Genomic DNA, 72,089 nt, shown 5'->3' with positions numbered 1-72,089 from the left:
TGGGAGCTTGCTTGCTCGACTGCCAAGCCACCTGGCCGGTTGCTCACTATTGCACAGCTCTGCATGACCACCCATTCACTTCGGAGTCTAAGGTTCACGTGTGTGAAAGCCAATCTCGGATATGCCAGCACCGTTCAATATTTGAGTTAATTGTCCTAGCCGTTTCCATGTGTATGCATCACATGCGTTGGCGTCGCTGCGTGGTAGAGTAGAGCAGTGCACGCCTGCCAAGCGGAATTTAAGATGCCGCCTGCTAAGAGGTGATAAATGCCACCCAATTGATGTGTTACATTGGTGCACAGCACACACTGCCCATGTTGGAGCAAGGCCACCAAAGCGTGTGGCATTAATTGCGTAGCAAACCATTTCTAAATTATGTTGGAGACGGACGGTGTACAAGTTTCGTCATTGTTATGGGCCCATGAAGTACAGTCGACGATAAATCGCTCTCAGAGGTTACGAGGTTTGTTTGCGGTGTGCGTCACAGCAAATTAAGTGTGCATATATACGTGAATAATGAACATGCATATGTATGTATGTACATGTGTGAAGAAATACGACTGTACGTGAACAATGCAAGCCCTGGTGATTAAATAGTCGTCCAAATATACTTAAATGCCTCTATTCTTTGCTCTAGCTGGAATAGCTGGAATTGCTGATACACAGAATTAGATTTTTTTTGTATTTGTTACAAATATATCATACGGTACATGTATTCAAGACAGTATTACGTATAAATATCTGAATAGTCTGTAAACGCATGTTTAGGATATGTGTATGGCCCATGTGCATATGCATACTGTACTCGCGTCATTAGAAGTCATCGTCAATCCACTGCTGGACACAGACCTCTACACACGCCATTGCCAATCCCTCGGTCTTTTATGCCACCCAATTGATGGCACGCGTGCAGTCAACGGTTGAAGAACTTGATTGAGATTGACATGACAGTCTTGAGAGAAGTTGTTTCATTGGCAGACAACACATCGACGGGGAATTTACGCAAGCTCGTAAGCTTGTTGTGGCGGTGTGAGCAAGGCAGCTGCATTCCTAATGCTGGCATTTTGCTTCCAAAGTTCAAATTAAATCAATTGCTGCAGGAAACTGGTTGATGAGTTGACATTGGTAGGCTCCACTTGATTCTCGAGCCAATTTAACCGTGTGTCCAAAACTTCTCGCACAGTAATAATTGTTAATACACAGCATGAACTTTTTTTTTACCCATGAAAGCGTCGGTGAATCTCGACACTCATTTTGGAACATTCGGGGGGAAAAGTTTTGCTCTTAAAAGTTCACAGAGTGAGCAATTCCAGGAACCACATACTACACGTATTCAACTTTTAGCTTTTTGCCAACCTTCTCCACTCACATGCAAATGTGGTCTGTATTCACATGCAAATCACTGTGGATAGTACTTCTGTTCATTGGTAGATGAGAAAATATGGGCTGCTGTTTGGTGCATAAGCACCTGGAATTGCGCACCTCTGAAAGAAAACGTAATGCACCTCTGGAGCAAGGCAGCATGATTCCGAGTGCGGGGAAAACATCCCGTTCCATCCGTTGGCCACACGAGAGATTTTAGGTGCAATATTTACCGTTCCAGAGAGATTTATTCAATCCATAAAATTAGTCCTGTTCCTATGACTGCCCCCCCCCCCACTCCACCACCTCTACCAAATGGAATTTTCTGGGCATGACACTGAGGCAGGAAAAAATCACTCCCTGACATGGCCTTTACTCATTTCCTGACAGTCATGATCGCGGAGCCTTTGTGAGACACGGGATAATGCACTCTCCTGACCCACACAGACTAATGCATACGTTACATTTTCAACATTCGTGAGAATACCACTGGATCTATCTGCATCGCTCATACATTTCATACGCTGTATATATACCGTTTGAACAAATGCAAATTTGATTGCGAATGATTTAACTTGCATTCGGGCATTATCGCAAACTGCGTTCTTTATTTGTGATAAACATATATTGGCATGCTTGGCAGATGGACATTAAAGACAATTAATTCATAGCAAACGTCAATAAATAAATTATATACAGTATAGTCGCTGGATAAAATAAGTTACCCAAATTGTATTACTAAGTAAAGCAACAATGCTCCACAAACATATTCATACAACTGCAAAAAGGTATATACTGAGAATTGCAATGACTGGTCTAACATGGCTATGGAGCAATTGAGGTGAATATACTGTGGGCTGTTGAAATGGCAGAAGGTAGACATGGGCTGGAGGGCCACATTTTCCTTTAGTGTGTCCCCAGGTGCTCTCCAAATTGGTCACATATCTGACGAGCAGTCACTGAGACCATGCTAGGGCAAGGTATAATGATGTCTCTTTACCCCCCGACTTCAAATGAAGGAGTGCTCTCTTGTGTGCCTCCACCTTTTATAACGTGTTTCTCTGACATGCGACTACTGTGCTGCTTTCGGCACACGCATTTAGATACACGTGGGCCCAAAATGGTTGTGCTGTATGTATGATGCATGAATTGGTGGAAACGAAATTTGATGGTTTTTTTGGCAATGCGATGATAATCAGAACAAGTCGTCCACCAATTTGTATTCAAAATGTTCTAGGTACACTATTGAGTGCTACGCATACTGATGGGAGTAATAATCTGTTATTTACCTAAAAAAGGCACAGAAATCTTTCAAGAGTCATTTTCAGGTAGGTTCTGCTTGGGGGGGGGGGGGGTGGGTTATAAATGTCTACATTGATACAACCGCACATGTTTTTTGCAGTTGTGCTGTTACAGAATATGAATTCCTGCAGTCACGGAAGCTTTAAGTCAAGATGTTACAGCTCTTGTTTGGGAATTGAAGAAACCCAATGCATGTGGAGCAAAACGCCAGACATCCTGCTGAACAACCTGAAAAAACAATGGAAAGCAACACTCAATATCCGATAGATAGGTTAGCAACCAGTTCACTATATTGCCAGCTCTGCAGGTGAGTGTCTCTTGTATTGGATGATGTCTGTGTCATCCACCCACCCATGCACCAAAGCACTAGATCAGGGGTCGGCAACCTACGGCTCCGGAGCCGCATGCGGCTCTTTACGGGCTGCTTCTTGACAATATGTACGTATGTACAGTATGTACTCAGATGCATTGCGGCTCTTGAAATACTGAATTTTGTACCGAATTGGAAAGAAATGGCTCTTCTTGTTATTTTGGTTGCCGACCCCTGCACTAGATCATACCAGTCCATCGCCGTGCCTGGCTACAGGGCCTAAAATATGCGTAGGAGTACTTAGTCTTTTCTACATCGGAACTTCTCTTATCTGCGAGCATTTCGTAATAAAATCTTGTTATCCATAAAAGCAAAATTCTGAAATTCAACCACTTTGCTGTGGTCCAATTCTTCGTTTCACCCATGATGGAATAGATAAAATAGTGAGTGTTACTGGTATAATGTTAATCTTATCAATTTGACATACCACGAATGAGTCTTAGAAAATGAATCATTTTTATACGTAGAAATCTGAAGAAGATAACTACAAGTGAATTTGACACATTGCAAAGTGTATTTGTTAATCTCAACAGTTGCATTGACGTTCACGATTGCCTCAGTTAATTACTAATTAATTACACTTATTTCGTTGATTACTGACCTTGCATCATTTGTAGAATCGCAGTTACATGTATCAAGTGTAGGTTATTTTAGCTACACGAACGTACTGGGTCGTAACTGACATTCGTATTCTTGGAATTACAGGACGTGAAATATTATTTTACATTGCTGCCTTTTAACTTTAATAAGTTCGATACAATCTTTTGGCATTGGTAAATTAATCACGTTTTTTTTGTATAATCTGTAGGGTCATTGCTAAACCTTTAAAGCACCGTATAAACATATAATTTAAATAACTTTACTCCAAGTTTAAAGCCTGTATTTGAAGATTAAATCGATTTAAACGAATTCAAATAATATGTGAAAAGCTATATAATGAATGACTTTGAAGGTAAATATGCAATCGTTTTTCTTTTCTTAAAATTACAAAAGATGACCACGCAATTAATGGATAGCCACTCTTGGCCACATGGACTCGTGTTGTTTTTATCCTTCTCTCACAAGTGCCACTACAACGAGCATGACTCATTCTGTGCGCGCACGATGCTTAATATCAATCTCTTGGCTTATTTCGTAGCTTTGATGTCAAAGGCGATCCATGTGCACCTTAGTTTAGCATATCAGTTTACACTCACTGCACAATAGCCGCTCACGAGCCGCATGCAACTGAAATCCATCAGCACATCGTCATTCAGGCTGCTGAACATTGCTTTTGCACTTCAGAAACACTGCTGAACCTTTCATCCAACAATTCCCTGAATAGGAGAATGGTATTAAATCATAAGGTAGCCATGCAGCATGTCCATCTTAATTAATGTGCATTAAGGAAATACGTGCATGGAGATTATAATTAGGCCATCGTGACAAATAGAGTCCTCGATAACCTGCTTATTTAATTTGTACCAATGTAAACAATGTATAAAATATAAAATGTATAGACAACAAAATTACACGATTACGTATTACATATTCTTTGGTTCTTTGGGTAAAGTCATGTAGATAAAAAATACAAATAAAGTGAATAAAAATATTTTTTCTTATTTTTTATTCTATCTACGTGACTTTACCGAAAGAACCAAAAAATATGAATTGCTGCAGTCACGAAAGTTTTAAGTAAAAATACACATTACATATACTGTACATATTAGTTTTCATCAAGGATGCACGATGTAAACTGCTATTCTGTAGTACAGGCACTCCGAATGTTAAGCATGTTCAATGCAATGAAGGTAGACATGTCTCTTACAAAAGGGGCAAAGAAAATAAATCTACATTATTACTCATTGGTTGCAAATGCAGTCCATTCACTGCTTCGGATGAGGTGGGTCATGGGTATTTTTTGCAGAAGTGAAACCCACAAACACCCACTGCACATCATGTCGACACAATAAGCTGGGGGCTGTTGGTGTGCAAATCGCATCCCGAGCATCTCACAGCCGTACCGCGTGTTCACGAGCTGTAAGTGTCCGTACACGGTTCACAAGCCCAACACTTGCTTAGTTAAGCCTTGCTTGAGGTTGACCTGATCAATTTGTATTTACGATATTTCTTTCATTCATGTTTTTTTTTTAAATGCTACTATCATAAAGGAGGCTGCCATCGCGCAATGGTCGAACACGTTGGACTTGTACTGCAGAGAGTTCGCTGGTTGAATCAGTTCAAACAATAGTCACATTTCTGAAATTCCCTCGCTTCTGTTTGCCCGGAAACATATATATGAGTACACCACAGTTAGTGGACTGATTGGTCCTGTGTGCTGGGGTAAAGTGTGTGTGCTTCCACCTCTTCCGAGATGTGTAGCCAGGATGGACGAGTTGGCCAAAGACTCTCCCTGTATTGGTGTGTGCAAGTTACTGCAGGGCTCCACCTTTACCTGTAAAAAAAATTTTACTCGGCACCCAAACCATCATATGGAGAGCCAAGCCCGACCTAAGGTTGACCAATTGCAATATTTTGTTTACGTTATTACATATTTATATCATTCTGTATACTCAACACAGTTTACTGTGATGAAAGTGAATTTGATGCATTTCAATAAACTTTTATAATTTACCCAGTGAAATCTGGTTAAGATACCGTACGATTTTAAAAACACAGAAACGTCATTCTACTAAAGAATAATGCCCATCAAAGTGAAGTTGTTGTGATCCACTTTATATGATATTTAATTTAGTATGAAGAGAAAGATTGGTTGGGTTGCAAAGAGAATATAAATGCAGTGCTCTATTATATAATTCATACAAAGAGCTTCTGAAATTTTATACTGAAATGCCAGAGCCTGGAATTTAAATCGAGCAGGATTAATGAATGAAGTTATTCAGAGTGAAAATGCAAGGCTTTCCTGTGTAGCATGTGATAGAATCCAAGAGTGCAGAAAAGTGGGCATATATTACTCCTTTTATATCTCTCACGAAGAGTGCTTGTCACACAGAGTGATGAAACCACAAAGGCTTTTCTTACGCAGTTACGATGTCAGTACCTTGCAAGCAGAGTATTAATATCATATTCGTCAATTGTATTTTACCAATAGAAGAATTGCTGCACTATTATTCTAAATGTGACCCCCAAAAAAAACGCTGGACGCGGACCGTGCCAGCCTGGTTTCTGTCCTCACAAAATGTTGTTGTGCAAGCCAACATATCAATGACCAGAATTTATCATGTGCAACTAAAGCTTTAGAATGTGTAGTTTTATGTGGAAATTGATGAACTGGCTTTGAATTATGGCCTGCTGTACAGGATCACATCAATATAAGGCTTTGACAGAATTAAGTGAAAAGTACCGTTACCACGAACGCACACACACGCGCGTTTATAGCGAATTAGTAATTACGTTTTATTTATTTCACAATAACTAATGCGACTTTGTACACAACTTTCATTCAGCAGATAACATTATTTCAGCTTAGTGCAGGCACATTATGATGCAGAAAATTGTTATCAAGTGAACACTGTGCACCAAATGAAGGTTTATTGCCCTTTATACTATTTGTTATTTCATAACCGTCGGTCCCGTTTGTCTGTCCGTAACGGAGGGTTCAACAATAACTTTCTTGAAGATGATCCAATAAAAACAAAACTTTGGTGAAACATTGTGCCGCTATTAGGGACTTGGGTTATAGAAACCCGGCCACATTGACATTGTTAGGTTTCCCCTCTAAAACGTGGAGACGCAATGAGCGTCACTCAAAATTATCCACGAATCCACCTCCCCTCTCCTCTCTCGAGACGTCATAATGGGTGACGTCATCTCGCGACATTGCATGACGGAATGGGTGACGTGCACCTTGAAACGGAACGTCGTCATTGCTGTGTAAATACTTGCGAGGGCACGCGCACGTCGGAAAGTGTTACGAAAGCCACGCGTATGCGTGGTATATCTTGTTGATCGTAGTAGTGTTATTAGGGGCCGTCCATAAATGACGTCACGCGATTTTGGACGAGTTTTGACCCCCCGCCCCTTCGTCACACGGCGTCACAAAAAGTCAGACCCCCGCCCTCAAATATGACGTCACAAAGCTCTGCCCCCCCCCCCCCAAATGCTTAAAATCGCTTAAACTATTGTCATTGTAGTGCGTATTTAATGTGGCGCTGCACTCTGATGTTGTAGGAGAAAACATTTATTAAAAAGTATATTTAATTAAGTAGAACGTGTTGTCTATATTTATTTAAAGTTGCGCATTTTGATGTGACGTCACATTTCTCATCCCCCCCTCGTCACACATCGTCACAAATGTCTGATCCCCCCCCCCCCCCTAGATGCGTGACGTCATTTATGCAGTGTTACGGTTCGGACAATATTCAAGAATATCTTTCGGGTTTGGGGGTATTCTGTAATGCTGTTTAGTGTACGGGTGTTAATTACGAACTCTAATCATTGCAATCATTGCACTTTATTAATACCATAGGGCCTCGGTTAATAATCTGATCACCGCACGTGGGAAAAAAAATAACATTTACTTTCAGGTTTTCATTGTATGACACAGGTGAATGAACAGTGGCGTATCGCGCATTCCACTTAAGACACGCGGTTTAAAAAAAAAAAGCTGATTTATTATATGTCCGTGCTGTCACTGCTAAACATAAATGATGTTGTATACACACGCACACATTGAGACATAGTGCCACAACATAGGCTTATACTGTAATGCAACACCAACTCACTTCACTAATAGCGTCATGCCCAGACATTTGTATACTATAGTCATAATTTATAGCCACTGCTGGATGAAGACACCCTCACTGCGTGTTTGGATGTAGGTAGGCTCGCGAACAACACTTGCCACAATAGTCTGTTAAGGCTATACGGGGGGGGGGATCTTTATCTTTGTTGGGTTGGTGGTGAAGGGGGAGACGCTCATTTAAAGCAATGTTGCAGGATGTTCCACGAAGAGAAGAATGAGGGCATTATGATGGCTATCCCAAAACAATGACCGTTTCAGGGGGTTTCTAAATGGACGCCCACCTCGAGATTATGCCTGAGCCGGGTCCCGCTGGATTCAAGTTTCTCCATGCAGCCAGAGGAGGAGCCGCACTCATAAATATGAAATATATTTGAAGCATCATCACGACTTCGTCAATCGTCTGCTGTGTGCAGGCACCTCCAAGCCATCACCATCTCTCGCGATCATGACGCGTAATAATGCACCCAGCACCTCAAAACGACCTGATTTCATTACTCCATCTCCTTCGGCATGCAATGTTGAAATGTACATTACTCCATATAGCTCATGAGCCCAGGTCAGATATTCGACTTGTTGGTATCACCTGCGGTTGCATAGCTTGAGTGGTGAATGTGGTGAACAACAGCGAATTATGTGACAACAATTTGAAATAAGTGGGTTATCAATTAATTCACTCATCTTATCCATAAAACCAAATCTGTACGAATAAAGTTTTAAGACTTTACGAGGTACCGACTTATGTTCTGGCACATCGACTGAAATAAGCGTATTATTTTAAGCACTGGTATTTCATTTTCAAAAGCTGTCTTTTGAGCCCTGTAGAATGTCATGTGATGTCACATATATGCAGCAGATAGTTTAGTGTATAATGACATTCGTACAGTCAACTTGAAATATATAAATGTGTCCCTTTCGTCTGCAACCAACCATTATCATGCAATGTAATGATGCCAATTGTGCACTGATATGCCAGTGAAAACGTTTCTGTCAATGCACAATGCATTTTTATGCGAAGGCCAGGTTATGTTATCACGTGATACGACCATATTCTATTGCGCAGCAATTGTGAATTTTGGTTTTTTTGGCTCGCACTACATTGGGGTGTAGGGAGAGGCGTTCAGCAGCGTGATTTAGGAAGTGAGAGCAAATCCCCTTCTGGTTAAGGCTTTCTGGCACTCGTTCAGCGTCACATTTTAATTGCAACACAAATACAGCAAAACACGCGCATCTCCGTGCAATGTGACACGAGAGAAATTCGATACTTGAATAGGCATGTAATTATCACGCGAGAGAACATTCTACATTCAAAATCTTAAATGGTGAAGGTAACCCGGTCGCGACATTTAGCAACATCGCTAACTCTCTTGGTCAACAATAAAAAAATAAACTTGACATATATATTGCACAAATCTATGGCAAACATATACGTAGCTGAGCTCCTGAAAATATTTCCCTGCCTAGGGAAGTGGCAGGGGCATGGGGGGGGGGGGTCCAGAAAATATTCCATGAAAAATTAAGCCACGTATACAATGGCTCCACTTAAGTTTTTCATTTGAACTTAAACCACGGCGGCTGTTACTGATTTACAGTGGACTGCTTCCACCGGACTCAAGTTATTAGCTGCAACGTTCAATTTGATTGACTCTCGTATTGCCCGCTGGGATTCGCTGCGGGGATTTGTGTAAAGTTGACGCGCGATCTATGATGCCCCTTGTGTTGGCCGAGGCTATTATTGCAAGGCTGTAGGAATGCGCGCCGACTAGCCCATGCTGTAATCAAATCTCCGTGTAAATATTGAGCTGATTTATTGCCCAAGCGGCCCTACCTTTCTCACCAGACGACGGTGTAGGAAGCGACGAGCTTGTGATGTTTCCGAATACACAGTTAATATTCTGCTGTCATTTTTGTTAAGGCTATGCACGGACTGTCCACATTTTTTTCGTAATGTTCACTGGAAAAAGTCGAGGCTTGTATTTCAACGCATTTCAATATCCAAACGACTCTTCGACCGATTTTTGTGCTTATCATGATTCTCGTGGTGAAAATTAAATGCACGTATTTTTTTTGTAAGGCCAATACTGTTCATGAGGTAATACAACTACAATATAATAACAATATTATCAATCCACAGTTGCTGTTCCACTCTTAGCAGTTTGCTATCACACTTACAATGGCCAGAATTGTGTATTCTTTGGTTCTTTCGGTTAAGTCACGTCTAAAAATAAAATAATAAATTAAAATAATAGCGACGTTTCGATTGCAACACAAGCAATCATCATCAGGCATAAAAGAAATAGCAATACAAATCTAACTAGAAAACTATAGACAGACATACAAGCAGACAGACACACAGAGAGAGGACACATATCGGCACAGAGAGAGGGGTCGTTTCCGTGACGGTCCCTTAAATATAGAGAGGGGGGGCGGGGACGGAGAGAGGGAGGGGGCAGAGAAAATTAGCATATCAATGAGTGGACGGCAACGTGTTGCTGCTGCGCAAGTAAGATGACGACGTGGCACGGCACACAAGCTTGAAAATTAGGAGAAAGGCACACTAAAATTAAATAACCTCGCAAAATATCGAAATGTGATGTAATGCAACACAGAGAGTCGGTCAACACACAATTAACGCATAGCCTGGTTGATTACGTATTTCAAAGATTGCTAAGTTAGAATTTAAGTGTGAACATTCCAAAAGAGAGGACACAGGCAGAGAGAACAAATAGCCAGAGAGAGAAAAAAGATAAGCTTAAAACTTCCCCGTAGAAGTGGTTCAATCTTAATTTTGGAGCTTTCGTGACTGCAGGAATTATTCTTTGGTTCTTTCGGTTAAGTCACGTCTAAAAATAAAATAATAAATTAAAATAATAGCGACGTTTCGATTGCAACACAAGCAATCATCATCAGGCATAAAAGAAATAGCAATAAAAATCTAACTAGAAAACTATAGACAGACATACAAGCAGACAGACATCACAAGGACACTAGAGAGAGGACCCCCATAAGAAATGCGATGGCAGTTAAATGTAAACCTTTCTACACTGATTGTCATCCTTATTTTACCAAGAAAAAAAAATATCTGGGGCTACAGTAAATAAGCATCACTCAAGCTTTTCAACAACATTTGGGCAATTGTGTATTTTTTTGCATGTGGACAGAAACCAAAAGTGGCTGGAGAAATCCCCCGTGCGTACAAACGGAGAAACACTCAACCCTCAACCTCCGCGAGATTTCGATTTTGAACCTTCTCACTCTCCTGCCTTATGGACACCTCATGGTCCGACAGCTGGGGGAAGGGGGGGGGGTGTCTCATGCACACGTTGACTTTATCTCGACACGATACCCGACCCACCTCGCTTACATATTCACAGGTGTGTGCCACCACACTTTGGAATAATGTATTAATTTATGTTTTATGGCAAAGTACAAGCAGAGGAGGATCAAATTATAGATACCGCGCCGATTTATAATGACCCTCTTACGTTTGTCGCTCAGCGGGTGATTGTTGACGAACATTCAACAATATCCATCGACCTTTCGTCCATCTACAACACCGTGCCGTGGAAGGGTCTCCTGCTGAAACTGACGAATGTCATCCGAGTACACACCCCCCCCCCGCCCCCGAAATTTTCCCGAACAATACAATGCTGAGAGTAACCAAACTTTCCGCATGCACCTCGCTGACTGACAGAGCCACACACACACACACCGGAGGGTGAATAATGGTCCCTCACAAGGGCCCGTCCTGGCAGCGGTCTCATTCGAGCTCTCCGTCAGCGGCATTCCATCAACAGAGTCTCGCTAATTCGTTTTACGCGGACGACGTTGCACTGGCAACCCAAGCTTCAAAGACGTCGAGGGTGCGTGGAGAAGCCTGGAGGCGAAGCTGATAATACTTGACGAGTATTTCAGAGCGTGGCTGCGCTTGAAGCCCCAATGCAGGGAACACGTTGGTATCCTCCTTCCATTTGAGCAACATCGAAGTCTTGAGGTCAGTCAAGGTCAAATACCTCGGAGTCGTCTTCAACCAGACTCTCAGATGTCGTCATCACCTCGAAGCCACCAGCAAGAAGGTGACATCGAAGGGTCGATATCATCCAAAAGTTGGCAGGGACTTTCTGGGGATATGACACTGGAACCCTTCGGACATGAACGCAGACTCTGGTGCGTTCTACAGCACATTGGGCTCATTGACACCGCAATCAATGCTGTACTGCGTGTGGTGAGCAGCTCCATAAAATTCCGCCATCGAACATTGGAAGGGATGCTGCAAAGCTTAGAGAGCATTGGAAGATCCTCACTTTGGAAATTCCGAATCATCCCTTTGCATATTGCCATCAAATGCCTGCCACCCTCCTGTCTGAAGTCGACGTAGGCATCGGTCACACGCCTCGACTCTTCCGTCAGCCAAAAAAGGACCCTGCCACTCAGCAGTGCGAGATGTGGAAAAAAAAGCGGTGTCCCAAACAACAACCTTCTTGAAGACCCCATGAAGTGACAGCTCGGCTTCTCTGTGCCTCAACGACAGTGGGGACCGCTCTCAGCCGTGTTCAACCAACACGTGGACGGGGTGGATATTTCCCCCATAATGACAGATCAGGGAACACACGAAACTTCGAATGTGGTGAGGCGCAAACCACTCTTGACTGCCCAGCACAACGCGCGTATATTCTGGTGCAACGAGCAGACTACACCAGTCAGTTACCGCAGATGTTGTGGAATGGCTCGCAACATTAACGATAATATAGCAGTAGCCTGCTGTTGTGTTGTTTTTTTTTTTAAAAATGCCGTTCGAAATAAGAAGATTGAAGTGTCAAAGCAATGGATCCACATCTTACGGAGTGTGGAGCGATGTATCACAGTGAGTGTATTGTTACTTGGGAGGAAGACATGCAGATGTTCTGAATCTGTGTATCTCTTATCATAATATATATTTTTTTCTCTTCGTGGGGTATCTATGAATGGTGCATCCAGCAGTTCGGACACACAGTAAAACTTTCCTAATATGATCTTGATTTGAAGCTTTCGTGACTGCAGGAATCCATACTCTTTGGTTCTTTCGGTAAAGTCACGTAGGTATAAAATAAAATAAATCACGACGTTTCGGGCGCAACACAAGCGTCCTTCATCAGGTGGGGACCACCACAGCGAAAACAATCGCTGAAGTATGCCAAAGAGATGGCTGTAACAAGGTGTAGAGGAGTAAAATGGGGACACGTGCGATGACGTCATGCGCGCTGGGCGGCTCGATGACGTCATGTCCCGTGGAGTACTTAAGGGAGACCCCATACCGAGAGCGAGGTCACTGTGGGAACGGGTAGAGTGAGAAGGGTAGAGAGGGTACCAGGGTGTAGACTGAGGGACGAAGTCGTGAGTCTGGAAGGACGCCGGTGGTAGCCGATGGAGGTGCTTCTCCCTCCGGTCGGTGGAGTTGGCAGAGTCCCCGATCCGACACGGAGAGAGAGAGACCGGAGCTAGCCGAGCAGGGACCAGGACTCAGCGTAGGACCCCTGACCCCTAACCCCTGGGAGTTGTGTACCCGTGTGCTAGATTGTAACATCTATAATAAACCTTTGGCGAAAGCCATAACATTACCCCCGTCTCCGAGTGCGTCCTGGGAACTCCTCAACAAAGGGATTATATAGCTGAGGGGGCGGGGGTGAGTGTGGGGGTGGGGAGAGCTGCAAGGATGTTCCTAGAGTTCGGACTCAAGCTGTGCTAGTACGTTGGGTGATAGTTCGTCCTTTATTGCCAAGCCGTCAAGCACAGGGGACACACACGTGTAGATGCACATGACAGGGTCACCCCTTTTTTCCCGCGCAAAAGACTCGGACAGTTGGACAAATGCAGTGGCTTCTCGGAGACTACTTCTGGGTGGTTATTTTATACGCAAAGGCCCGGATAATGATATCCCACGTCACCCCCTCTGCAATGCGTAAAAGCTCAAATACGAAGAAAAATTACTGCTCGGGTTAATTTTGCACATATCAAGTGGGGGCACATTGAATAGGCTTAGCGGATAATAAACCTTTATGGCCTTTTGTCAATTCGCTGCTGATGACAAACTCCGCAACGCTGTGTCGGTTACAAGGGTCATTTGTAATGCTTCACGACGCGAGTCAGGGTTCGTTTATGAATGAAGCCCTGGGACCGGTTCGGATTACACGTAACGCCGACGGTAGCTTCGGCTAAACATTATATTTAGGTCACTAAGTTCAGAGTGCAGTGATATTGTGCCACTCGTCCGAACCCCTTAATACAAGGCACTCGAGTAAGAGGAGTTTTAGTACTGTATTATACGTGAGCCCGTAGAAACGTGGGCTGTGTTTGCTGCATATGCACAGAGAGGATGCACTGGTAGGTCATTGAGTTCACTCCCTGCGAATGTGGCGATATGTGTGTGTTCTTGGGTAAAAAAAAAACACTCAGGACGGGCAGTAACATTTCCCACTAATTTTACAGTGCGATTAACCTCAGTGGGTATCTGTACTTTATCATATTATGTCACATAGCCTGGCGATAAATGCCAACATACACAATGAAGTTATCGGGCAGCAAAGCAATGAGAGAGGTCATGGACAATTCTGCCACAAGCGAGAACCATTTCTCGGTGTTTGTTGAGTTTTTTTTTGCTTAAACACCATGTTTCTGCTGGACAATACACATATATATTTTTGTTGCACATGCACAGACATCTAAGCAGCAAGTAGCATATCAGTGCAGCACGGCGCTTGGCGCGATGCCACTAAACTGAGTGCAAAGCGACGCGCACAGCCAACTGCATCATGTGACAACTGACAGAACACGAGGGTGGAACGGATAACTTTTGGAAAGGGAACAAAACGCGTGAGCCAGATTCGGTGTGAAAAATGGGGCTGACATGCAACAAAGCTCCATATGTAAATCCGACCTGTTTGCCCAGGCTCCGTTAAACCATCGCTCGGTCCCATTGTAGCACAACTCCTACGTAACACGTCGTTATTTATTTCGCGCAGACGCTCGTATGTGGGCCACACGGCACTACTGTACGAAGAACCGCACGCTTTAATCGTGGGGGGGGTGGGGGGGTAGTCATTATTCCAGAGGAAGGGGACTCATGATCTTTCCAAGGCAAACAGTTCAAGACACACACACTCTCGCTCTCTAAAGCACGCGCCAGAATAATTCGCATTTCCAGTGACATCGCGTATGGGTCATAAATACAAGGAGCCAATTGCTACCGGTTATACTTTCTGTGCCAGCTCTCTGCAAGTTTAAGTACCATGCACATTAAGCATGTCAAATTCTACGTCTTTTGTATCGACAGTGCAACGCTTCTTTAATGCACAGCAATATTTCAGAAGAAATGGCCAAAGGAGAGGTGGGAGAGACAAGTTCGCGTCCTTTAAATATTTAAAACGTTTGAAGAAGACACACGCTTCTCAGCAAGGGCATTGGGATAGGACCCCAGGATTAATTTAAACGTGCATTTTAAAATAGATGAAACTTTTTTGAATGTTACCCTTGGCAACCATGCATGATTAATCTACCAAAGCCTGAAATAATGACACGCGATCTTGCACATCCGGGCATGTCTCAAATATGAAAAGAGAGGAAATCCATTCGGGTGATTTTGTAGCGTGGGTTTTCAAATATATTGAAAGTTTTTTTTCTAGATTTTTTTTTTACATTCAGAATTTATAACGAGGTTAAGGTTCTTGTCTGGGAACGATTGTCTCCTCTCCATTTACACTGCCAAACAAGTGTTGTTACGCGAGAGGTCGCAACACTTGCACACGTTGCTGCATATACACGCAGACATTGATTCTACGCTGCAATGGTTTGTGACGCATAGGCAACCGTGCTAAAAGAGGTGCGGGAGAAAGGACAAATTAAAACACAAAAAGCGGCTCGAAAGATATGAGTTTTCAATCTGGACGATTTAAAAGTGCGTAGCTCCAGTGGCTTCCTAATATGAGATGGGAGAGCGTTCCAGACGGCCGCAGAAGCGCATCTGAAAGTGCGCGCGCGATGCAGTGGCCGTCTTTGTTCGATGGCTGAGCCAAAAGCCAAACGCCACTGCGAGGATGACCGTAGTTTGCGTGAAGGTTCACCTGTACGTTTGCTTTCTGTGCAACGTGTATCTTACCTTCCAATGGTAGCAAAAAAAAGATAAAATGAGGCCCCAGCTGCATCATGATTTTTTTATTTTGAAGGCAAATTTAGCATCTCTAAGGGGCAATTTTTTTTCCAATCATGTTGCAGTTGAGACTAAACCACTGTCCACTCCGTCTCAACGTAATCTTAGTTCAAGCAGACGCCTACCGTGCCTTGACTTTAATGAGGGTACTGCTGTTCAAAAGAAAGGTTTCTCTTCGTCTAATACCCAGTTATTTAGTGACCTTAACCTCTTACCACTTGAAAACCAATGTCCCTGAAGATGTTTCTCCATGACTCGGGGACTATTAGTCCCCCGAGTGCTGGGTCTGTAGGCGTTCCATAACGGAGGGCTAACACTTGGGAGTCATATTGTAAAACGTGAATATACAACAGCAATGGTGCATAAACACGTTCTCTCCACAATCGATACTATGTGGAAAATAACTTGCATTTTTATCGGCACATAAAATAAATGACGACCTTCCTTGTTTCTCCAAATGCTGCTTCGAGGCTTTTATTCAGAGCGCTGAGTAGATAAATTATCACAAGCTCGAGCAGAATTTATCTCTAAAAGCAGACATCACCGTTTTCCGTGCTCCTGGTGTGTCCAAGGAACATTTGTTGTGTGCAGCAGCTACTTCACAATGCAACCATTTTACTTTTTCCTTTGGATGAAACGCACAACAACAAAAACAATGAAAGGACATAATATCATACACGGGATCAAAAAGATTGATGACTACCGAACATAATTCCCTTCGAACAATAGCATTCCCTGCCAAAAAGCACTAAAACAATGATAGCTATTTTCAGATCACAGCTCTGCAGAATAACATCAGCAGCATAAATTTGTCAGTTCTAATATATTGTTGTAAGGAGTAATTAAAAAGCCATTCAGTTTATGAAGAAAAAATATTTCCACAATCTACACTATTGTAATTTTAAGCGCTGAACATGTTTAATTCTAGCTTGAGGGTTTATAATAATAATGGCATTTTGATTGGTGCTAACAGAAACAGTGCTGCAACAATTGTGTGTGGTGCAAGGGTCTTAATCTGCTGATGTTTTGCCAAGATCGGGTGACATTTCACAATTAAGGTTCTGTTTTAACAAACACTGTATGCAACCAATGTCTCAATAGAGATGCCCAATATGAATCTGTGCAAATTGCATATAAATTAAAATTACATATTAATTTGTTCACCTGATTTTTTAAAATATTAACGCTGAATCAACAAAAGGGCTGTACACGTCCACGTTATATTTTTTTGTATCAACCACTTTCAACCGACGATACCGTAAATAAATAATTCTACTGCATTAGTGGGCCAAATCGTTGCTTTGTAAACGACTTTAAAGGCAGACACGAATTTTAATTCACAATTCCTGCACAAGGCTCCTCGCCCGCACTGGCAAATGAGATTCGAGCACCACCACCCCACCATAACTCAGATCCCTCAAATGGCTCCCAATCCAGTCCCATGTCAATTCCCGATCCCTCCCGCTTAAAATTTCGCTCCACTCCCCTTCGCGTGCTCCCTGGCTGCTGCTGTAAACAAAACTCCTTGCAAAACCCTCATACATCCCCTATCAATGGGAGGTCACTCCTTCTCCGATGCTGACCTTCGGGTCTGGAATCCCTGTAACAAGTGCAGGCTAAATACCTTAAAATGCTCCTTTGCCTGTGACTAACTGCCCTCCGCTGCTAAAGTGATACCAATTGCACATTAATTTAAACATACAGCACTTATTAATACTCTACCTTCCTGTCGTCCCTCTCTTTGTATGTATGTATGTTGAACTTCTTTCGCACCGCACGTAGCCAACCATGCTAATCTGTGCACAGCATCTTGGGTTGCGGTTACATTTAGATGCTGATAGAGATCCAAATTTTATTTATACTGGACAAGAAAGCGGAAAGAGAACCACGTGACCCTTCTAAGCAATCATTTAACACGCACACTGGATGTTTCCGAACTCTGGTTTGGAAGGCCATCTAAAATTGGACATTTTTACGTCCAACACGTGTCCATTTCTGCTGGAAAATGTCAACTCATTATTATCTTGAAAACGTTAACATTCCGGACAGAATGCTGTATTTAAATTTCATGGCATGGCACAGGTATAATGTCACGGTACATACCGTGTGAATATGTGACCCGACAGTTGTGTGTTTAGTTTGTTGTCCTTCCCCCGCACCTCCGATTAGCACGGCTTGCTGCGTACGGCGCGAAAGAAGTTCAACCTACATACATGCGTACGTGCAATTTGACCACTGGCACAGGAGCACGTGCTCACTTATTAACAGTCAGTGCGGGACTTGAGAGGTAAGATGCTCCATAACTTCGGTATTTCACCGACTTGTTCACTTGACCAACGATCATTATTGACTGTCCTTTGTCAATCCACTGCTAAATGAAAGCCTGCTCACGCCATGTTCTTTGACCCATATACTGCACATTGATGATCAGAACTAGTCGGTGAAATGGGGGGGAGTGTGGGGGGGGCAGGCCCAGTTCGAGAATCACCCACCACCGATGTTAGACATAGCCCGGGATTGAACACAGGAGGTCGCGTTCATAGCTTCAGGTCAATCGCGAACCACTGTGCCACCACTGCACCAAACTTTACTTGAACTTGGCTTCAGCGGTTTGCACGCAGCCGTTGAAAATCGCCACCCCCTGTCTCATGAATCCCGGTCCGTGTCCCAGCACCTGTCTCATAAATCCCGCACCTCCGATCAGCGCGCCTGGCTACGTATGGTGAGAAAAAAGTTCAACATACGAACACACATTTTAGCATGAGTAGAGTTTGCGCCCCCCCCCCCGTGCCCCCCCTGACTGGTCACCTTTATTAATTTATTTTCAGTAGGTTACAATTAAGATAAAACATTTAAATTAATTACAAGCACCTGCGTTTCCTAATGTGAGGGACAAAGCGAACCCCTGCCATACCCCAAATATAGAAGTCAAACTCCGCATTTGCATTTTAGCCACAAAGCCGACCACCAGTACAAGACTCCTGCTCGATCGTGGTGATCTCAATGGACCATGCCAAATCCAATCTACCGGACAGAAGCACCCCCATTCACAACGAGCGAACGACAGGACGATCCACTCCCCACCTCAGCTACAACGACAATCCAAAGAGGGGAAGCGCAGACTGCAGATGTCACGGAAGTTCTTACACCTCGTCTCCCTGGCAGGCAGGTGCCAACAACTCTCCCTCTTTAATGATTCAGAAACAATGTTCAAGAGCCAAGAACAGCGTGGCGATAACGAACAGTGACAGCAACAACACAAAACAACCACAACAAAAAAAGACCGCCTCACATTCGTCTTTCCGACTGGATGATTCTACCCTACCACCTCATCTCCCGTGAGGGCCCCCACGTATCGGTGGTGGTAATGCCATTGCTTTTCAATTCTCTCGCTGGTCGAATGACCAGCGAATGACCCCAAGGCAGGTAAGCCTCTGAAATACAATCTCTCATCTGAGTCACCAGCCTCTGCTTTGTCCATAATCTGGCTTCCAAACAGAACACAAAGTGACTCAGACCTCCTCCAAATCTGCATCATCTTGACATAGAAAGATTCTGCCCCCCCCCCGAACCGCCACATCCAGCTTGTTCAGATGGATAGATTCGCGCACTAACCCATGACACCTGGAGAGTTCAGATAATCCTCTGCACCGCCTCCGAGAAGGTGTTGCGAGACTTTGCCCATTCTCGCCCACCCTTCACATGGAAGAGTTCCCCTTCATGTAAACTTTATTTTTGTAAAGGGGCGCCACGGCGGCGAGATGTTATCCTTCTCGCCTGGTATTCAGGAGGTCGGGGGATCGATCCCGACCCTGATGCCTGCGGTATATTTGGAGTTTGCATGTCTCTCTCCCCGTGGTCGTGCGGATGTTGTCTCCGGGTTCTCCGATTTTCCCCTCCACATTTAGAAACATGAATTGTTATTAATTCGATTCTGGTGTTATAAATGTCCAAATGGTGGGCGACTTTGTTAAGCTATCATTTGTGGCCAGGTCGCTTCTGAAAATTGTTTTAATACCTCAGTGGGTTTTGCCGGGGAGGATGGTTTAGTTTTATTTGTGTTTGGGTGATTTGTTTACCTTTCTCGTCCTTTGCACTACTGTGTTTTGTACTGTTGTTGGAACGCTCTTACCTGTCCCTACTGGACAAAGAGCTTTATAGCTCATCGGATTCCTCGGGCATAAATATTTTGATTCTGAACTGCAGGCCCGCTCGGCCGCTGCATGTCCTGCTTAGCCTTGAAGATGGAGCCCCACAATTAACATCATTGTTTGCTTTCATCGAAAAAATAGTGGAACACATACATGGATTTGTGCAAAGGTTGCTCCATCTTTTTCACATCTGTCATTTCTAATAGATTTGGCAATTTCGGCAGAAACCCACTTCAATGGTTCCATCCAACCATGGGCCATCTGTTGGACACATTGTGATGCCAGCATGGCCTGGCACCATACGCAGATTAAGGTGGGGGCATGGAAAGCCAAGTGGGGAAGGGGCATCTGCCTCAAAAGGTATTTAAAAGCCTTGCAATCCAGTGCCATGGCATACATTTTATTATGGTACTGTTTCGTATATTTTCAAGAAAGGCATATATAATTACTATTGGAAGACTGCACATTCTTCTGCCCCCGCCCCCTCTCTATATATTTAAGGCCTCGTCACAGAAACGACCTCTCTCTTTCTGCCGATACGTGTTCTCTCTCTGTGTGTCTGTGTGATGTCTGTCTGCTTGTGTGTCTGTCTATAGTTTTCTGGTTAGATTTTTGTTGCTATTTCTTTTATACCTGATGATGATTGCTTGTGTTGCAATCGAAACGTCGTAGTATGCTATTATTTAATTTATTATTTTATCTTTATACGTGACTTATCCGAAAGAACCAAAGAATAATTCCTGCAGTCACGAAAGCTCCAAAATTGAGATTGAAGAAGAATAACTGCACATTCTTGTTGGCTGTGGTAGCTCCATGCCTTTATGCGATCTCTATGTTCTCTTTATTGCTCTCTTCTTACATAACTCGAACCCAACCACTCTTGATTCTGAATTTCCAATAACGTATTCAAACCAGTTTACGTCAAGATTGAGGGTTCCAGCTACTTGCTCGTGAATTTCCAGGAGATGAAATGCAATTAACATGGCATCACTCCGCCCAGGGAAGACCTTTTTTGGTTTAATTACTTAGAAAAAGTGAAATCTTCCAGCGTTAGCACAGATAGGAATTGCATTTAGCAAGGACATGCTATTTGCCGCACCCTTACTCAGCTTGGCAGAGCATAAAAATGTTCCATCAGCCTCTTCCAACAGATCTAGCCAAGAGAATTGCGTTCACTTCTGGATGGTGGATCGGAGCCCAACTCACGTTTTTATGCCACCTTGTGTATTACTCAAGACAAAATGAAACAATATGGGAGGTTCATTGTTCATGATACATTGTCACATATTGCAGCATAGTAAAGCTACAATGTACTAGCATGTCATTAAAGTATGCCTGATGAAGCTAGTTTTAATTACTGGCGAAACGTCGTACTCAAGATTGTAAATGTTGTGGTTTTGCTCTCCAACACACCGGTTGTGCAGTACTAGTGACAAATTGGCATGTTCTGTTTACGTGACAAACCTTACTCATTGGCTTTGTCGGGTGGTGACAAGTTCAACAACACATTTATATATTTACGCGATCTAAACAAAAACAAAACCTGTATTAAAGTATGCAGTTACTACAGGTAGGAACAACAGGTTCCACACTGCCCACCAGGGATTATTTGTCTGTCGTGCATATGTCTGTCGTGCACGAATGCGCTGCCCAACCAAGTTCCTACCTGCCCACTCCGAAGGAACGTGTTAAAATTACACGAAACAATTGGCATTGCGTAAATGTTAAGCCACTAGGGTCAATTCGTTATTATTTATATATGGCACCATGTCAAAACAGAAATGCATTTTTTTACACAAGCATTTCACCGATCTTACTTGGAATGCCAGTCTACCTCAAAAACGTGAACTACGTACGGTATTTTATAATTCCGCAGTCACTTTTACCCACGTTTTTCAAACGTTAAGGATGCATTTTGAAGACTGTAATAGCAAACTTTGTGCTAATAGAGAATGGCATGTATTGAAGGAATGAGCACATTCGCAGCAACAATGTGGATATGGTGGAAATGCATGACTTGCAGATAGTTGCGTTGATTTCCTGTGGTTTTATGTACTTTACGAATGTTACGTGTTAGTTGCCCTTATCTAGAGTACATATAGCAACAGATTAGGATTATGGAAAGGGTTGACCATACTTGCCTTAATAAGAACGGTTAAATAGAGGTTTCCAGCGTTACACAAGATAAAATGTCTGCCAGCGTTACAAGTACTACACTCCTAAATATTTATTTAAAGTTCACCATTGGTACATGAAAATGTAAGCTTGCCACCCTCCAAAATAATTCAGAAAATGCAGTCTACGGAGTAAAACGAAAATATAAAAATTAAGTTGCACAAGTTGTAGCATGACTTACCGATGCAAACTTCTCTAAATAGATATTTAAGAGATGACGTCACAATCAGATCGACATTTTTATGAAGCCGTACATGTATTTTTTACTGTTCCATATTTAGTTTATTATGGTTGTGTTCATTGCAGTATTGTGCAAAGTGGTGGTGGTGGCTTAGAGAGGGCCTTCATCCAGCAGTGGATTGATCATTACTGATGTTAGTACAATGCTGGTATGTGCTATTAGTCATTTTTATTTGGATATATTAAAAGCCACTACTCTAGCTAAAAATAAGTCACGGAGGTGCCAACATTTTAATGGGCAATGGGCAGTAACAGAGCCAGCATCATTGGAGTTGGCCTTCACTTACATTTGCACTTATAACCTTGTGATGGTAAGGGCAGTGTTCAATGGAGGCAGTAACATGTTATCCATAATACAGACCACATAAATGTAAGTGTCGTTAGACCCGCCACGGCCAATGAGTAAGGTTTGTCACGTAAACAGAACGTGCCAATTCGTTACGAGTAGGGTGTTGGAGAGCAAATCCACAATCATTACAATCGGAGTACGACGTTTCGTCAGTAATTACAACCGGCATCATCAGGCAGAAGCCAGATGTGGAGAAATCCTCCTGTCTAGTTCCTTAGAGGGATATGTGATGACATCACGTGAGCCCCTTGTGCGAATTGGGGGGGGAATTCATTAATGCATTTTAGTTCATTTGAAATGCATTAAATTCTGAACCTACACTTACAAGTACTAAATAAACAATTGTATTTGCATACATGTTTCTGCAGATAAAAAAAAGCTAAGGTCATGTGTATGTCTCTCAAATCTTAATCTAAAATACAGATTTGTTTTATTGAAAACATAACTCTTCAAAATGAACAAACTTTGTCAAAACATTTCATAACACTTTTATTGTTTACTTTCAAATCCATAACCAGTTTGCAACGTTCAAAGGGTTCCATATAATCATCACCCACATGTCATGAAATGCCTTTTCAGGATACATCAAGTTGGTTTTACTTGAACTACCTGCCATAAATAAAATCCATAAATACAGCCCTAAGCAATCGGAAAGAGCATGCTCTGATAAAGTAAACTGATAAATGAAAAAAAAATGGAACAGGGGAAGAGGAACAAAACCTAACACATTTAACAGGCACAGAACCATGACGGAAACAGAACAAATACTAAAGCTGTGGCCTGCAATACGTGTGTATGAAGCAAGGAATGATTTCATAACGTTATAAAATAGATATTTCATTTCAGAAAAATACAACAAACAGCATTCAAACGCATATAGAAAGAGCATTTTGTAAAGATCTGGATGATTATACAAGGAACGTTTTGTAGAGTAAAGGTCTTTAAAAACTGGGGTTTTGTGAATTTTTATTTTTTGTATTTTTCTTTCTTTTTTTGCAAACAACCAACAAGGAATGTTTTTTATCCTTTAACATGGAATGTTGTACATTTGGAAACCACTAAACAGTTTAATACTAAAACACACATTTTTTTTTAACACGCAATAACACAATGGCAGGAAATAGCATTATAATACCAGTGTCTAAGCATGAATCACTAGACTGATGTTATACATCACACAGTAGATTTCTCTTCCTCCAAGTCTTTTTAGCCACTGTAGATCAATTCCATTGGAGTCCTCACTGGGAGAATCTTGTAAAACAAATGTATTAATGAAAGGCAACGTGGGAACACCTGACTGTTCATCCTGCAGCATTTCCTCATCACCAGCTGCTAATTCAACTTCAACTACTCTTTTCTTAACATTTTTTTTTAGCTTGCTTTATTGCTCTGTCCTTAATACCCACTGCAAACACGCTTTCAGTGAAAGTTACCTGAGTTACAACAATTAGTATATCGCCAGTTGGGCTCAGCCAAGGGTCTGAAGAAATTACCGAGACTGCATTACGTTAGGTAAAACACATACTTTCACAACATTACATTGTTTGACCTATTCACATGCAACTTTGGGTAGTTCTTTCTTGGAAAACTATACCAACTGTGAAAAGTTAATCTCAACCTTTTAACCCAAAACGCAATGAGACACAAAGAAAAACCAGTATATTGGTTTACAATGGAACTGAAAGGACACATTTTGTGCAATTGCTTAGCAAAAAAAGAAATTACACGGCATTTACCATACTGCGCGGCAGCCTATGTTATACATTTTCCAGTTAAGAAAGTTTATTATTTTGTGCATGTTTGCAGTGGCCGAGAGCTCTGAGACAAGTTACAAGTAATGCCTATAAGGGGAGTGTGTGTGTGTGTGCGTGTGCGCCAACACGGCTGCTAAGGTGCGTGTGCGGAGGCCAGCTCCGCGGTCAGACAAGCGTGGTTCCGGGGACGGCGAGTGAGGAGCCACACTGCTGTTGCTGCTGTGGCATCGTCGTCGTTTGGCTGGCAGGGCTTACCACCCTGCTGTTTAGCCCATTTGCATTGAGGTTGCTGTTGGTGCTGCTGAAGCCGCCCTCCTCCAGGAGCTGTGCCGTCGTCAGCATGGCCTGGGACGCGGCGTGGGCCACCACCACCATTGTGGCTGAGCCCCCCGTGATAGGCATGGGTCCCAAACCAGGGAAACCTTTTATGGCCAGTTCTGGGGTGAAGAGCAGTGGTTTCATAATGCTGACGGGGCAAAATGCAGAGCTCCTCTTCGGTATGAAGTTCACCTTGTTTTTGTCTGGGCCGTAAAACGTTGGAATCTCACCAAGTTGTTTGGGTCTGCAGGGAAACCGCACACACGTGCATGTCAACGTCAAGTGTGTGTGTGGAATACAATACGTGGAAAGAGATTTGCACATATACGGAGGGCATTTGTACCTATATAGATTTACATTTTACATCGTCTTATATTTCACCAAACAACATATTGCTTTGTGAAGGTATATTCAGTTACAGTTAGCTGAATGGAGAAAAAGAATACACTCCTTTTCATTACTTTTTTAATAAAACACAATTGGATTTCTTTGCTTATCCAGTTTTGCAAAACGTGCATAATTGTTTTGGAGTGCAGAGAAAATACCACAACCAGCAAGATCACTACTTAATTGGGGAATTTACAGTTTTTGCACAATTGCAAAAGCTAAATTAAATCCTGTGCAAATCAATTTGCAAAAAGCTGCTTATGTGTTAAATTGCACGATGGCCTTTTTAGATTTCCCACTGGGATTCTAGTGGATATAGGAAGGATGGAAGCATTTTTTCTTAGATACGATACCACACTTGAAAATGTGTTTTTATATCTGACGAAAACAGAAATTTCTTTTTGACCACATCCCTTTAGGGTGATACTCAATCTAAAATTGGAAAACTCAAGAAGCAGTAATTACAGGTTTTCAAGGAAAGCAGATCAATTATTAAAAAAGAATAGAATTTGCCCTCTCCGAACACGCTAAAGTTTCAAAGAATCGGGGTAAACTATGTTATTTTTATTTAATCATTGATACTGGCAAAAAAGGTCCCATAATCAGATCAATATTTAACGCATCAGAAGGAAAATATCTATCGGCATTCAGGAAATAACATTTTCAAATCGCACACACAAAAAAAAGGACAAGGCATCAGGTGTCGGTACTCACAAAATTTCTTCAAAGACTTTGACTTTCTCGCAGCCCTCGGGTGGCTCCCGTTTAAACATGTAGCTGTTGTTGGGTTTGGGCGATGTGGCGTATTTAGGGAGTGGAGAGCTGTCACCATTTTCTGCAAAGAGGGAAAAATACATACGTTAACACGAGCGTGATTAATTTAGCACGCGCAAAAAAATCATGCTTTTTTTTCTCTCTTCACTTGGGTTTCTCACAATCCACATTCCACTAAAAGTAGTTTTACTCTCACTCTCTTACTAAGCTCTTCCTGACACACCCTCTCATTAACCCGTGCTCATACCAAAGTGTTTATTTTTTTACTAAATCCATAAATCTTAGAAATATAGGCAAATTTTATACCAAAAATAATGAGTATTTTAGAGTAGAATTACAATACTGCAATGTTGAAATGGCCAGACAGACAAATACATCATAGTGCTATGTTCTATTAGAAGGGAAGTACAGAACGTATTCGTTTATATTGTGCTACAACTTTTAGTTTTCACTAGGATGACTCATTCGCCCAACTCGTCATAAATAGGCTTTGCTCTCACTCCTTAACCTACTTTTCCTCCACCCCCCTCTAACACTACTGCACTTACCAAATTGTCCCATCTCTTTACTACCCCACCAAAGCTTTTCAGAACACAGGGAGGAACAGAATGTATACCCCGTGAGTTAAATTGTAGAATGGCAGTTGTGAGCGAGACCAGCAGATAAACACGCACACACACATAAAATATAAATATATGAAGCTACATGTGCTGTTAAGAACTACAATCTATTCTAGGACACAACAGAAATGATTGGTTTCACGGTTGGCTGCGTACGGTGCGAAGTGCAACATACATAAATACAAGGACAGATTTGTTGGGGGGTCCTGTTTAACAATTGCCGACGTTGCCATCTCAGTGGTCCAAGGGAAAGCCTCAGCAGTAAGGGTGGAGATTATGGCTGGAAACCATTTGGTCTGGCAGTCCCTCTGATTAGTTTCACATGTCGTGAGGCTAGTACTCGCCATTTGCATACTTGTGTCCATTAAGAGCTGGACGACTGTCAAGATTCTGAACACGGATTCGCAATTCAACACGTGAAATCAAATGGAATTTCCAGGGGGTTAGGTGGCTGTATTGTACAGCCCAGCTTGGCGTTCCGGCTTGTAGGGGGGAGGAGGCCTGGTTGTTATCATGGAACAAACACTAATATAAATTGGCCAATGCCGACATAACAGTACCGATGGCGATTCTGTTTTGTGCGACAGACTTCGGATCATGTGATTTCACACAACTTTGATAATTAAAGACAGCTTCTTCATATAATTATTTTTTTCTTGCTGTAGTTGTCCCACCTGATGACGATTGCTTGTGTTGCGATCGAAACGTCGTGATCTATTATTTTTCTACCTACGTGACTTCGCCGAAAGAACCAAAGAGTATGAATGGAACAAAGCAATAATACATGGCAGATAAATGATTTTAATTGCAAATATTTTATAGAATTTAAAGATCTTACAGGATTTGTCCCAATTCCATCTGCACCTGATGGGTCGAGTGATTACCATCAGACACAGGGAGAGCTAGTTTACCCAATGGCTCATTTGTCTATAGCTTGCTCATTAAATAACAAAATACCATTTTTTTTTAAATAAATAAAAACTCACCAAGTTTCTTCACCAAGGCACACAATGTGATACCCAATTAAAGCACTACAATTCAATTATATGAAATAAATATTTTTCATTTCCAAACAACCTGGACTAAAATGTCAACTCAATATACATATACAGTGCGCGCATGTGCTTTTGCGTACCGTTTTTATACATTGCTTTTTGTATTAAACAGGACCCAATTGTGTAATGCAGTCTTCTTGCCAATAACTTTTGAATGTGCTAATCAGACCTATAAGTTTGCTTGTATGTATACATGTTGAACTTCGTTCGCACCGTACGTAGCTAACATGTCTAATCAGAGGTGCTTGCTTATACAAAAGCTACTGGATAACATTGGGTCTGGAAAGCCAATAAGCTGAAATGAACTATTCTTCTGAGTACATGTAAGAATAGAATGGATTTCAGCTTACAATAGAGCAATTATTATTTACTTAAACAGGCGGTTCAGTGTACAAGCATCTGGGGGCTCCAAAATTTTCCCAATATTTCCCCCCCTTGTATTCATCCCATCTGAGCGTATTTTGCGAAAGGCAGGCCTACATTCCATCGAAGAAACCATGAATATTGGAGGCAGAAGAATAAACAACTTAAGATATGCTGATGATACCACTCAACTAGCAAATAGCAAAGCTGAAATGACGACCCTCTGTTGGTAAACGTTAAAGCTGGTGAGAAGCCTGGACTCTGCCTCAATCTCCAAAATATGATGGCGACAGAACAACGAAATGAATTTAGTTTGGAAAATGAACCAGTCGAGGATCAGCGCATTTGAGATGTGATGCTCTAGAAGAATGATACGTATACCATGGACAGCCAAAATATCAAACATCAAACATGTTGGTCCTGAAAGATCGCTCCCACTCTTCCACTCGAGGCCTTACTCGTGAAGCAGAAATTGACATTCTTTGGACAGGTTATGAGGACCTCTGGGCTCGAGGAATCGGTGTTGCTTGGGAATGGAGAAGGTAGCTGGGGCAGAGGCCGACCTTGGAGGAGGTAGATGGACGACATCAAGAACACCACTACTCGCCTTACACTAACCCAGCTACGAGAGGCAGCGAGAGACAGGTGTGGATTGTGAAGTCTGGTCATGGATGTTACCAGAGGTCGTACTCGACTTGACGGCACAAGGTGACTCCTCCCAACACTTACCTTTTTCTTTGCACTGTGCCAGCAGCTCGTCGGTGCAGCAGGGGCTGTAGTTATTGTTATCGGCGGCAGCGGCGGCGGCCACGGAAACATTTGGAGACACGGAGTGTGAGCGGCTCTCGCTGCTGCTGCTGCTGCTCGTGCTGCTCGTGCCGCCGCTGCTGCTGCTGCTCTCGCGGCTGCACTGCGGCCCTGAGGGCGTCTGCGTGTCCACGCTGCGCTGCTGGCTCGGCACGGGGGCGCGACGCCCATCTTCGCTTTCGCACAGCTGCAGGAGAACGACGAAATTTTTCTTAGGGTTTTGAGAATACCGCAGACTCCCGAGTAAAGTAAAGCTACGGCAAATTTAGTTTGGTTGGTTTTGTTGATGCATGCTATGGGTGCGTAATGGGCAGAACTTTCTTGGCAGGCAACAGGTTTAAACTTAAACTAAACTTTTTATTTTACCAGGTAAGGCCCACTAAGCTATATAGCTCTCTTTCAGAAGCAATCCGGCCATAAATTATAGCTCAACGAAGTGGCTTATCACACGGAAAATTGTAGCAGCCAAATACTCTTAAACGCATGTTTCTACATGTGGAGGGAAAAACCAGAGAACCCAGAGAAAACATCCACACGACCACGTGAAGAATATGCAAACTCCAAATATAAAGGCGTCAGGGTCAGGATCGAACCCACGACCTCCTGTATACCAGGCGAGGTAATTAACATCTCGCCACTGAAATGGCAGATGTTCAAAACCACAAACAGCAAGATAATAAAGGCAGCTGTAACATGACATGGTAATGACAGAACCTGCCATTTTACCTTGACCTTATTTGAGTAACTAGATCAGACCCGTGTATTTTGTGCAGATATACTTTTCCTTGTATGATTTTACATTTATAACCGATGGCTCCATTACGTTTCCCAAGGCTTGTGGTATATGTGCCATCATGTAATTAGCTTTTCAAAAGTTACCTTCACAATCTTTGTCACGATGGTATTAACAAATGGTTGGAAATTAAAAGCTTGAATTTGCATTCTGTTCAAATCTGTCAAGATCACGAGTCTTTCAATTTATGCAAACATTTAGGCAAGAACAATGCTACTGCAAAGCTTTTTGCGGTTGTGCTTCATGGGCTTTCCGATGGATTGTCAGGTTGTACCCTGTTATTCGGCATGATGCCTGACATTTCGCGCCATATGCTGGGAGCTACTTCAAGAAGTGAGAGAAATGTCGGATATCATGCTGCACAACGTGCGGCCCAACCCCAACACATTAGAGGGAAACTTTGGCAGAGGAATAAACCATAAAGAATGCACGTGCAATTTTACCCTGAGAACGCCGTCTTTATCTCTGTCTTCACTGATGAACATGCGCTCAATCTCCTGGTTGACTCCTTCTACACTGTTCTTCATCCGTGGCAGAGAAGTGCGGGCGTAGGCAATGCTCGTCACTGGGATTGGAATGGCCCTTGAAATAGATACCTGTGCAAAGGGATTTCAACGTTTACCGGAGTGGAATCAATACCATTTTGTGCGGTGATAAATGAAAACACATTTTTTTCAACATTTATATTTTTACGAATCTATTTGACAATGTGAACTTCTACCTTAAAGCACAGTAAATTAAGTCAAGAGGTCAAGGCAACCCATCTGTGCATGTAAAACAAACAAAGCGAATGAAATCAGACCCGTTGCATACCAAGGTCTTTAAATGTGGAGGAAAATACCAGAGGACCCGGAGAAAATTTGACGCAATCAAGGGGAGAACATGCCAAACTCCAAATATTCAGTTTCAGTTTTTTCAGTTCCATTGATTAGGTATAGCCCTGTGAGCCATTCGGCTCTTGAATCGGGTGCAACCGCAACAAACAAAAACATGAACAAGAAACTATATACATAAACAGCAGGCCTCGAGGTCGGGATCAAACCTGCGACCTCCTGTATACCAGGCGAGATTAGTAACATCTCGTCACTGTGGCACCCCTTCCACACGGGCCAGATGTTGTGAAAGTGGTGGGAATCCTCACACTTTACCCTACGACAAGCGAATTGACTAAATTTGGTGTAAATTCTAGATTTGAAGCTTTCGTGACTGCAAGGATTTTAAATTTGGTGTACCCACATATAGTGCTGGGTGGACAGAGGCAGGGTTATTTAATAAACTTTCCCCATTGTGTCAACTGCCGTGCGAGGAGATCTAATCAAACCAGTGACCGCTGGATTGCAAATCCAGTGTGCCAGTGTTCCACCGGGGCAGCATCATAATGTACCTACATACTTTGAAATATTGTATTATTGAAGGTAGATTGATCCCAAGTAGCCAACGGGAAGGAAATAAAATACACATTTTGATTGATAATTACAAGCTATTTTATGTAATCATCATTATCATGCTTGATTTGAAGCTTTCGTGATTGCAGGAATTAATATTTGGTTCTTTTGGTAAAGTCACGTAGAAAGAAAATAAATTAAATAATAGAATACGACGTTTCGATTGCAACACAAGCAATCGTCATCAGGTAGAACTAAATTTGAGAGAGGGACAAAACACAGACACGAAGACACACAGACAAACACCAGCAGAGAGACACACAACATAGACATGTCTAAATTTGGTGTCACTGTGTTGTCTATCTCTGCTTATGTGTCTGTCTGTGTCTCCGTGTATGCGTTTTGTCTCTCTCTCAAATGTAGTTTAACCTGATGACGATTGCTTGTGTTGCAATCGAAACGTCGTATTCTATTATTTAATTTATTTTCTTTCAACGTGACTTTACCGAAAGAACCAAAGAGTGATCATTATCATGGTTTGAGCCTCCAATGCAAGTTGGTGCTGTTTTCAGCCGATTCTTAAATCTGACTTTATGCTTTACTACATCTGTGATCTATTTGTATTTTGTAAAATACTTTTACCATAGCCTACATTGGACACATTACCTATCCTGATATACAACCATCTGATGTATATGCTGCACGGGGCATACACCTGAAAATTTCACGTATTTAATTTACCAGAAGTAGTCTTATGTCAGCATTTACAACAAAATGTATGGCTAACAATGCAGACCTTGTCAAAAAATCAATAAGGAATGCAGCAGGAGAAAACTTTGACAATCAAATAAGAAAAAAGGTAACACATAAGTGCCCTATGTATTGCCCTACATTTGGAAATTTGGTTAAAATGCTACCCGCATAACTATTTAAGACTTTTCAAACCCAACAGCTATTCAAATAAATGCCAGCTATGAACCCCATATGTAGAATGGGTTACAGGTGTTGATCAGTCAAAGCGTTTACATTGCAGTAAACCTTGCAGCGGGACTGCTTTATGGCAAGAATGGGTTCTGTTAATTTTCAAACTGCTTGATATCCAGATGCCAAGCATGGTATAAAAGCAAACACCTGGGTACACTTAACCAAAGTATTAATGTTGTGTTTACACATGCATTGGCTGAAGCACAAATATATTAGTTCAGGAGAGACAATTCCAGTTTCACGTCAATGTCATATAGACTTTTTAACCCACATTTAGTTGCCTTGTATGATTCATATTGAAATGCAATTTTTTTTCACATTTTAACGTACTAAGATGCATTTTGTAAAATGTCACTATGCAAATATTGGAAATGCACATCACATGTCCAGTGTGGTATATTCTTTATTTATTATTATTCCAGTGTTACACAGCAACGTCTTACCGAATCTCATGACTTTTTCAGGAAGGTTTTGCAAAGTTTTTTTTACAGTAGGGGGACGATGGTTGCTATGTATAATCCCAATTTAGTAATTTGCGGGTCATTCAAACGTTGGAAAATTTGGACCATGATGCCACAGGATCTTTAACCTCCACTGTGAAGTAGATGGCACGTATCTTATGGTTAATACACCCACAGTAATGACCAGGGCTGCTGGTATTCAAGGCCTTAAATGGAATCGCTCCTCCCTACATTCATGACCTCCTTCAGTCATATATTCCATCAAGCTCATTAAGATCTTCAGATTGTACATTTCCCACTGTCCCACGGTTTAGACTTCACACTTGGGGTGACGGTGCCTTTGAAATTGCGGCACCTCAACTCTGGAACTCGTTGCCCTTCGAGGTCAGGACTTCTGAGACACAAAACTTCAAATCTCAACTAAAAACGTATCCGTGTAAAATTATTTTCTCTCTTTTCTTTATTTCAACCGTCCTTCTAATTTATTCTTTACTTGGTTGTTTTTAACTATTTTCCGCCTTGCCGTGCATAGCACCCTGAGAACGATTGTTCAAGGGCACTTCATAAATAAAAAATATATTATTATTGCTGCTTTTTGTACCGTGGACTATTTGCCACAAGCAGGAAACGAGCTACTGCCAAGCCATGTCACCACCCCAACTGCTTACACAGCTTCTAAAACTGATCACAAACGGGCTCTGCCGATTGTCCTTTTATCTGTCGCCATTATGCGACGCAGATGCCCTTCAAATGAAATCCCAGTAATAGAAAATATCTGTTACATACCCCAGGCCAATATTCAAATAATACTCAAGGTCACCCTATATTGTCTACAGAATGTAAATCATTATGTAAAATAACTCTGGCAGAATCTTTGGCTATTAAAAATATTACCAACAATTATATAGTTTGGAATATATGATTTATGTCATACTTGACTAATAATAGTAAGCTGAACCCATAAACACTGTTTATTACAGGCTACACATACTGTTCATGGCACATTCACAATGATTTGCTAATTTGGCAAATAATTGTAATAGTTTATCTTCGTACTTTCCAAATCAACAAAATTAAGTGATAAAATGCTAATCGTTAAGCCCAATTACTGCATACCAATATTCATAACCAATCATACCTCATGACACGTTTTTAAAAAAGTTACGTTTTTAAAGGCAATATTTTATTTGAAAACCAGTTCGCAGTAAAAAGTTTTAAAATTGGAAGAATACCGCTTTAACTGCTAGGGTTGGTAACGGTGTATCTATACGACCATAGCCAAATCACACGTGTGTGTGTGTGTGACTATACTTGCCAAGCCATAGGACACTAGAATTTCAGTTGTAAGAGGTAGAGATGAAAATCATTAACATTTTAAAGCACTGGTTTCAGCTACAGTACTTATAATCACATACCACTGACCTACAATGTAGAGATAACTCCTACTCTTGACAACCGTTTCATATGTAAACTGTGCTATCGACTGGGGCCAGGTGATTAGCAGTTTTTCCTATTATCCAGATTTGAGGTTTCATACACGAGAGGGAATAACAAAAGCACCATCATGGCAAGGATGCCATGGTTACTGGGAAGATTTTCCATTGCACAGAGGCATCCCCTGTGCTCTCTGTGCTTTGATACAAACTGCAACACAAGCATGACAGGAAATGATGCTGTGAGGCACATCCCTGCTTTAAAAATAACCATCAACTTATTTCTACACTCATGCCTGGGAATGTGGATTTTTTCACCCGAACGTGGAGGTCCATACCTCTGGATAAAACGCGTCATAAGGCGCTTGTGCACGCACCCCCAGGTGTAATTTAATAACTTTTGACAAAAGGAATGCCCCAAAATTGCACGATTAAAATTTTAAATACGGCTCACGGACGGCTTGATACTATCCAACAGTGATCTCTCGTCTCACTGAAGAGTTTTTAGATGTGCAACACCACTGGCCCTCATCATCACAAATATGATGAAGTATACTTTATTTTTTATCAAGCAAAAAAGAGCCTCATAGCTTATCCGATGACTTCCGGATGAATAACGTTTCTGATTATGAAAACACGGGAGTAAAACAGGACACAGCGGGGGGACACACTTGTTGTATACCTGTGCTGGGTGGATGGCTGCATGATTTCCATGCAGGGGTGAATGCCTCTCCTTGTCTCGCTGGTGCTTGCTGCTCTTTTTGCTTCTTTGGAGATGCTGTCGGAGCTTAGCAATCTGCCAACAGATAACACATTCCAGACACAGTAGTGCCATAAGTGTAAATCAAACACATTGGGGGGATACCAAAGTCTTGCTTCTTCAGCTGCAACCCATAGTTTTGAATTATTTTTCTACTGTTCATTAGGACCATCGAGCCTTGTTCAAGTTACTCTCCATTGCTCAATGAAGGGATCACTTGTACAGTCTAAATTGAGTTATACTTCAAGTGCGGACGAGAAATAAACACAAGAACACCACATCGCTTCCAATAACAAGCACTGCCATAAATAATAAATAAACTTCATGAATAAAAAAAACACTTGCACACATGCACTGTACACGAAAACATTTTCAAACATCAACAACTGATTATACGTTTTAAGTAACCAAATAAATAAAGCTGACAATACGTCTCCCTTCACATATTTGTCCCTTCACGTAAAGGTATATTTTTACACATCCCATGAGTCACGCGGCCTTAAGAGAGTGCATCATTTCAGCGGCATTGGTTAGAAACGAGCAAACTCTGGAACGGGTTCGACATTCATAGTCTCATCAGCAGCCAGGCTTTGCTTGAATCTGTTTAAGTGTATTTTATTTTTTTATGTGGAGGGATCGACACGTGAAGGAGACACATTGCCGGCTTATTTATTTATTATATTCTCCACAAAGAAACCGATTATTTTGCGTTATGTAACATGCAAGATTTTAAGCACACATTTTAAGGCGATAACAATGGGGCTGAACTTTACTTTATAGCAGTAAACATAAATCAGTTTGCTTCCACATTTTTGCCCGAGTATTTATCACCACAGCAGATGTAGCATGTCAAACTGATATATTTTTTGGAGACGTGTTCATAAGCTTGGCAAATAAATGGTGAAAGTGTAAACCCACGCACACCAAAAGCAAGCTTTGTCCTCGTTCATCAAATGCAATGTCAGCCGTCAAATTCTCACACACTGTGTTATCACTTATTCGAGCCAATTACGTGATTATTTTGCAAGCGTGAACCCAGCCATTCTGTAAACAAACCCTGCATATGCGGTTTTGATTATGATAAAGTACACCAAGAGTAGATAATAAATAAAAGTACACATTGTTAGTTTTGCATAATTTCCAGACTTATCAAAACTCACCATACGGTACAAATTTAATGAAACGCTTGTGATGAGTCATTATATTTCACCATGCTGAACTAGACTGCATTTTAAGTATTTTACAAGTACTGTATTTCTTTTCACAAAAGCATACATTGCAGCCCTCATAGCTCGGGGCAACAAGGGGCAATTTAAAAATACCACATTATGTGAAAACAATATGCAACGCACTTACATAAATGTGTGTGCATATTATTGGTTAGGATATGAATTACATTTAAAATGAAAATACAAGCTTCTACAAGGAATAAACACAAGTAAAAATGTTCCTATATGCAGGAAAACACATGTATAAATGGGCACACTGTTATGTTATCAGAAGGAACAATATTTAAAATCGCTTCACCTCAGCAGTTGGTAATATTTTCCAAACTCAACATTGACTTACAAGTAATTCATTTTATTATTACTCAAGTTAAAAATAGCAAATTTAATCAAAAAAATATCCTATTTCCATAATAAACTATAGGCCAATTGTAATGTGACTTTCTTTCACGTCACATTTGGTATTAAAAACAAGTACGCACAAATAAGCAGACAATAACAAAGTGAGAGGAAACATTTGAGAAGTAATAACCTGGCCGTTCAAGTGCAATAATGTAAGCACTAGTTCAATGCAGATAGCTCTTAATTCTTGTTCATGTGAATAATGTTTAGGTTTGATTGGGAACGATTACATTTTGTACCTACGCAACCTGTGTTTTTGTTGAGTCAAAGGCTGTTTTTAAAGTGAAAATTGCAAGCAAACAAACACAAAAAACTTGATCAAGCTAATAGCTAAAATGGTTAACATGTGGTCATTGTGAATTGTGCACCTTCATATCAACGTAAACAACTGTGCACCAGTTCCCCATTCAGTAGGGATCACAAATCCAGTGGCACACACCACAACCCCACTGACAGAAGACTTAAAACCAGAAGCAGGGAGACTCGACTAAGTTCATCCACTGGTGGATCGATCTGTACCTCGATAGAGTCCACAGCCAAAATATATTATGCCATCATCTTGGTCTCAATTGCAAGTTGGGCACTCTTCATCAACATAAATAAAAAAAAAACTACATAGGCAACGCTTCAGGAAATGGCCCTTCTTGATAGAGTGAAAGTTAATTTGCAAAAATAAGTTAAATTTAGGGCACAGTTTTATTGACAAATGTGTTTTTGTTGTCATCGGTGCTTTTGCACCACAGCCATTGCAGAATTGCAATCCCCCCCACTCCACCCCCCATACTAGTTTAGTCTAAAAAAAGTTCAACTGGTTTGTTCATAAGCCAGAGTTAATTGAGCAGCGCTGCCATATACTTGTAGAAGGGGAGGAGGAATGGGGAGCACGCGATAACACCGCATATCGTCTGTGACCCATCAAACACCCACGAGTTCAAACATGCACCAGTACAACAGCCATATCATGAAGTGACATCAAGCGCATTACTGCAATTATTAGTGACCTTGTGAGCATGCATGACGTCACTTGCACATTTAGTTAACTATAATAAAGTTGCTATATGCGGTGCATTGCATTCAATTACTTAGAAAGAATAGGTTTAACTGGAAATAAAAATATTTCAGACCAATATTCTATGGACAGGTCCGTGACGTACTGGGCTTCTGACCCAGAAGGTCAAAATAAGTTTAGAATTAATGCTGCTGGATAACATTGGTCAGCAAGCCAAGAGGCTGATGGAATAACATATGTTTCTCCTTCATGTGAAGACAGAGAAGTTATGTTCTAGATTTGAAGTTTTCGTGACTGCAAGGATCCATACTCGTTGGTTCTTTCGGTAAAGTCACGTAGGTAAAAAATAATAAAAGTAAAAAAAAATCACGTTTCGGGCGCAACACAGGTGGGATCACCATAGCCAGAAGCAACTTTTATTATGTTTTACCTACGTGACTTTACCGAAAGAACCAAAGAGTAGAGAAGTTATGCTTATGATTTAGTGTTTGCTAGAAGAGCTCGTGGCACTGACAAAACAATTCCATACTGAATTTGATTATGAAATGCTAGAGTGCTCATTTAAGAACACGCAAGGAACGTACATTAAATGCTTCCAATGATAAAAATATCTTGATTGTAATGTTTTTTACAAGAGGTCACATTATTGGCGCAACGGTACTTTGCTGACTATGCGTGACAATTTATTAAAATACATTATATAAATTGACTGCATAAACATTTCAGGCTTATCTCCTAGAATAAAAAGGAGATGGGTAATATATACAAAAAAAACTTTGTTACCGCATGAATAACATATTTAAATAATAGCTTAATTAGTGAAAATATATACGTTTATGATAAATACATCTATTTTCTTCTTGTTATGTTTCAAAAGATCAGCAACCCATGTGTATGGCTGAGAACTTAAGGGATTGAGTGAAAACTTGGAAAATTGTAAGTCAAAGACATTTAAATCGGTGACATAGTTAATGAAACAGTCGACTATAGCATGCTGCCAAAACAAATGTAGGCAATCATTTATCAGTGTGTAATTAACTTCTAAACTCAATAACAAAAGTGTAGTATTGAAACCAATGATGGACTGTAAAAAGCAATTAAATTCTAGACAATCGGTCACATTTTATCGAACTATGCGAGACATCTGCGGATTACGTACGGTCCTATATAGCCTTCAGCCTTGCACATCCAAGTATCATAGCTTTGGATATCACCAGTAGTTTCTAAATATATGCATGAGATTACATGAGGAAAACAACTTAGTTAGCTAATGAAGTAGTAAATAATTTTCACAACTATTATTGACCGATCTAAAAAAGTTGAATTATTTGATTACCTATTACTCTATTTTATTAATGACAAACACTGAATGATATTTGTATGATTCATTATGATTGCATACCTCTTTTAATTGGTCTGAGGTTCCCCAAGATGCAGAACGTTTGTGCGAGCCTTTTTTCTTCTCAGAAGAATCTTTTGTCCAAGAACTTGGAGTCTTTAAAACATTGAGAACAAAAATACATTTATGTAATTATTCATATGCTTCCTGTTTTGACATCGAACGCACACAAAAATTTATTCAAAAACATTCAAAACACGGGATGAAAATTAAACTTGCGTTGCATTTCACTGGGACGACATCGTGCACAGCTTTCGCACCATCGTCGCTGCTGCTGGGTGGCTGTTGTGTGGGAAGAGTTATGGGGAGAAAAGAAGTCTCTCCCTGACTTGTTTTAAATGCAAAGTGCGCACAACACACTTGTGGACAGACCTGCCGGGGGGGGGCGGGGGGTGGGAGGTGTATTTAATTTGAAATGGGCATTCTTACAAAATAACACCTGAATTTAAGCCAAATTATCAGGATTCCAGCAAAATATCCAGCGAGGTCGTAAAATAACACAGGAAATGCCTAAACTTTGCAAGCTACGCATGTGGCTTTTCATGCTGTACATATTGAAATGTTTTCACGGAAAATCTGCGTGATTTATTCCACATCTCTTTTGGCCCGTGCCACCTCGGCCCTGCAATATCTGGCTGTTTTACTGCAACCGCAAATTACAATCTTCAAATAGAACAAAGATGTTGTATGTCACACCACCGATTTAGAATGGTTGGCTACGTATGGTGCGAAAGAAAGTTCAACGTACATACATAGATGCACGGAATAGTTGGATTTTTGAAAGCAAAACAAATTGAAGGTAGGACATCAAATACATTTATTTTAAATCACTGCAAGTTATAAAAAACAGGTATGCATTATTGGCAAGAAGATTCAAATGTACTTACTGATTTTCAAATAGAATGATTAAATTATTCACAGTTAGTATGATATGGACTACTACAGATCAATTGCAATCAGCATACATACAATATTACAGTCGCAAAAATAACCCTATTTTAGAAATAGAATCCTTACCTTAATTGCACATATTTAGCAATTTTTAAAAAAGATGTGAATACACACCGATGTCTTAAACATAATAAATGGGTTTTATTATTTCGTGTCTATACACATCAAACTAAAAATCATGTGGGATTATTTTAAAATGAGCTCATAAAAGCACTGGCCAAGGCAAATTCTCAATTATCAAAGCATACGAGGGCGATTGATGAGCAAGCCCGAGTTTGCCTGCAGTAGGTGTGGCTGTGCGAATGAATGAGCTTGACAAGGAAAAATATCAAACAATTCGATTAGTTGGCTGTGAACATCCCACAAAAGACCTGCGTGCTCATTTACACTGCATGTATAATCTCTACACAAGCTGGCCACCAGTACATTAAACGAGCCTTCATTTTGTCAGAGGGGATTCAACTGAATAATAAAAAAGTGTATTTGCCCAGATGGAGCTTATACCAAGTCAGCACCAGCAGCGGTGTTTTAGCAGCCGCCATGTGAAAGGGTTTGCACAAAGATCAGCTGTGCCACATGGCGAAGCATTTCTGTATGAGCAGAGACGGTGAAAAACAGAACTGATAAATGGCACACATTGGGAGAACTCTTCCACCGGTTCAGTGAAGCTTTCACTGGATCAAACGGTGCATATCATGGGGTACACATTCATGGCAAACAGAATTCCTCTGAAGTACTTAAACTACATATCCGCTAATTGCTCAATTGGACATTTACACCTGGCAACCATCGCCCCCAACTGGCAGACGAATGTCCGCTTACAGGGTAGGTGCCGAGTCACCTTGTGCCAACATGGATAACTGCCACTGGGTGTTCTCTTTCAAATGTTTTGAGATGAGATGTGACGCAAAGCGCACCGAGATACTCAGGTGTATAAAGAGCCACAATCAAAAACAAATCGTCATTATTAATACGGTATACGCCCACCATCAATCAGTACCGCAATCGTGCGGCGTCTTCAAGCAATCAGGATTACAATTTGCCAAGGACTGTTCACTAATCTTTAAAACTGCTTCATGAGTTTAGTTTGTTGTCCTTCCCCCGCACCTCCGATTCGCACGTTTGGTTATGTACGGTGCGAAAGAAGTTCAACATACATACATACAAAAATACGCATTCACACATCACGGTATCCAAGACACAACCGTAGATCGACAATCATCACACCTGCATGCATCGGTGAGAGCTTGGCCCTCAAACCAGTTTACCACCTTGCACTCAAAGAACCCAGCGAATACACCAGAACCTCCCAAATCCAAACGCGGCAAGGGCAGGAGTGGAGCACGTGGTCGACTGATGCAATCGGTGAACCCGTGCCCTTAGCCATGGCATCCTCGCAGCAGCTTTTTGGCTAGCCATCAAAGACGGTCACTGCTCTTCCTTCCGATATTTGGAAGCCACTGGAGCTATGCACTTTTTAAACTAGATTGAAAACTCGTTTCTTTAGAACTGCTTTTTGTGTTCAGTTTGTTGCCCTTCCCCCGCACCTACGATTAGCGCGGTTGGCTACGTACGGTGTGGAAGAAGTTCAACATAAATGCACATACACAAACATGTCGATCTACCGCCCACTCTGCACTCTAATTTTTGGACGTAAAAAAAATTATGACTTAAAAAAACATATTTCCACTAAAAATAACATTTCTGCCCCATAGGAAAATATTTTTACCAAGTGCCTATGCCTGCATGCCCATATTATACTTATGAAAGCTAGTGTGTATGCACATTAACATAACACCGGTTCTGATGAGGGTCCATCAATGTAATAAAGCTAAATTCGTTAAAAACCCAATCCGTTTAACCCTTTTGCATATCTTAAAGGCACACATGCCAGTGCTTGGTATATAACGGTAATTGAGAATTATGTTTTTGGTTTTTAACAACAGCAACAAGCATTGCATTATAGAAGTGTAAGGCTTGGAAAAGAGCCTTTACGCACAGAGGGGCCCAGCAGCCAGCACAAGACGAAGCAAGGGTCCATATGGTCACAAACCTTTTTTCTCTCACTGGCAGCCCATTGCTACACTGCAGTACAATTTGATAATTATCAACGTATTATACGTGTCATTTTCTCTTTCTACGGGAAGCGATTAGTGGCGAGTTCACAATGATCTTTACTCAGTCCTTGCAGTCAAATGTGTCTCTATTTACCTTCATATGCATGCAGTTATATATTTTTCAAGACCCTACACGGTGCGCTTCTGCACATATAAAGGCATGTATTAGAGCGACGTGTAAAAGTTGTAAAGGCATGTATTAGAGCGACGTGTAAAAGTTTTAAAGACTGTAATCAATGAATGAGTTGGTCATTGAGAATGCGTGCCTGGATTTGCATTCCAGTATAAAATATGCACACACACACAGGACATAAAACACAGTGAAGTTTTGGAGAGATGTTATTGATATGTTAGGTGGTGCAGAGGGCAGAACACTCAACTTAGAATCACTGTTCAAATGCTGGTTCAGGGTTAAACTTAAGGCAATATCCTTTCTAAGGTCGATAAAATTAGTACCACTTTGTATTAAGACAGCAGTGGTTGTCTTTTGAGGAGAACGGTTCCTGCCTTAGGAATCTAGAAATTCCATCAATGACGCAGGGCTTTCAACAGAGTGCTGGACAATACTCACCACGGAATCCTTTAAGTATGCTCATCATGCATGTTAATGCAATCGGATTATATAAACATGCATTTTATGAACACACACTTTTATAAACTGGATGCATCCGTTTCATATGCAAGACCTTTGAATACCAATAAGCCGTAGTCATTTAAGATTCTTACAGTCCAAGAAAGGGAAGAGCAAACACACGGGCAGCGTGAATGGCATGTGCCTGGCACTGGTGCCAAACTTTCCACGGCTGTGCAGTGGTGACACCCTCATGTCCACATGCCAAAAAACTGAATTCTGTTTTAGTGCAGATTTAAAAAAATATTCGGTTAAGTTTAACATTGAAAAGTGGTTTACCATTTTAGAAATGTGCACAGTTATATGTAAAAACTAATAGTTTCCTTCCGACCAAACCTCAATTCATGTGACATCAATGTACAAGCGGGTAAAGGCAGTGTGAACTAGGGTATATTATAAATGAAAAGCCAAGTAGTTGGTTTTTAAAACAATATGGCATGTGCCAACCCAGAACTGTGTCTCAGCAGTTTGATACATTTAATATTTGCCTGAGATTTATTCTGTAATTTTTATTCCTTTCAAATGCTAATCTGGAAAGTTCCTTCAAAAGCTTCTTAGCATCAGTTTACCAAAGAATGTCACTGTAACTAGATTCTTATCGAAATAATCTCCATTATGTGAAAACTTACTCCTTAAAAATGTACACATTTACATTTTGTCAAAGAATGCATAAAGTTGCAGGTCACAGTAAACAGTCACTAAATTCACATTGTTTTGGTCACCCCCAACAAGCTTTAATGAAGAATTCAAGCCTAATTATGATTGCATCTTAGAAAGGGGACATTTCATATCGAATCAAGTGTAAATTGTACACTTTTTAAGCGATGCAAATGTATAACAAACAAAATAAACCTACTCACCATTAATAGCGTGATAGGAAGTTAAATCAAACGCCTTGGGGTGCACTGTGCCTATATGTCAAGTTTAGTCAGGCACTGTTTTGTACCTTGGCAGTTGCTTAAAAGTCATGCCTTTAGTTTTGCCTTTTCATGACAACCACAGTAACTGCGGGTACTGCTACAAAGCCTGTCAACAGTATGCACAAAGGGCAACATCATCTGGGAAAAAAGCATTATGGCTGAGAGAGAACATGCCTTCAAAAAACACCACACAAGGCTACCAAAATATGCAATGCACCAACAAGGGGATAGACATGGGACAAATCACAAACAAGGTTAATTAGCACAAATTTTGCTGACTCCAGGTGTGTAATGGGCTTCATGGCCACTAGTGTTGAAGAATATGAAAGTATTTTCCAAGGTTTTGGATTCCACTTAGAATTGAAACTGATAAAAAATGTTCCAACGGTCTCTTAAAGACCCAACTAAAAGCAACTGCTAACAACAGTGAGACACAGTAAGACATCTCCACAGAATCTCTCCATTTGGCTTCCGAATTGAAGCCTAGGCACACATAACAATGCTCGATAAAACCAATTAAGCAGTGACGAAAATGTTTTCTATTGTATATATTTATACAATCCTTAAGCAACATATACTTTCAGCTATTCACAGTCAGTGTATCTAAAGAGTTCAACTTATGTATTGTCGAGCAAGATGCAGAAAGTAAAATGTTTTAAAAGTTAGACGCAACTTATATCAAAATACAATTACATATTTAATCAGTGGTGAAATTAAAGCTTTGTATAGATGATATGAAACGCACATTAATTATATCACAAATAATTTCACTTTTTACCCAAAAACATCGGCAAACTGCTTGGAAGATGTGCATTGTTTAGAAATAACACGGAGAACGAAAATGGTATATACCAGAGGTGGGACAAAGTCATTGTTATGCAAGTCCAAGTCGAGTCGCAAGTCATCAAATTCATGACTCGAGTCTGACTCGAGTCCAAGTCACATGACTCGAGTCCACATCTCATAGGTGGGACAAAGTCATTGTTATGCAAGTCCAAGTCGAGTCGCAAGTCATCAAATTCATGACTCGAGTCTGACTCGAGTCCAAGTCACATGACTCGAGTCCACACCTCTGGTATATACTGTATACGACTAAACGTTGCAAACTGTTCAATTTTATCTTTGAAGAAGTACTTTCAGCTTGCCCAGACTTTGATGAATGACTGTGGTCTGGATAAAAAAACCTAATTGCTTCTGTTAACATGAAATTAAATGCAACCTTTCAAGTTTCAACAAGTTTCTATTGCTTTTAATTAACAAGAAAGCAAGTGGGCAATGCCTATTATACCATATGGTGGCTTTTTTCTACACATCCTTTTTACTTTATGCTGTGTTGCAACCAGGACAATCAGATGGATTACCAAAGCAAGTTGCACGCTTTCCATATAGTCTGGACCGAGAGAGAGCGCGAGAGAACAAAGGGCATCTAGTACAAAGAATATTACTGTGGTCAAGTTAGGCCAAACTCAATATTCGATGTGTGGAATTTGATTCAGGACGTTTAAAGGTTCAAATAAACCATAGCCCTCTATAGTTCTGAGCGACCAAGTATTATTGGTTCAGCCACCATTAGGTATAAATATATATGGCACAGAGATGCAAAATCTACGACTAGAATTTTTTATTAGAGGAAACTAAAGAGTGTTTTAATGAGCTTCAACATCTGTTGCAGGTGAATAAAAACAATCACAAAACTGCATGTACAACACAATTAGTAAACATTTTGCCACGTTTATAGTTGTAACAAGGCAGCTACACCACAGGATGGTTTGGGGCGTTTTTGACCCTATCATAATGTTCAATGTCGCTTTAAAGTTGACTTTGGACACTGTGTGTGACGCAGTTATTAAAATGGAGTCGCTGCAAATAGCTATTTTATAGACATAGATTATTCGTCACATTACTGTCACATTCATCACATCCAGAATAAACTATTGCAACTCTCTATAGCCTCCACAAATATCTCATGATCTCCAAGCTCCAAATGGTCTAAAATCCCATCAAGATACTCCATGGACTCGCCCCTACCAATCTCTCCCCTCTCATCTCACTCAATTCTCCTACATGCCCTCTCTACTCCAGAAATCAAGGCTTTGTGTTGATTCTCCAAGTCAACATTCGCTCAGTGGGAGTTTGTTCGTTTCCCTCTGCTGCCCCAAGGGTCTGAAACTCAGACCACCCGTGATGTGATGTGTGGTGTCGACTCAGTGCCCCAGCTTAAGTCCTTGCTCGAGACTATGTAGTTACACCCTGCCTATGACCAACTGCCTTTTATCGATAAAAATGAATATTCCCATTGTTTCCATACAGCAGCTTGAAATTAGTTGGTCATTGTGTGCCGTCATCATGATCATAATTTTGTTACAGATCGATAATTACCCGCAAATTACTCTATTAAAATTGCACATCGCAATTAACACCTCCTACTGGAAAATTAATGCCTGCTCAGAGGCCAGGTGCTGCATCACCTTGTGCAGCAACGAGATGGCTTCCAGTGCAGAGTGCCCTTTAAAATATTTAAGATAAGATTAAAGTCACTTATCACGTGTAGAGCGCTTCGAGGGGTAACCTATCAAAAATAAATCATTATTACAACAGCAATTAACTGCAATGCTGATCATGAGCATTGTTGCGGTGTGAATTTAGAAACTTGTAGAGACCAACAGTTTATTAAATAAAAGGTTTGTGACCATATTAATTTTCTTCGTCTTAATCAAGTTGTCAACGTTATTATTTACTTGCTACTATCACAATTAACTGCTGTAATCTCAATTTAATACAGTAATAACGAGGACAATACAATTATTATTACTATTAAAACTATTATAGCAATTAACAAATGCAGATATACTATAGTTTATTACAGTAATGGTAGAGCTCGAACAAGTAGTCGATGATTAATCGACTAAAAATTTGAATCCACTACTTATTTTGTTATCAATTACTCCCGAAGGCAGGAAAAAAAACCCCGAGAAGTCACATGCGGCTGATAATACCAAAGACATCTATCACATCCCAACCCGTGGCACACATTTGAGGGGGGGGGGGGAACAGGTGACAATTTTTTTAACCCAACTATTTTCATGTTATAATGGTAGGAACCTCCTGGTTACACCTGCCCACAGGGGTTTATTGTGTCCATCCGTCTGTCGTGCATCCAAAAATGGGAGGGGTGGGGCTGGGTGGAGAGGGGCTGGGTGGGGAGGGTGGGGCTGGGTGGGGAGGGGAGGGTGGGGAGGGGCTGGGTGGGGAGGGGCTGGTCACCCCATGGCGCCCTTATAAAACTCAACGTTAAACCTACTCACGCCGGCTTGTGTCCGCCCTCACAGTCGGGCATATTTGCGGAATACACCACGCCGCCGTTGACCGAGCAACCCAACGTTCCTACCAGCTCCCTCCGCAGGAATGCGTTCCAAGCAGTTGAGGAATCGAGCCAATAATCGGCAAAGTAACCGATTAATTAAGTAATTGGGCAGCCCATTTCTAATTAAAACCACTCATACCAATTAACGACTGCAGCAACATTGTAACTGTAATTTACGATAAATAATTATACCAATCACAACTACACTCGCAAATGACTTAAAGTTATACTGTACTGTAATTACTGTTTATGACAATGACAAATACTACAACAAGAAGATGAATCCCTGCAGTCACGAAAGCTTTAAATCGAAGTAAATACTTCAACAGATAGAGAGCGAGTGAAGTGGTTAACACTTCTGTTGTGCAAATTGAATTACTGTATATACATTCAGGTAGTAGTGATCACAAATATTATTTTGTTTTTTTACGCTATTTAACTGGGCACCGCAATGGATTACAACCGTGATCATGTGCGACCACTGTCATATCGTTTCAATTGAAGGACATTTATTGAGACATGTTAGGTCAAACTGCAAACATTTGAGCATTTAAAATATGATAGCGTTGCAGAAAACCTCAATAGCTTGCAATTCGATTCCAAAATTGTGCAGGTGGGAATTGTGGTTTGGAAGAGATAGGGATAGAGAAATATAATGTATCCGTATATATAATATCATGTATACGTATATATAACCATGCACAAGCTAACAACAATAGAAATATAAATTCACTTACAATGGCTCAATATGGAGCCCCGCAAGAAAATGTAAAAAAAGTGCACTGGTGCATAAACAAAAAGTAATGAGTGCATTACTAATTACTCGGGAAATACATTAAAAAATGTCTATTAACATACTATTAACATGCTAATTGTTAAATTTCGATTTGAAGCTTTCGTGACTGCAGGGATTCATCTTCTTGGTTTTTTCGGTAAAGTCACGTAGAAGTGACTTGGTTTTTTTGGTAAAGTCACGTAGAAGTGACTTTACCGAAAAAACCAAGAAGATGAATCCCTGTAGTCACGAAAGCTTTAAATCGAAATTTAACCGCCTCTACGGGGAGGGATTCCACATAACTTTGAGATCCTTCAACAGGCTCCGTGATAAGAAGGCTCAGCTAATCGAGTCTCTCACCTTTCTGAAGAGATGCCGCGACTACTTCCCTTCTACGTGACTTTACCGAAAAAACCAAGAAGATGCTAATTGTTAATGTGGATATGTGAACCTGATAGGATTGTTTTGTGTAAAATTAGGTCTTGACAAGGCTTCACATAATGTTGTGGGGACTTGTAAATATAATCTATAAACACCACCAGAAATGTATTTGTGAAGCAACTGAAAACAACATTTCCACTTCTTTGTAACATGGTTTTCTAACGAAATGTAATGCTGTCTTGTATTAAGCCAAGACACAATGCTTTGAAGATACTTGTCACACCGCACCAATGCTCTGCACTTGAGCAAGTGGGTTCAGGGCCTTAATACTGTTCCTCGGTATTGACCTTCACAACCATCCAGGTATTAAAGTATTTTACATGTGAAGGTGACGCTTACAAGCATGACACCTGATACAATGATCATTGCAAACATGAGTCAGTAGACTCATTCTCAAATAAGGTTCAGAGGAAATATTGACTGCTTGTTATTTGCAAGGGTTACATTTCAAAATAAAAGCACCACATTCTGAACGTAGTCCAACTTGTGCAAATAAAACTGAAACTATGTAACTGGTAACAGTTAATTAAGGAAAGGCTAAATTTTGTTGGGAGATTCCTAGGCTCTATCCTACTATCCGAATAAATTTGTACATGAGGATACATGAACAATTTTGCGAGATGTTCATAAACTGTAACAAGCGACGTCAATAGCACAAATACCTGCGTGCAGATACATGTAAACAAAGACAAAGATCCCCCTTACAGCCTTGACAGGCTGTTGGAGCAAGTACTGTTAAGCAAGTAGCACCTATGAAGACCAACACGGTATACAAGGGGGTGCGTGGCCGGCACCACGCCTGGCCGCCTTTGTCTCCCCAGTGGTGATGTTTTCACATCGCACACAGGTCCTCATGAGGCTGAGTCGACCAAGGGAAGGCCCAGAACCAGTTAAGATAACCGTCAGCGCTGTTGGCCGTGAGCGGGTATCAAACTCGGGTCGCTGGGTTCGTAGCGCAGCAAGCTAACCACTGTGCCACCACTCACCATGCAAATACACAGAGCCACACAAATGCATCACCAGCCATAATACATTTTTTCCTGGATGAAGGCTTCCCAAGCCACCGCTATCTCTCACGATCCTGTGATGAAATAATACATCCAGCATCTGTACATCAGCTGATCTCAATGCTCCACATTTTGGACCCATACACCTAACCTTAAACAATACCAATTTAACCCCGATGAAGCATGGAAATCTGAATGGAGTTCAAAAGAACTCACAAAATACCTTGGGGAAAGACCAAACACAGAATATCTCTGGTTTTGATCTTCCATGAAACTCATGGTCCCCCCTAAACCGCATCTGCACAAACCATGGCAGATGCGAAAACCTGATGCACAAATGAAAAATTTAAAATTCTCCTGCGCACGACTGTGGTCATCTAAAACAGACCATACAACATAAAACGATGCAATGCCCCGATCCACAAATATGAAGGAGACATCACAGCGATGCACTCCGCTGCTCCTGATGCGGTTGTCTGGCTTGACAACCTGAATGCGAAATTGTAGCTGATGCTCTGCATTTACATCCGCCATACGAAAGACGAATCGCTCCACCTCCTCAGCAGATGTCCTCTCGAACACGTTCTATCCCTTCACAGCCAGTCCGTCGTTACCCGTGACCATTTACCACGAGCAGTTCTAGCAACTTGTGAGGAAAAACTAGGTAAGGAACAGAACGCCTTCTTGATTTCACCATTGCTACATAGTGTATAAAGTGTAGACTTTATATGAAGGAATCAAACCTTTTTTTAAATAATTACACTGGGACATTGCTGGAACCAGCGATGTGAGAAGGGGATAATTCCCTAGATACACACATGCATATAAAAACTGAAATATTGCATCGTGTTAAAAGTGAGTGATTACAAAACTGCATTCCGGGCAGAAGATGTCTTGTGCTCTATTGGCTCGGCAAATAAGCTTACCCCACATGCACATGTGCTTATAGTCACAAGCATGCGTTGCATGCATGCACACTAATCATGTTGGCACCCACCAGAACCTTAAGTTTTTCTTAAACTGATTTCTTTATTCGTATTTTGTTGACAATCTTGCCCAAACATGTCAATGTTTTTGGTAAACTGTGTAGCAAGCTTCATACTGATTCCTGTAAATGTTTTAGTTTTTTCTCAAAGCATGGGAAGCATCCAAGGAAGAACGGATGTACTATTTCAAAGGCACAGAAAATCAGTAACTTTTCGACCCCTTAAAAATAGTTGTCATAATCCAGCCATAAAAATAACTTTTCAAAGTCTACAAACGTAAGTGAAACTGACTAAAAATATATAGTTAAATTCTGCAATGCGACCATTTTTAGATTTGCTCTCAATAGACACGGTCTTAAAAGATCTTCAAAGGTCTTAATGGTGCTAAAAGAGCTTTGAGGAGTTGGGAGAGGGGGGAGCGTGACGGCTGGCAGGCGATGGAGACTCACCTGTGTGGACTTGTCGCGCATGCAAGGAGAGCCCCTTCCAGGCAGCTCACGTGGCCACTGTCCTGTGAGGTAGGGACCTGTGATGGTGTCCAGTGAGGATGTACGTCGAATGTGCGAAGGCGCGTGCTGAAACTTGTTCTTTTCAACTGTAAAAAGAAAATACAAAATGGAACGCATTATCATGTGGTGTTCAATCGAATGGATCGCTGCACTTGCATTAAAAAAAACTTGAAAGGTATTGAATTTCCATTTTTCTTTTATTCTCATCACAGTTTTGCACGTTTAAAATAAGTCCTGCCATGTAATGTACAGCTCTTCATTAATCCATTGCTGGATGAAGGCCTTCCCACAGCCTTTGAACATGGGTGTGGTTTGATCACACTTCACCATGCTGGTCAGGGTGGGTCGGTAAAGAGGGCGGCACAGGACAGGTTGAGATATCAGTTGCCACTCATGTCAGCTGTGGCCAGGAATTAAACTGAGGTCACTGCATTCATAGCACAAGGCATTAACCACTGTGCCACCACTCCACCCCCCAGTTCTGCAATAAAACTGCCGAAATAAAGCCAAGTGCTAATACAACTTAATGACAAAATATGATCACATTACCACATGCGGTTCCCTACAGGTGACTAACAATGGCAGGCTTGCACTTTCTCTACAAGAGGGGCAATAGGCCAAAATATTCAATTCCTTCATTGCATTTCTCATACCAAATAAACTGTACCATGTTATTTGTATATATTTTTTTAAACACACCAGGCCTAGAACATCTAATCACACACACGACTGTGCAATCATGACCCCGATGCATTTTAACGTGGATGTAAATGTTATTGTACTCGGCATATCAAATGAAAATGACTTTTTTTTTTATTACAAAAAATAGGTACGGCAACCATTAGTGAAAGCAGAACAATGTGACTACTGCAATACAGTTTTAGATATCCCATATTCTTCGTGCTATAATCCAAATTATTTGCATGAATCATTGATGTTGGAAGCAAAATGGCTTCCAGGATACCACAAAAGCCTTGGCCCCAGCAGGAGTAGCAGCAGCAGCAGCAGGCTAACACTCCTCAACAACTTTCATCTGCGGGTTCTCCCTGCCTGAGGGAAAATTCGCGCACTTCCAACTGTTACTTCACTCAATACATCAATTGTTTAAAGATGGTGTGTTGTGACTCCTTTAAACATGGGGCCATTTGCTTTCACACAATGGAGGAAGGAATGCACTTTAGAAAAACATGCTGTATAATTTGCAGCAAATGTAGGTTTCCTCAACTTAACCTGATATATAGTCTTTGCAAATTTAAACACATTGGACTATTAATGGCGACTCTTATATTGCTTTATAGCTACCAATTGCTTTTATTTAGTTGACAGAAATGTTATATTCCAGCTTGGACATGTATACTGTATTTATACAGTATTACAGTCGGTGAGATAAGACTTCATTGCTTCATTTTGGTGATATCGAAAACTTTTTTTGGTTTGGCCATGTTTGTTTGTTGTAGACGGAGTTAGACTGATGGCCTTAATGTTGTCTTGTGGTTGTTGTTGTTGTTTGACTTGCATCCCACTGCGATTTTTGCACACAGCGTTGGTGTACACGGTGCTTTTTTTTGCAATATTTTGCTGTCTTCTCTTGGATGATCTGTTTGCACTTAGTACATAGTCACTTTAAGATGTTTTCTTGTTCATGTTTTTGTTTTTGTTTGTTGCGGTTGCACCCAATTCAAGAGCCGAATGGCTCACAGGGCTGTACCAAATAAATGAAACTGAAATTAAGTCAAAAGCAAATCACAAGAGTAGTTATGAAGGAGAGCAATACAAATATACTAATTTGAAAAATATAAAGTTCTAAATTGCAATATTTAATTATGAGAAACTGAAGGTTCTGAAATCAGGAAAGCTTTTACATAAGCAATGTAGAACTTTCAACAATTATCTTATAGATTTATCTTCCAACAATGACAACTGTATAAAGTAATTCATGAGACCACAATGTTCTAACTGCTCAGTTGCAATGTTCCACGTGTTTGAGGGAAACGTGGAATGCTTCATTTAATGTAAACTTTAGAAGTAAAAAACAATTACATACTGTCGATATTCCGATAACTTTCCAGCTGTGAGAAATCAGTCTATAAAACGCCAAACTATTTTTTATTTTATCAGGTAAAGCCGACTGAGCTATATTGCTCTTTTTCAGAAGCGAACTAGCCACAAATGATAGCTCAACAAAGTGGCTTATCAAGTGGAAATGTATAGCAACCAAATACTCTAAACCGGAGAAAAATCCACGCGACCACGGGGAGAGACATGCAAACTCCAAATATACAGCAGATGTCTGGGTCAAGATCGAACCCACGCCCTCCTGTGTACCAAGCGAGGTAGTTAACATCTCGCCACCACGGCATAGGTTGCACAAATGTCCAGAATAATGTGCAAAAATGCCCACATCTGCAATTTATTTTAAATATATTGTCCAAATATTACACGAATCCCCTCTCACAGATGCAGACGTTAATGATTAGCAGATCAATTAAGATCACACTCTTCAATGCAACATTCCAAACGTGTGGAATTAGAGATTGTTATAACAGATTAAAAATACTAATATATTTAACAGTCTAGGAAAGGATATTTATTTTTATTTTTATTTGTTTTAATAGCAGGGATCACTATTTTGATAACTTGGTCAACTTTTTTTTTACAATTGATAAAAAAACACCCCAAAAAATACGTGTACCCAAATTATATGTTTGTTGAAAACTCTTGGGTATAAGAAAAGTAACTTCGTTTCATGTCACATTTCGTCATGAACTCCTCCTGTTAAAGACACATCGGCAAGGGCACACACGTTAAGCAAACCCCCTTTCACGATTTGGCAGCCGTCCACTGAAGATGAACTTGCACCCACCCCACCACCACACGCTTGCAGCGATTTTGCAATATCCACAGCTCGCCATTAACACACACACCAACACTGCTGGTTTGCAGCTGATTGCAATCACTGACAGGGGGGGTTGTGCTTTGAGTTCCTTCCTTCTGAAAATAAAATGCTGCTTTTGCTGTATAGAATGCGAGGTATCTTTTTTTACCTCTTGTTTAATCCACTTGTTTATTTTCACGTCACCGTGCCAACATTACGGTAATGTGACGGTGCCACTCATACACACACGAGTAGGGCAGATTGAAAGACGCTCTCACAAAAAGTGACAAGCTACAGAAAAAGGCAAGCAACTTGCAGAATATCTGAGGCCTATCACCTGGCTTAAATAAACCACGCTTGCTGTTAATAAAATAATAATACTGAACAAGGGTCGAGTGGTGGTGCAGTGGTGGACACATCCGCCGCCGCGGCTGATTTTAAATTGGGGAGTGATATCTTGAAACAGCAGATCCCCAACTTCACCAACCTGTACCGTACTGAGCAGTGTGGTAAAATATGGTCAAACAACCTCTATGATATGAGGCCGCCTTCAATTAACAGTTAAGAGCTGTTAATTATTTGCCCGAAAACCGAGTGAAACACACACACATGTCTGCGTGTGCTGCATTTACAGTGAACTACACTCACAGACGTTCTTCACCCATTGATTTGTACGATCCGATCTTTCGTCGACCGAAAAACAACTATTGCAATATGTTTCACAAGAAGGAGCCCGCTTGCCTACACAACATGCTGCGGGTAAGACATTGCGGTTGGGGGCAGGTAACTAGCACAATGCGTGAGATCGACAGTCGCAGCAGCAGCAGCAGCAGTCTCTAAGTGCGATATTAGGCAGAGGGGCGCTTTAAAAAAGACGGGGGGGGGGGGGCTTGGGCGTAACAAAAACAGAGCCCTTTTGGCTTCCAAGGCTGGGGCTGAACGGTAGGGACATGTGAAGAAGATAAAGACAAAGAACCCCCTCCCCGTATATCCTACACAGGCTGTTTGGGGCAAGTGCTTGTTAGCGAGCACCTGTGAATGCCGGCACGCCGTGGCCTGCACCACGCCAGTGAAGAGGAGCACACACACACACAATGCCCGACGTCCTAATTGGCAAGGCTCAGTTTCAGAGATAACACGGGGTGCCCATTTAACTTACACGTCTTCATTCATTCAGCAACAGCCACCAGCCCCACCACCACCAACCCCCATCCGAAAACAGCACCGAACCCAAAGCACGTCGTCGCCTCGACCGAAACCCCCAAGCAAATAGCAACAACCCCCATTCCCGACCCCGACGGCCCCCCCCCTTGCTCCTCTTAAACACCTGGGCTACCTGGGACCAGAGCCAGCTGCTCACGCTGCCGGCAATGGGCACTATTGGGGGACGGGAACGCGATGGAGACCCCCTCTACTACCCCCCGACAACTCCGCCTGGTTTTTAACGCGTGTACATGCAGGCATGTGCATGTTCGTGTTACCATGTGGTGGTGTATATGCGTACCGTCGTGTAGAGATTATCGCGCCGCGCTACGAACCCGACCACCCGAGTTCGATTCCCGTTCACGGCCACCGAACGTGAGTGACGATTATCTGAACCGGTCATGGGCCTCCCCTAGGTCGACCCAGCCACAAACGAGTACCTTGTGCGACGTGTAAACATCGCCACACGGGGAGACAAAGGCGGCCGGGAGTGGTTCTGACCACCCACCGCCCTCGTGTGCCGTGCCGGCCTTTAATAGATGATTGCTGCTCGCTAACAACACTTGCCCCAAAAGTCTGTCAAAGCTACACGGGATGGGGGGGGTGGTCTTTGTCTCTGTACGCATGTAGAGGTGTTCGTGTTACACACAATACCGTAGTGCACGTACGGCTGGCGCGGGCGGGCATCAGTGGTACGTGCTGTGTGTGTGTGTGCATTACGCATGCACATTATCCCCAACGCAGGGCAGCATTTCCGTTATGTGCCTACGTTATTCATCAGTGCCACGTACGCCCGCCTCTTAAATTGTGCGTGTGCATGAACGAATGCCGAGTTGTGCACGCGTTTAAATTAACTTTCACCATGCACGACTACACACACACAGTAAATGCGTACACTATGCAATACCTAGGGTGCTTACAACCTGTGCCGCGCAAACGTCTATAAAACAACCACGTTTGGTGTGTTTTTTCCCCGTACCTTCGTGCATAACCCGTGCATGTTTGTAACACACGTGTGTATACAGTAGAGTATATCTTTCACACCAAACACTTACACGCGGGGGCAAGAAGCGACGACAGCCGTCGTCGTCGGTGCTGGTTTTGTTGATGCGCGCGTCTGGGTTTGAGGTTGGTAAATGGGGTTGTTGGGTTTGGGGGTGGCGTTGCGAAGGTTGCGGTTTTGGGGGCGATTGTTTATGGTTGTGCTTGTTGCGTGGAGTCGATGGAATTCGTGTTTTTGTGAGTCGGGGAGGTGGTAGCGTGCGGGTTCGCTTAGTGGTCGATAGAGATAAGAGTTGGGAGTCGGTGCCGGCTGGCGGATCGATGATATAAGTTGGTAGTGGCGCTATGTCCTCAGCATATTTATACTGTACGAATCCGATGTGCTACAAAGCTCTTCCCCCACCCCCCTCCTCCTCCCCAACACACACAGACACACGCGGGGCCAAATTGGTTGTCCTGTCTGGGCTTGCGGGTGATGCTGCTTACGTCTGTGCAACTTGCTGGTGGGAGCATGTGGGGGTGGCACGAACACACTTCCAACCCGCCCGCCGCTCCTCGCCAGCCTACCTTTACACACGGGGGAGCTGGGACTGCGCCTCTCAGGAGAGTCCCTGTGCTCTGGCGAACGCCGGGGCCTCAGCCGCCCATGCTCGGCGGCCCCCCACGCCAAGGAAGCCGACCCTGACGGAGGGGTCGGCGACGACGCAGCCGCAGCCGCCGCCACGGAGGCAGCCGGAGACAGTGCGGGGGACGGAGGAGGAGGCTGCTGGGGCTGAGCCGGGGACGGAGCCGAAGCTGCGGGCGAAGAGGCGGACGACGACGACGACGCAGCCGGCGTCGTCGAGGAGGGGTGCGCGGTGCCGCGGGTCGGCGAGCCGTGCTTCAGCTGGAAGGGCACCGTGGCTCGCAGGGGCTGCGGCCGGCTCGGGCCACCCGCGCCTGGCGGGGTGGGCGAGCAGGTGCCACCGGCTGGGGCCACCACGCCGCCGCCTCGGCGTGTCCTCTGGGGGCCCTGCGACATCATGGTCCGAGGAGGAACCAGCAGCAGCAAGGAGCAACAGCGGCACCAGGGACCACCCTGGAACCCAGCAGCAACAGCAGCAGGCACCACTCAGCACGCCACTAGGTAGCAGCAGCCAGCCAGCAGCTGACGGCAGCAGGGCAGTAAGCACCAAGAGGCTGAAGCAGCTGGAAGCAGCAGCAGGGGGGCTTGGACCCCCACAGAGACTGCTGCTGCTGCCCTTTCCCTCCTGCCCGGGCAGCCGTGCACTTTGGCCGTCCCTGTAAGACCGATTGTTGTGCCCAGCGGGTTTCCGATCCACAAGCGTTTGTAAAAAAAATCTAATTCAAATTGAGCACTGCAAATGCGAAAAAATTGTGAAATGACAAAAAAACAATTACAAATAAACAACTTCGAACAGCAGTAGTAGTAGCGACGGCAGCTTTGTGGCTTAACGGAGTCGTCGTCCCCCCCCCTTCCCGCAACCGCGTGCAGATTTCAACACAAAGCGCCGCCTTCTTCACTCGCGCCGTCGCCGCTGCGATTGTTCTCCTCGCGATTTGGTAAACGCCGTTTCAAGCCCCTGTTTATCTTTTCAGCAGTGCCCAATGTTTTTGCTTTACAACGTTCTCTCGCCTCGGTCCCTTCCGTGCAAAAATCAGTCGTAATTGTTGTTTTGCCTGGTGGTGGTGGTGGGGGGGGGGTGACGCTTCGTTTCGAAACAAACAAAATAAATGTGCCGCACGTGCACGGTGTGAGACCAAGGACGGCGAGCGCCGCTCGCGACTGACGACCTCGGGGGCCGCGTGCGCCAAGCGACTCGCTCGCGCGCCACCCCCCACTCGCTCCTCCCCCTCCCCCCCCGCAAGTCGCGCTCCCATTGGTCAGACTTCTTCAGGACACGCCCACGTAGAGGTTAAACCCCGCCTACTCTCACCACAAACTCCCCCCACCCACGCGCCCAGGCAAAACACGCCCCACAACCAAAGCCCATCGCACGCGCCGTTGGCCTAGATACGCTCCTCCCACATGCATGAATATTAATATAAGCTCCTCCCCCCACGCCAACATGAATATTAATTAGTTGAATTTAAATATTCATGAGTTTGAGAGGAAACATTATTGGATATTTATGAGCGGCGAGCCGGATGTAGTTGTTCACGGGCGTCTTCGGGGAACAGGTCCCCCCCCCACAATCGCCGCCACAAGAGGGGAAACAAACCGCTAGCGGCCCCGCCGTCATTTGGTTCCGAGTTGTTCCGTCCCTTTTTGTTTTTACTTTCTAAGAATTGCATTGACGGCGAATGAGAGGCGGAGTTTTTTTGTTTCGCTCCACTCGGTTGTTTCTTAACATTGCAGGCTGTTTTGAGGTTTAAACGCCGCTCTTTGTTCAGCCCGTTCACAAGTATTTTTCGTGAACAAAACAAAAACGCACATTGCATTATAAATGTTTTGCAGGACAGTAATAGACGTCAACATTCGCCGAACAAAGAGCGAGACTCAACACCCCACTTGCCCTATCCAACCGCACGAATCCAGCACGGTATAATAAAAGCCGTGTTATTAGCTTGAACATCTGTGTCGATTCACACGGGAGATCGAGACATAGTCGTTACCGGTACCTTGTGCTGAGGATACGAGGTAGTAAAACAGCGTAACGTTACATTTACATTGCGTCTAGCATACAAATGCATCTCAACACACTCGTTAGTCTTTAACCAGTGACACATAAACACCTTCGATTAAGCACCAATGCCTACGTACGGTGCGAAAGAAGCTCAACATACAATACAGTTTTTTTTCATTAACAAAACAATCGCTAGGTCCGTCAGCCCGCGGTTAATCCCTGCTGTACCATTCACAAGTAATTACTTAACTCACCGAGTTTTCAATTAAAAGTTGGGAAAGAAATAAAACTTCACGCGACTTTTAAACACATTTTACCTCAACACCCCCGTTTGTAATTCCCAGCACGCACAAGCGCCCACACCGCGTTCCCTCGCCCCATTGGCTGGACGCCAACGAGAGGGCGGAGCCAAGCCGCGATAGCGGCGCCTTTGATTGGTTGACGCGCGAAAGCAGGGGGCGGGCCTTCCTAACTGCACTACGACTTACAGTTGGCCGTCAACGTCGCCGCTACTGCCTCGTCGATTAGTCGCGATCGATTATGATCAATAGCATTATCAATTAACCACAAATCGCCCGTTTTCATTTGGGCTAAGCTATTCAAACGAATTGCTTATGCCCTCGCGCGCATTAGTTAACGCGTTTGTTTCGTGTGAAGTCCGCTCGTCTCTCTCGCGCCGAATTAAAATATCGACACTTTTTTGGGTCATCGATACATCGCCGTGGTTGGCATCAGCCGTCGATAAATACTTTACAATACGTAAATAACTACGCACACATCCGTCAATAGCACAGTGTTCTCAAAAGGGAACACGTGGCGGTGGCGACGTTTCGGGCAAGGGGCCTTTGTCTACCGTTGTGAGTGTTGTTACTTCTCGTGGAGATGGGGTTTGGTGACAACGGGAAATCCAGGTTAACCAGATCAAGTTGTCACTTTTATATATATACACGCGGTATATTTGTATATACTTAGCACATTATACAATCTGGACGGAAATGGAGATCCATCGAAATGCTATGAAGCCACATTGCCCGAAACGTCGTTTATTCGAGGTACATATCCCGCGTTTCATTGACCTTTATGGCCGTGTTATTGGCAAATGTGTTAGTTTTATTGATTATTTGCGCCCCATTGCCAACGTAGTATATCACGCACACACATAAACACAACCTTTTGCACAATTTTATTACAAAACGTGGTTGGGAGGTGGTGCAGTTGACGGACCTCGTTCGGAAACCAGCCACTGCAGTGCTTATTCACCGTTCACGTCGGTGGCGAGTTGTATTAAAACTTGCTCTGTGCCTCCCCTGGGACGACTCGGCCTTAAATGAGTACCTGCTGTTGTGTGTAAGCACATGAACTGGGGGGGAGAGGCGAAGGCAGCCAGCCGTGCGTGTCACGCTTGCAACCTCTACCCCCCTTCTTGCTAACAGCACATGTCGCATGAGTTTGTGTACGCGATGCGAGGCATCTGTGCAAAAGTTCTGAAAAATAAAATACTTGCGCAGTCAAGAATGATGACGGGGGTGGATAGTCAAGAAATGAATGGAAAGCGTACGGAGAGTACATCCACCCAGGAGTTAGAACGCCGAAATCGGCTCATGTCCAGCTGCTATGTGGATTGTGAACACAGCAGGAGCGCAAGAGATGACGGTGGCTCTTGGTTGATGCCATGGCTAACGATGATTGACAAGCCATTAATTTGGCATAAATATAAATTTTTATATCACTAATAACGAATAAAAAACAGCATGGTAACACTACTGCATTTATTCACAGCATTATAATATCAATCCCTCATAGCAAATATATTCTGTACTGGAAATAGTATTTCATGTATCTGTGTTCTATTCTTTCTTCCCACATAAGTCTACACACATTCATGGAACTGGTCAAACATCCCAATGCTGCTCTCTTGAAAACATTATTGAGACTTGGGCTGTCCTGTCAAATAATTGACATACTGATTTACAGTTTATTATTGTAACAAGGCAAAGTAAATTACGAACCTGATGCCTGTATATGTATTACTACTGTACTGTTAATTGGTAGGTGTGCAGTATTTGCACTTTAGCAGATAATATGGGTACTGTTTAGTGATGTGTCCAAAGCTGCCGCAGTGTTGAAAATGCAGCAGGAATATTAAACACTGCAGCCATTAGAGTTTGCTTGGATACCTTGACCTTATTTGAATAATAATAATGTTATACTGTACTAGAATTGTAAAACCATAACATGAAACTATGTGTAGAGTACAAAGTCACATATCATTTGCATATCTGCTTTGACATTTAATCACTCACACCCGTTATCATAGTTGGGTCATGGTGTAGCTCATTCGGCTTGGTATTCACATATCTGACCATTTCACACATCCGTCTGTACGTCTGTTCACGGCGAGTTAGATATGCGACATACAGTACCACATTTAAATACTTGTCGGCGATATACTCAGCTAATCTTCCCTTCAGCCTTGGAAAAGTGAACATTAATGAAAAAAAATGATTGGCTTATAAGAGACTAGTCCCAGCACAGCAATAGGGAATGTTGTCGACGAGACGAGAAACGGGCATTTTACTTTTTATGAACAGGAATTTTATGATAATGGAATACCCGATCCTTTTCCACGATTTTATTTCCCCTATCATAAATTATGACAACAAAAATTATCAGCAGTGTAAGCATAAGAAGGAGCACGACTTCCAATAACAAAAATGCTCATGAAAGATATGAGTTCCCTGTAAATAATATTTGCGTAAATATGCTAAGTCCTTCATAGAAAATGTTATGTTTATACAAATACACTGTCGTAGAAAAGACACCCAATCTAAAGAGACATGTTTTGTGTTAACTTTCAGGCAAGATCCTAGACATTTTAAAATTTCTCAATCATTCATTACTACATAAATTCTGAACAGTACAAACCTCTCTCTACCTTACATGGATTTTAGATACAGTACTGTATATGGCGTTTGTTAATTTACATGTAAACTGCTTTGGGAAAATCAGGCAAACAATGCAAAGGACCCATGCCAGGCAGGCCAACTGTAATGTACTAATTAACTTAATGTTTTCCACGTTTACCTGTATTTCTTTTTAACAACTGCCTCAACATGACATGTGCTGTTAGATAATCCATGGTTAATATCTCAAGTAAGATTTTATTTCACAATAATCCAGTTATTGAAAGTGGCATACGCATCATTTTCGGCCATGTCCTTTTCTTCATACAGTATTTGGTATGTGCTACATAGACTGTTATTCCTCATCATGTCTATCACAAGGGTCATCAAAATATTTCTGGCTTCCCATGCATAGCAATGACAGACCTTGATGTAACTGTCGTTTTACCGACCATATCGAGTACAGTAGAGTTAAATACATGTTATCTGTGTTGAAATGCGGCGGGTGGAGGGAGGAAAAACTACATGTGAACAGATCTATGTGGGGGCTTTGAATATTATCACATACGTGGATTTATTTGGGTACTGATACATTCTCTTATGTGCAAGACACTTTTTAAAAATGATTTGCCCAACATCCCAATGAAGGAACCTCCTAAAACATAGTATTGAGACACAGAAGCTTTCCTGGCATTAAGCAGCATGATGATTACAATTATCATCATTGTCAACATCAGCAGCGTCATCACCACCATCATTTTTTTTGCGATAGAATGCATATTTAAGCAGCGCCAGCGAATTCAATTTCATTGTTATCCAGAAAAAAGTGTGGATTATAGATTTGACTGTTGTCACCTTGCTCACAAACCTCTAAGTTAAATGTACAAATATATGGTGGACCTTAATCTCTTATTTTTGTCCACAGGCATAATGCATGTAAGAGGCTGCGTCATTGGTGACGGGCTTCAGGTCGCACTGAGACTGCCCTGTTACTCAGTGGTGCTGTCTTGACTGCCATGGCTGTCTGTGAAGCTTGTGTTTGTCATTGGTTCTGGGCCCTGAGTATCATTGCACTCTCTCTACTCCTTTCCATGTTTTCCCTGCCATTACACCCCCTCCCCCGCCTTCCTCACGCTTCTTGAAATGCAGTTGCATATAGACAATATAAATGTAAATTGTTGTTTTTGTTCAGGACTGTGTCAATATTCGTTTGTTTGCAAACAGTCTACAGTAGGTGGTATGTGAGATACCATATTAACAATGTAAAAGGTGTAAGGTCCAATGCTTTGACTGTATAATAAATAACTTTTACTGGTAACCAAGGATATGAAATTGCTTAAATGTAAACCATGTAATCTGCTGATCGTGATGAAGTTGGGGAGGATGAAAGATTAATGAAAGGTTGCTGAATGGTGGGTCAATTGGCCAAGAGCAATACACAGAGGTGTTCTTTCTGCCCAACCCTCAACCCTGAGAATAGATAATGCTGTACACAATGTTTTCATTGCAGATGTACATCCTGACCAACCGTTTCAATGCACCCACATATATAAAGAGAATGAAAGCTTTGCACAACCCAAAGACTTCAAGTATATTTGAAAAACATGCCGCATTTAACGTGATGCGACTAAATTTAATTTGTTGAATTATATTATCGTTTTCAAATGCATATTATTGAGACTTGGTGGAACGACATATCCTTGGGATATCAAGTATATTTACATAATATAATTTGGAATGCAGTAATGCGACATAGTTCACATTATGTGGATTGAGAACGTTATGTATAAACAAATATTTTAAAAGGCTGCATCATGTATTGTCATTACTTGACCACATGTGCTGTTGAAGTGTATCTTTTCATATCACTTTATGATATGATACTTTAGATTGGTTGCAACATTTGTTCAATATATAATCACTGATCATTTAGGTTTTGTTCCAATCACTTAATTTATGCTTGCCAATTGATTTAATTTCAAAAGTGACAAATATTTAGTTTAGAACTTCAAAGATCTGAGCGAACTCTGATACTATCCAAGATCTGAACTTTAAAACAGGAACATTCCTCTGTAAGAACTCCCTTAGCGTAAACCTATCAATGCTTGGTGGATTTTATAAGCAAAACTTGTTTTTAACACAAATCTAATAAATAAAAACACATTAATAGTTTTTTTACAATGCTAAGTGTTAAACTGACATTCATATTACTTTTAAGCAATGGTGCAATACAAAAATAAAATGGAATGTGAATAAATCCATAGAGAGTACAGTAAGCACAAGAAACTCAGATAAAAAAAATTTAACCCCCTCCTGTCACTTAACCACCTTCTCTCCTAACCCTTCCTCCACAACCTCTTTGCCAACTTACCCGGCTGAAATATTTTTCTCTCCATTTCACCACAGTCTCCACATTACGGCACGCACATTGTGTAACAATAAGTGGTTTTGAAGGTGGTGCCCCAAAAGGGCATCTTGTGATATGCAGACAGGTGTTACAGACACTTGGCATAGTCAAGTGAAAGTGTCTCTTCAAATGAACAAAGGAGTGGCTCTCTTCTCTGTTGGTGGTCTTGAATCAATAGCAGTAATTCCACATTCCCATGGTGAGAGCCAGTGTTTCAATAGGACAACCACTTTTGACTTTCCACCAAGTAGTCCTAATTGTATTGGCAAGAATTGGTTATTTGGGCACACAGTGGTTAAACTTGTGCCTCTTAGGAAGAAGTGACTGGGTTTGATTCCAGATTCGGTAGCTTTTTTTGTGTGGAGTTTATATGGCCTCTCCCTGTTCCGCATGGGTTTCCTACAGGTTCTCTGGTTTTCTGACAAAGCTATACAAACATATGCTGGAACTGGTATTGCCCAAATTCCATTGCTGAAAAAATATCCGGGATCTCACAAAGCAACATTGCCCACTACTGCAAAAACTTGGCAGGACCCTGCTGAAAAAGTCATGAAACCTAGTAGGGATTTCCTTGTTAAACAAATGTAATAATACTAATTCATTGGTGTGATTTATTCCATTGTAAGTTACAACTATTAGTATAAGGATTTTAACACGACTTTTGCATTGTATTTATCATTTTATCATAGGCAACTTTACCACCATGACAATAAATAAGTCATATTTAAAAAAACTTTTTTAAAAACATGCTTTAATTAAATGACTCCAGGAAGTGGCCCCGAAGCTTGCCATAACGTAAGGGACCGTGGTGATTTACAGCCAACGTTAGTTGAGCGTGGACAATTAGACCCAAGCCGAAACATAACATATAAAAGTATAACCCGTAAAAACTAAGTTTTTCACTATAAATCCTTTATATGCGTGGCGGCTAGAGTCCTCTCGTCCTCTGGCTTGAGATGGCTGCCACCTATGGGTCAGATGATTGCATTGCACCATTAAGCAATTGGTAATTAAATATAAAATTATTGTCCTAAAAAGTGTAAAATTTTGGAAAAAATGTTTTACGAACATTAATTGTCACGCACAACGAAGTCTGTGTGGAAAATGTCAGCTCGATTGGATCACGGGAAGTGGGTTAAAAAACGACCGAAAGATTTGCACGGTCCTAAGCAAGCACGCAAACTTAATATAAAGGATTTAAAAATGATAGAATATAGTATTGTCATCAGTATGACATAAGTATACCAAGTTTGCAGTCGATACCACATTGGGAAGTGGGTAAAAATTGAGTTACAAGATTTGAGGATACAACAACGACAACACCAAATAGTGGGTTAAATAAAAGCGTGTAATAAAAATAGTATCTTATACACTGATGCGTGTAGTAATACAGTTTTATTCCTCAATCTAGATTTGAAGTTTTCGTGACTGCAGCGATCCATACTCTTTGGTTCTTTCGGTAAAGTAACGTCGGTATAAAAGTAAAAAAATATCCAAAGAGTATAGTTTTATACCTGTAAAAAGTAATGTTTCAGATATTGGTCCTTTTTCAGAGCATTGCTATAACTTTGTTAGCATGTACATCAGCCTCGGTGCCAAACGTCGTTGAGATTTTACTCTATGCCATCACACCTGACTGGAAACAGAGGTGTAAACAAAGCAATGCGTGGTGTTACGAGTGGGAAGACAGCCACGTGTTGATCAGCACATTGTCCTGATGCAATTGGTTTTCAGCTTTGACAAGCAAAATGTAATCATGGATGACATCCCAAAGTCATTCTTCATGCATCTTGTCACCGCTGACTTTTCTGACCCCCATCCTTGGTGGGCGTGGGTCATGCGGCCAGTGTCAAAGGTCATGGTAAAAGTGATCTTTAGAAGGAAGACTAGGCAGACTGGCTGTTGCCTGCGGGGAATAAATAAACGAGTGCTGATTGCCAGGATAAATAAACAGCACTTTTCGTCTTTCAAATTCTGGACATTGTACTGTATTTTATCAATGTAAAGCTTACAATATGCAACAAATATACTTACTACAATGTTAAATAAAAAAAGAAATCCTGATTAGCCACCTTACAATTATTCTCAAATTGTTACATTGTTATGAAGATTGTATATATTTATACTTAACTGTGTAAGACTTGTACTCCTTTTTTATCACGATTTTTCAAACATTTTACTTAAAAATTCGTTTTTTTAGTGAGTTAATTTAAATAATGTAATTGTCAGCATGCAGACTTCGAAGGGTTGGGTAAAGAAATTGTTTAAATTCAAAGCATGTCGGTGTCTGCTGTACTTTCCACAATCATTCAACTCATTCAAGCAACAGATCATTTTCTGTTCGCATGCTGCCACTGGCTAGAGAGGCCATCTTGGGGCAGGCAGTTTATGAGGCAACTTCATGGTGATGGGCATCCACAGCTCGTGCTGCTATATCCAGCCACTGTGACACTCAGAGACACATAATAAGCACGTGCTATGAAGTCAATGTATCCCAAGCCTGAAAATGAGGATGTAAAGTAATTATTATATATGTTTAACTGGGATTGTTTGGAATCTTGGACCAACATCCTTGGTCTGGTTAAGTCGAGCATTACCACGCTGCCAATGTTCCCTTTTATTTGAGTATAATTAACGTAAAATGTTTCCGAAGCAAAGTGCAGCATGTTAACATTGTTATTTTATATTAAATTAATAATAATAACCCACCTGGCACATGTTTTTTTTGCCAAGGCCAGCATTATATTGTACACTTGTTTGTCATTTGATCAATCAGCAAAAAAAAAACCCTTATCATGGTTCTGGCAGACACGGCCAACATCACATTGCCTTTGTCTCCCCGCGAATGAGTGAGAGCAACCTGACCTCCGTGCTATGTTGGCCGATGTCACGGCAGCGATCAAGCACAAAGCAAGGCTGATTCTTTACTCGCAGGCAGTGAGGAATGAAAATAAACGTGCCTTTGCTGGGACTTGCCACTTTATCAGCGGGGGAACTACTGCTGTTGTCCACTGCTGTAGTTCCCACTATTTGCCTGTGATGTGTGTGTGTACTTGGAAGATGTATTAACTTGACTGACTGCCTTACTACAAGGTCAATGCTTGGAGCCAGTTACTCTGGAAGTGATCGGTCAGAGCAGCTGCTTCTCTTATGAGATGATACTCCTGGGTGGTTATTTAGTGGGGTTTTTTTGCGATGAAAACACATTTAATTTCAGCGCGGCTCTTTAATTCCAAGCTCACTGAGTCATTTCCAATTCACGCTGTCAGCTCAGCAACCTAACAAGGTGAAGAGGAGAGCGAAAGAAAAAAAGAAACATCTTGGAGCCTCGTCTAGTTCGAGACGCACCAGGAAATGGGTCGCCGCAAAACTTCAGAGAGCTGTGCGCTGCGAAGAGGTGCCCCTCAATCAAACTCGGGCCAAAAGCTTAACCATGGCAACGTCTGCTGTCAGCCTCACTCTCTCCAGAAGGCTTTTCAATTTGAATGCATCCTTTTGCATGTCGAGGAGGAGGAGGAGAGAGGGGAACAAGAGTGGCGGTGCTACAAGTGTGGGCATGAAAAAAAACCCACACAATTATGTAATCTCAGTTTAACACTTAGTAGGCTTTCGCGACCAATATCATCCATAATAGAGATAATATAGATATATAAGTGTGTTGTTAAACCCGCCACCACCCGACACAGCCAATTAGTAATGTTTGTCACGTCAACAGAACATGCCAATTAGTTACTAGTACAGCACACCGGTGTGTTGAAGTGTAACGAATTGGTATGTTCTGTTGACGTGACAAACCTTACTAATTGGCTTCACGACATATTCATATTCATGTAATCTGACTCACCATTTTCTTTATATTGATACCAGTGGATAGTTATTATTGTGTACGGGGAGTGCTGCTCAGATAAATGTTTTCTCAGTTTTCACTGAAAGTACAGCGGGTGTTTGGCAAGTTGTGTGTGTTGTAATAGATGCAACGTTTTGATTTTAAAGTGCGAGATTTAAAAAAAAGTACTGCATGTTATGAATGTAGGCATCTCCATTGAGCTCATATTAACATGGAGGTATGAAGAGGATGTTGTATTTGATTGTTTAAAAGTATTTACTACTAATTAATTTATGCCATATACAGTACTGCGTATAGCCGTAAAGGATCAAATGATTGCTACGTAAGATAATATTGACGCATCCGTTTTGAAATGCATAATTTTGTTTAAATTAGGCATTGGCTTTCATCACATTGGAGCATTATGTAGTAGTCATGTAGTGGGACTTTAATTTGCTCTGATTTTCCTTAGAGTGTGTAGAGAATCTCATTAATTTCAATTCTCTTTTCATCTGGGATTGGAAAGGGTCATGTTTTGTGACCTGTGCTGTCAGTCTTTCCGAACGAAGCCCCAAGATATTCCATGATCTTCTCAAGCCTAATAGTGTTATAATTACCCTGGGTCTGCGCCAGACGAGAAAGCAGGAGAATTTTATTAAACAAAATTGCTGTGATGCACAGATTGATGCTTAGACGACAGGAACAGGGCATACATTAACAAGTTACTCCAGTAAATATGTTTGACAAAAATCAGGCACTGCTATATATATTGCATTCCAAAATATTACCATAAATGAATGAAAATATATAAGTTAATTATTCTTAATATGTAAATAATAAACACATGTAACATAAGGCCCTCAATAATGCTGACAACATAGCTTGTGAAATAATTCCTAACCTATTTATTATTTTAATCTATGGCAAAAAAATAACATAAACCCTTCGGCATGCTCCATGCACTTAATAAAAAAAAATTGTAAACAATATTATAACAATATTTTCGTGTTAAAATCTTGTCATATTTTAATAGTATGATTTATCGTAAGCACAGTTAGCTGACCTCAGAATAACGGGCTCGGACGAGCTGTGACCTCAGTCTAAACGGCTCAGGTTAGCTTTGAGCCTGGGCTAAAAATCGATCTCTAATAATTGTAAATTGCAAAATATAGTGGCTGTTTTATATTTACATTTATTTAAGATCAGCACTGGGGATAGAGTGGTAGCACAGTGACCCCTGCTCCCTGTCACCAACCCACACCAGCCAACGCGGTGAAGTACGGTCAAACAAACCCCTTGACTCACAGCACGGGGAGGCACTTGTTCAGCAAAGGATTGACAAAGTTCCGTAAATATGTATTATTAATGATCAATATTGCTTGCTATATTCCATATTATGAATGGTACATTAAAATGTAACACAAGCGTCCATCAAGCATGCTTTCCCACCTGATGATGGGCACTGGTGTTGCGCCCGAAACGTCGTGATTTATTTTATACCTACGTGACTTTAATCTTAATTTTTACCGAAAGAACCAAAGAGTATGGATTCCTGCAGTCACGAAAGCTTCAAATCAAGATTAAAATGTATTTATAATAGAGTAATGTTATTAAATGAAGTGAACTAAAATCACAGTAGAGTACATGGTACTTCATATGTGCCCATGTACTGCTTAGCTAAGCTTAATCTACTGAGAGGTGGGGATACATGTAATACACAAAATAAATTCATAATATTATTTCAATCTTTTTTTTAAATGGCAGGCGTTTTTCGTCATCTAAAATGAATATACCCTTCATACAAGTTTACCTCCTTTAGTTCTGCAATTTAACTGTAGAGCATAATGAGTGGAGAAAGGTGCAAGTATTTTTGAGTTTGAGAGCTCTATTGGATTTGTAATGTTCTAAACGAAAGAGCGTACTTGATGTAGGGTGAGCCCTCTTAGAAAAAAAAAACGTATTCTTTGTGTATGCTATCCACTGCACTGCCGTGGAATTGTAATGGAATTTCTCATTCCCGCAGTATTTACATGCGACTCTGAGAGAGCTTGACACTGTAGAAGACACAAAGGAGCTGGTTTATACATTATGTGCATGAGTTTCCCAAATGCTTGCGTTTTCAAACAATAAACACACGCTGTTCGTCACAGCAAACATGCCACATTTAATGCTACGTACGTATAATGCAGCATATTAGAAGAAAAAGTAATCGTGTAAAAGTCCCCTAGAATTGGAATATCATTTCGCCTTTTATGTTATCCTATATCAATATATGAATTGCCATATATCTGAGGCAACTGCAGATTGCAGATTTTTCTTTTTCAAACTCCATATTGATTTTGCACATAAGCTGCTGCAGGCTGTCAAAAGAATGCTTGTGCCAAATTCCAATTTGCACAGCATCACGTTTTCTTCCCTGTGTGCAGAGCCCATTATGATGTGTGTATGTGTTAACTATGGATATTCATGAAAGCCAGACCTCAGGCAAGTGTTCTCCATAACACATGAGTTTCATAAATGGATGATGAAAATTGATTTGCAAATAATTGGGATTCACTCCCAGTTATTTATGAACCAAATCCAATCAAAGCGATGCCAGTGTACAATTGTACACACACACCAAAGTTATCGACATGAGAGCTGAGAATATTGTGAAATATGCAAATATAGGTGACTCTTTGAGGAATGAACACGACGTTATTAAGGACTCCTGATTGCTTTTCTAACACTTCACTATAATGTTAAGTAAAAAAAACACGCATGTTACATACATGCTATCGTGCTCAAATGTCCTTGAAATAATGTAATGTTCATATTTCATATTACCATATATAACCCCAAGTGAAGCATATCACACAGCAACACTACACTTATTTGCTATATACCACAGATACGTGCTTTTTATATAGAAGATTTAATCTCGAATTGCTTGGCAATCTGCCACTATTCTCTTTCTTATGTGCAATTTGTTTGCTGTTAAATGCATAATTTCATTTTCAATGCTCAGAAGATATAATTAATGAGACCAAGTGTTGCATCATAGTTATTATTACTGAGATCGAGATACGGGTGCATGTTAATGTTTGAGAATTACGTAATTTTTTAAATATTTGATTACATTTCAGTATAGCACACATTGGGAGGACAATTTACAACATGCACCACCGGGACAATATGGACCCCACTTATCTCCCAACAATTGTGTGTTTGCAAAATACCTGGTACACTACTACCAGAATACAATGTTTTAAAGGATATTTTCACGTATTTTAGTTGTGTCAAATAGCAAGCAAAATTATATTGCTCGTGAGGTTGTAAACATTTGTATTTTATGCACAATATCCTGGCTCTTATTGAGGTACAATCATAGCATGTGAATTCTATGAAATACCACTCTGTCAATTCAATATCTAACCTAGATATCAAACTGTTGTATATGTGTCAATTGGACACCCCAGACACCTTTGCGAATGAGATGTTCCATCTCAAGGGATTATCCAAATGAAATATTGGAAACATTTTGTTTAAATCTACGCATATACATCCACCACAAGTTAAAATGTACCGTTGCCTGGTCAAAATAATATGCTATATATTTATAATTTGGAAAGAAAATTAATGGGGGAAATGTGCCTTTAGTAGAAGCTTCGGCCTAACTAGACACGTCGTGCCCTTGATTTGCTCAAGCTTGGTACATTGGCAAATGGATAGACTCCCAACCAGCATGGCTCGTCTTGAGGAAGCAGATGTGGTGTGAGAGCCACTAAAATAACTTTACGATTCATTTGCAATGGCTTTGTTGCTGCTGCTGCACACACTAAAAAAGTATCGGTGGACTGCAAAACACATTAGGCTCCTGTGGATATTTGAGCACTGGTAAGCTGACTTATTGTCTCTTGCATTCCTCTCCAATCGTGGGCGCATACAGTATGCATCGATGGTGAAACTCACTCTGTCTGCTACTCGAACCCAAACATCTTTTGCTGGAGTGCAAAGCTCCGAAATCTGAACTTTTAAGTGGGCGCACCCGTATATTTGTGTAAACCGCGCCGACCGGGGCTCAGACAAACGCAACCTGGCAAAGTCGGTGAATAGGAAATTAAACAGCCTACGTGGATTCAGCTTTAGGAAATGGACACTTTGAAGTCTGAAAGGCCTGTGCTTGGGCCATGGATGTGGAAAGCAGTGTAGAGTTGGAATGAATGGGTGGTTATAGAGGGCAACAGAATTTGCATTTGCATACATTTCATTTCAGAGGCTGAACATGCTAAGGGAAGGCTGCCAACTGAATCAGACATTTGAATTTCCTTCAAACTTAGCTGCACTGTACTCGCAGCCTGCTGTATCTTCGACACACTGAGAGATTTGTTCATTTTGCAACGTATTAAATACAGAATTGAAATGGGGTTTATTGTTGTATCAATGCGGTGTAATATTTAATTTCCTACATGATGTAAATTAATTAGAACATACATAAATGTGATCCTTTTCAAATACTTTGTACAGAATATGCATTCTTTCAAGTTCTTGCGTGTTTCATAATCAATTGGCTTTTATGAACGCAAACTGTAGTGTGTATAAACGTAAAAATCGTTAATTTTCATAACTTTAATTTGCGGTCACCGCTGAAGTATTGACTTGTAAAGAGTATCTTTGATGCATTACAGTGTCCTTGTTTTATTCCATAAAGGGCACACAGCTTTAAAACCCATAAAAAAAAGACTGAGCTTTCAGACCCTCGAT

The 72,089-nt window shown here is 41.5% G+C and overlaps 1 protein-coding gene across 1 annotated transcript; it reads right to left on the bottom strand.

Moving 5' to 3' along the window:
• Positions 1-23,336: 23,336 nt before the first annotated feature.
• On the bottom strand, positions 23,337-56,917 carry LOC144724985 (glucocorticoid-induced transcript 1 protein-like). Its single transcript, XM_078604369.1, has 8 exons — positions 56,151-56,917; positions 50,444-50,589; positions 38,806-38,898; positions 34,689-34,802; positions 30,187-30,339; positions 28,873-29,137; positions 26,046-26,166; positions 23,337-25,188 (listed from the first exon to the last, which is right to left on the bottom strand). The coding sequence occupies exons 1-8, from the start codon at positions 56,605-56,607 to the stop codon at positions 24,792-24,794; spliced, it is 1,746 nt and encodes a 581-aa protein (XP_078460495.1). The 5' UTR covers positions 56,608-56,917; the 3' UTR covers positions 23,337-24,791.
• Between the last annotated feature and the right edge of the window lie 15,172 nt (positions 56,918-72,089).

The sequence above is a fragment of the Lampetra planeri genome, chromosome 2 (assembly GCF_965212315.1).
Source record: "Lampetra planeri chromosome 2, kcLamPlan1.2.h2, whole genome shotgun sequence".
Classification (NCBI taxonomy): domain Eukaryota; kingdom Metazoa; phylum Chordata; class Hyperoartia; order Petromyzontiformes; family Petromyzontidae; genus Lampetra; species Lampetra planeri.
Note: the sequence above shows the minus strand (reverse complement) of the source record. Positions and strands in the feature narration are given on the sequence as shown.

Coding starts and splice junctions, on each gene's coding strand:
- LOC144724985 (XM_078604369.1), bottom strand. CDS start 56,607: ATGATGTCGCAGGGCCCCCAGAGGACACGCCGAGGCGGCGGCGTGGTG. Junction 34,803..38,805: donor CCTCAGACCAATTAAAAGAG/GTATGCAATCAT, acceptor ATCTGTTGGCAG/ATTGCTAAGCTCCGACAGCA. Junction 29,138..30,186: donor ATAAAGACGGCGTTCTCAGG/GTAAAATTGCAC, acceptor GTTCTCCTGCAG/CTGTGCGAAAGCGAAGATGG.